General features: G+C 41.0%; 2 protein-coding genes and 1 pseudogene across 2 annotated transcripts; 2 read left to right on the top strand and 1 right to left on the bottom strand.

Annotated features, from left to right (window-relative positions):
* Positions 1-905: 905 nt before the first annotated feature.
* LOC112164295 (G-type lectin S-receptor-like serine/threonine-protein kinase LECRK4) lies at positions 906-1961 on the top strand. The gene is made up of 2 exons (XM_024300514.1): positions 906-1736; positions 1782-1961. Exons 1-2 carry the CDS (start codon positions 906-908, stop codon positions 1959-1961), a joined length of 1011 nt encoding a protein of 336 aa, XP_024156282.1.
* Positions 1962-38100: 36139 nt separating this feature from the next.
* Positions 38101-38964, bottom strand: LOC112164296 (uncharacterized mitochondrial protein AtMg00810-like). Its single transcript, XM_024300515.1, has one exon. It carries the CDS (start codon positions 38962-38964, stop codon positions 38101-38103), a length of 864 nt encoding a protein of 287 aa, XP_024156283.1.
* An 8728-nt stretch (positions 38965-47692) lies between these two features.
* Positions 47693-55331, top strand: LOC112202591 (annotated as a pseudogene).
* Positions 55332-62808: the final 7477 nt, after the last annotated feature.

Consider the following 62808-nt stretch of genomic DNA (forward strand, 5'->3'; position numbering starts at 1 on the left):
TATTATGAACTTGTTGGCTAGATATAGCCCCGCGCCAACGCAACTCCATTAGATTGGTATAAAGACAATCTTTCGATATTTGAGAGGTACGATTGATATGGGCTTGTTCTATCTCTACAGAGAAAAGAGATAACGGAAGTGTGGGATCGGACCCCACAAGGCAAAAATGCCACCTTCCGTGCTCCTCCTCTCCTCCATCAAAATGACAACAAGCAGTTCTAAATATTGAAGTGAACCAAATCCGATCAGAGGATAATGTAGCGGACTTATTTATTAAGTCGTTACCAAAATCCATCTTCGAGAAACATGTGAAGCGCATCGGATTGAGAAAGTTATCCGAACTCCCATGATTGTACCAATCAGGGGGAGATATTGACATCAGGGGGAGGCATGATGTCTACATGTTCGATCTCGAAGAGTGAAGGACGTGTTGTGCTCTGTTTGTCCTTCGACCAGGGTTATTTTTGTCCCACTGGGTTTTTGTTACCTAGCAAGGTTTTTAACGAGGCAACAATCAAAGCGTCATCACCAAGTTTGAGCGGCACAAGGGGGAGTGTTGAAGGATGTCGACATAGTGTGCCTCTACCAACTATGGTTTAGGATTATAATAGGAAAGTGTTATAGGTATTCAATTATATTCGGATTCTCTTACCTTTTGTATACCTTGTAACTCCCTATATAAGGGCTCCTATTATCAATAATAAACACACAATTCTATTCTCCTACAACACCTAAGTGATTGTTTCTGTGCCCTTGCTATTTACTATGGATCAAAATCAAATTGTTGGTAGAAGGGAATTCCTCTTTCAAATGGGAGGGTTGACCCCAGTGTTGGTTGGACATCTCTGGTCAAAATAAGATTACACAATTCTACCTAGAGACTGCCAGCTATTCCAAATGCAAAGATGAAACATACTTCAAATTTGGTTCACATTGGATCAGTGCTCGTGCTACTAATAACCTATTTGGTTGTTGCTATGATCACCTACTTGGTTGTTTCTCGTATCTACTCTAGGAAAGCAAAAGTCAGTGACCTTTGCCCGGTCAATCTAAAATGTTTCACTTACGTGGAGCTCACTCAAGCTACAAATGGATTCAAGGAAGAACTAGGTCGCGGTGCTTTTGCGACAGTTTTCAAAGGAGTTTTAGCATGTGATAAAGGGAAGGTAGTTGCTGTAAAAAGATTGGACACAGTGGTTAGAGAAAATGACTGGGAATTCAAAGCTGAAGTAGGTGCAATTGGTGGAACAAATCACAGAAATTTAGTCAAACTACAAGGATTCTGCAACGAGGGGCAGCACCGAATTCTTGTGTATGAGTTCATCAGTAATGGCTCTCTAGCAAGCTTCCTCTTTGGAGAGGTGAGGCTAACCTGGTATCAAAGAAGGTTGATTGCCTTGGGAACTGCAAGAGGGCTCTTATATTTGCATGAGGAGTGCAGCAGCCAAATCATACATTGTGACATTAAGCCTCAGAACATTCTTCTAGATGAGTCTTACACAGCAAGAATTGCTGACTTAGGAGTAGCCAAGCTTTTGAAAACGGACCAAACACGAACAACTACTAGAATCAGGGGTACAAAAGGGTACGTGGCCCCAGAATGGTACAAAAGTTTGCCTGTTACAGTAAAAGCTGATGTTTACAGCTATGGTGTTTTGCTATTAGAGATTATTTTCTGCAGGAAGAATTTCAAGGCAGAGGCAGAGGATGATGATCAAATGATACTAGCTAATTGGGCATATAATTGCTATATGCAATAGAAATTGCATCTGTTACTGCAGAATGATGATGATGAAGCAAAGGATGACATCAAAGCTGTGGAGAAGTACGTGATGATCGCATTCTGGTGCATTCAAGAGGATCCATCAATGAGACCAACCATGAAGACTGTCACACAGATGCTTGAAGGAGTAGTTGAAGTGTCCGTCCCACAAAACCCATCCTCATTGTATGCAATTTAAGTAATTGCGATTATAATTTAACTTTGTTTTATTATGGACTCAGAACCAGCAACTTGGTTAGTCAGATAGTCCATGGAGCCAAGAAGAAGAATAAAAAATTATCTCTCCTCCTTTTCTTTTTCTGATTTGTGAATTTAATTGCAATAAGTTTTATGCTCTATACACAATGATTCTTAAACAGCAGCAACATACAGTAGTTTATGGCATAAGTATCATGAAAACATCCAACTACTTCTAAGTAATATTGAATCTTTCAAATAATTCAAAGATTGTTGTAAATATTAATGTGGCTATTCATGTAATAGCAATTAGTGTTGCGTGATATACGCCAATTAAGATTGATTGGTGATTAACAGAATATAATTAGCGATTGATTGATTGTAATTAGACGAGTGATTGTTGTAATCATTAAATAGTTACCTTTTGTAAACCTGAGGTACTCCTATATAAATCTCATTGTGAGATGAATAGAATCACTTCATTTCTCATACTTCATTCTTGGTGTCTAAACTCTCCCTCTCTCAAATTCTTTTACTATCGTTTTACAACATGTTATCAGCACGAAGCTCTAACTCAAGCCCTAGCCAGAGAAAAAAAACCCCCCTGCTACAGCCTGTTTGCACGCCCCGAAACCTCTTGATCGGGACCTCATATCAAAATCTTTCCTTCATCAAAGTTGTTCGTCTCAGCCTCTTCTATCCGCCCTCCAAATTTCAGCCGTATTGGAGTCGTTTTGAGACCTGTACACCATTCGAAGTGGGAGCTATCCAGAAGAGGCGAATAGCTCTTGGATTGGCTGAGAAGACAACCTTCTCAGTTCTGCACATATAAACTGAAGATTCATCCACTCTTCATCAAGTAATGTTTTCAAATTCTAATTTTAATTCATGTTTTCAAACTTGATTATATGAACAATCATCATGATGCATGAACCCCCAAATTTACTTTATTAATTTATTTGGTTTATATATATATATATCTGTCATATACATTTGTTCATGTTTTTGGATTTGATTGACATATACCATGACACATTGACATGTAGGATTCCTATTTAATATTACTATAATGCCAGAAGCATTTATTCAAATCATTGCCATAATAATGTGCATCATTTCCTGTTAATGCCGTATATTAAGCTCATCACCATAATGATTTCATTATTGACTTTATGATATTTATTTACTTCATTACAATTTCTTAATGTTGTACATTAAGTTTATTGCCATAATGATTATGTAATATTTATGGGGTTAATGAAGCGTTAATGCCAGAAGTATTTAAGGAAAAAAAAAGGAAGACAGGTTAATGGTGAATATTAAATGAGGCTGAGTCAGAAGCTCAAAGCAAGTCCAAAGTCACAACAACAAATCCGAGCCAGAAGCTCAAGCCCAAGTTGCAAGACCAGAACAGAAGCTCATCACATGTTGCCATGACAAAAGTTATGAATCTTCTCAAACTAGGCTCATCCAGTTGGATGCGATGTCTAGGCAAGGTTCAGATGAGGCCGTGTACTTAAGTGAGCCTCGCTCCACCTAAACCTCATCCTTCCTTACCTGGTCGTATTCAATTGGAGTTACCGAAAGGGTTGAGTAATAACTTTTCATTCCTTGGCAGACCAGTTTGAGCCCAGCAGACCCACTCTCCCTCAGCAGGACCTAGCAGCCCAACAGGTCTCACACACCATTTGACTTACGCATGAAAGCCCGGGTCACAAGCCCGCAGACTAAACCCGATAGGCTTCACTATCAAGCCCATTCCTTCTTTGGTCCAGCAGAATCAAAAATAAAAGGAAAAATGATTTCATATTGTAAATAGTAGATTCACCATATTTAATATGTGTAATTAATTGCCAGAAGCATTTATTCACATAATTGTGTGATAATTAATCTGTTAAATTAGTAACATGCAATTAATATCTCAATTGATTTGTGATTTTTATTTATCCAAATTTGTGAGATTATTTCAATTTGCTCAATTCAATATTATTGTGTTACTTGTCTAAATTTTCGCACTAGAATATATGTGTAGAAAATGCAGGTACCTAATGAACTAGAAGTTCTAAATGAACCCGTAGTTCATATATAAATCGAACTTGTAGTTTCGATAATGCCATTTAAGAAGCTTGAAGTTTCCTTTCATAAATTCACCACACATGATAAAACCAGTAGATTTTACATGTCTAATCCGATTTTTCATACCATGTTATAGAACCTGAAGTTCTTATTACTTGCTTATGGACGATATTACCCAAAACACTAATATTATTTGTTCCTTTCCTATAAGAAATGTCAAATCTCAACATGTTTGACTTTGTTGCTTTGGAGGTTTCCGGAAGAAACTATCTAAAGTGAACTCAAGATGTGAAAATTCATCTGACTACAAAGAAGATGAGATCAACAATCGATACTCATGACAATGTCGTCACTAAGGCTTTTAAGGCGAGTGCCATAATATTCATAAAGAAACATATGAAGAAAGAACTTCAAGTTGAGTATCCGATGAAGAAGATCCACAGACTCTTTGGGTCGCTCTGGAAGAGTACTTTAACCACCAAGTGACCATTTTCTAGCCTGAAGCAAGACATGATTAGCAAGATATTGAACAAGCCCATCTGCCCAAAAGAATACAAGGAGAGTCACTTTATTAATTATCAGAATTGATCACTATCTTGTTGCTCACTGAAATGAACAACAACCTCCTGTTGACGAATGATCAAGCCAAGCCCATCGGTACCTGAGCAGCACTTTTGCTTGAAGGAATTGATGTTGCTCATCGCAAACCTAATCTTGAAAGGAGAGATTGTGATCGTGGAAGGGACAAAGAGTCTGATCTTTTTAGACAAGTAAAGAGAGGTGGGCCCATAAATGGCCCATATAACCGGCCCAAAACATGGCCTCATGTTATAGTGCCCTGCTTAACAAGTCAAAGTGGAAAGGAACACTGGTTCGGCCCGCCGCCACCAAAATCAGCATGATCTTTGTTATTGATGTGGAGGAATTAACTGCTGGTCCCGCACCTGCTGTGCGATAGCCGAAGCAATAGATGAGTATTACACCAGTCGCGGAACTCGAAATACCAACTTTATTGAAGGGTAATTTTCTATCGATTCCACACTAGAGATCATGGATTTTCAGGCAGTTACTGAACATACCGAGGATTAGAACTTGAAGACATGGGTATAATTGGTCCCTTGTGTCATATCTATTTCATGTTAATGAATGAAACATCTTCGGATTATTTTTGGTGATTTATGTTTTCAATCATTTTGGATTATGAAAATGTGGTTATGTTCGAATGTATTTAATTCAATAAACTTGTTTATACATGTGATCCATTGAATTAAATAAATGAATAGACATATTCTGTGGGGAAGTTTGTTGTCTGGTTAAAAGTGCTATTACACACACTATACTCCCAGATCGGAGATGTTTTTCAAACATATTGTCTATTCATACCTCTGTGACAACCGTATCAGGCCAATCCAACTTGATAGAGGGTTATGGCAAAACCCACAGTATGTTGTCCAATGGTACTGAACCTACCATTAATGAGGCCTTATAATCTCCACATTCTAGAAGAACGTTATTGAGTGTTAAGGATATTCGAACCAACAGTTACCACGTTGAAACCACTGAGAAAAATGAGTGGAATATCTTTGCATAACCTCTGAGTGTGCGGCCAGAAGCGTACATTGGAGAAATTGAAATATGTTAGCTAGAAGCTAACTAATTCAAGCAACTACTTGCTCTGAAATGACCTTTTGAGACACCCAGGTCAAAGTATGAAGCACTGTATCCTCAACTCATCGCAGGTGCATCCCCTTCTGAATAAGGGTCCTGTATATAATGACACACTATGCCATACTCGTTAAGAATATTTAATACTAGACCATCATATGCAAAGACTAGTACATACACCACCATTTTTCTGCACAGAATGCAAGGGAAATTTGTGGACATATCCAACCACCATGTGGACCAGTTAAATATTAATGGTTTTGGTTGATGTATCGACAAAGTGATCACATGTTACACTACTGTCCATAAGAAAATACAGCTTTTGCTAAACTCTCGCCCAGATCATGAAATTAAGGGCTCACCACTCGGATTATCCCATAAAGTCCATAAGACTTGATAATACCGGAGAGTTTTCATCGAAGTCTTTCGATGAATATTGCATATCCTTTGGGATTGATGCTGAACATTTAGTTCCCTATGTTCACACCCAAGATGGTCTCGCAGATAGAATCTTGGTAATGCGCACCAAGCTTCTAATTCTGCATGGAGCTATGCAATCTTGCATGCAGCTACGTTGGTCCCGTTGAGGCCCACTGCTACCAACCTTACTCCGCGTTACAGCTGGTGACTGGATACGAACCTGATGTTTCGCACTTACACGCATTTGGGTATGCAGTCCTCGTGCTAATTGTGCCGTCACAACATACAAACTTGGGTCCTCAACAAAGGATGGGCATACATGTCGATTATGAATCCCATCCATTATGTGCTCTTTCGAGCCCTTGACAGGCGATCTCTTTACCGCTAAATTTGCGGATTGTCACTTTGATGAGACAGTCTTCCCGCCGTTAGGGGGAGATAAGAACGTTACTGTTCCTGATGAATGACGTGAATTGACGTGGAATGTCCCCACTATGTCTCATCTTGATCCCCGAACCGCACAATGTGATAATGAAGTGCGGAGAATTCTAGATCTACATAGTGTAGCCCAAAATATGCCAGACGCTTTCTTTGATATAGCTAAAGTGACGAGATCATATATACTTGCTGCAAATGTGACTGCAAGGATAGACGTCCCTGTAGGATGTGTCGTCCCAGATGGACAAGGTATGACCATGGCGGCTAACCAGTCATATGTCCCTGCCTTGAAGTGAGGTAGACTATTAGGTTCGAAGGATTCTTTTCCCTAGAAGAGGGTAAACTTGGCACAAACGAATCCTTTTGACATCGCAATCTCAAAACCGATCCATCTCATGAGATAAATCTGGATTATGGGTCTGTCCTAGAAGAGACGATGTTGGGGGACGCTTCAACATTTGAACCCACTCCCGAGAATAGAGAAATCTCAGTAAATTTAGTGAGATTTGGAATTGGGTTGAGATTACCATCGATAATATATTAGTATTTGCGGTGGCCACCGAAACTATAATATGCGATGACCTCGAACCTTGCTTTGTTGATCAGATTCAATGAAGAGACGACTGGCCGAAAAGGAAATTAGCAATCCAGGTCAAATTAGATTCCTTGACAAAGAGAAAGGTGTTTGGACATGTTGTTCCTACACCTCCCCATGTTAAACCCGTAGAATTTAAATGGGTATTTGTAAGGAAGCGTAATGAGAAAAACGAGATTGTGATACACAAGGCTCGTCTAGTGGCGCAAGAATTTTCTCAACGCCTTGTGATTGATTACGAGGAGGCGTATTCTCCCGTAATGGACGTTATAACGTTCCTCTACCTTATCAGTTTGGTAGTTTCCGAAAAACTGAATATGCAGCTTATGAATGTGGTCGTAACTTATCTCTATGGGGATCACAATACAGAGATATACATAAAAGTTCTTGAAGGACTTAATATACCCGATGCAAATAGTTCTAGACCACGGAACACGCTCTTCATTAGTTTTGAGGCGTTCACTTTATGGATTGAAACAATCCAGACGGAGGTGGTATAACCGTCTAAGTGAATATTTAATCGGGATGGGATATGTGAATAATAAACTATGCCCATGCGTGTTTATTAAGGAAACAAGTTCCTAGTTTGGAATTGTGGCGGTCTATGTCAATTACATGAATTTGATTGATACTCCTGAAGAGATCAAGGAATCCGCAAAGCACCTGAAGTTGGAATTTGAGGTGAAAGGCCTTGGGAGAACAAATTATTGTCTCGACCTGGAGCCCGAGCACAGTGCAGATGAAATTTTGGTCCATCAACCAAATTACATCCAGAAGATGTTAAGATACTTTAATGAGGATAAAAGCAAGCACACCCATGGTTGTCTGAAGTCTAGAGAGAATCGTATCGTCCTGCAGATGATAATGAAGAGTTATTGGTGCCAGAAGTCCCATATCTAAGTGCAATAGGTGCATTATTGTACTTGGCTCAATGCCCTAGATAGGACATCTCATTCGATGTAAACTTGTTAGCTAGATATAGCTCTGCGCCAACACGCGGCCACTGGAATGGCATAAAAGACATTTTGCGCTACCTTAGAGGTACAACGGATATGGGCTTATTCTATCCCTATGCATCAAGGAATGGATCAAACCCCCTTGATCCTCAGAATGATGCTCGCCTTGTTGGATATGCTGATATAGACTATCTATCAGACCCGCACAAGGCACGTTCCCAAACTGGTTATGTCTTTACCATTGGGAATACTGCAATTTCTTGGAGGTCTACGAAATAGACACTTGTTGCTACCTCTTCAAATCATGCTGAGATACTAGCTCTTCACGAAGCAGTATGTGTATGTACATGGCTAAAAGCCGTTACAAAGCATGTTCGAAGCACATGTGGACTGCATTCCACCACTGGTGAACCAACCATTATCTACGAGGATAATGCTGCTTACATAGAGCAGATAAAGACGAGTTTCATCAAAGGAGACACACCAAACATATTTTACAGAAGTTCTCCTTCAATTAGCAACAACAGGAGCATCAGAAGATTGAAGTTAAGCAGATTTGATTTGAAGACAATTGTGCAGACCTCTTCACCAAATCACTACCAAAGTCTACATTCCAGAAGCATGTCCAAGGTATTGGTCAACGTAAACTATCTGAATTACCTAACATGTAATTTTCAGGGGGAGTCGAAATCAGGGGGAGTATCCTGAAGCATACTCGTTTGACCATCGTGTACTCTTTTTGTCCTTCGTCTAGGGTTATTTTATCCCATTGGGTTTTGTTACCTGGCAAGGTTTTGATGAGGCACATCTTTAGCATGGTCACCCCACTTACTGCATCCAGAAGATGCTTTAATTCGACATATATATGCATTTGCTCATCTTTTTCCTTCGACCACGGGTTTCTCCCACTGGGTTTACCGGGCAAGGTTTTGGTGTAGCAATTCTAATGCATCCCTCTCATAGATATACTACCTACTTATGGTGCTGATAAGAAGACTCCACCTATCTCTGAAGCTGTGATACTGCTACTCCACACTCAAGCGCGTTGTGCTCTTTTTCTCCTTCGACCAAGGTTGTTTTTTCCCACAGGGTTTTTATTACTTGGCAAGGTTTTTGACGAGGCAACTTAGAAGCGCATAGCAGGGGCAACACTATTGACATGGAATATCCAAGGGGGAGTGTTGTAAATATTAATGTGGCTATTCATGTAATAGCAATTAGTGTTGCGTGATATACGCCAATTAAGATTGATTGGTGATTAACAGAATATAATTAGCGATTGATTGATTGTAATCAGACGAGTGATTGTTGTAATCATTAATTAAATAGTTACCTTTTGTAAACCTGAGGTACTCCTATATAAACCTCATTGTGAGATGAATAGAATCACTCCATTTCTCATACTTCATTCTTGGTGTCTAAACTCTCCCTCTCTCAAATTATTTTACTATCGTTTTACAACAAAGATCACTATGTAATGAGGGTAGCTCTCTGGTATTAATTCAATTGTTGGATTAAAAGATCATGAACACATATTTCACGTGATTTGAACATGTTGCACATCCCATCCAAGTAAAGACTTGATGAAATACTAGACAAAATGGTCATTAGCTTTCAAGATGCTTACATAAAATTAATGTGCATAGTAAAGCACCCTGAACTATTTTGTTGTGTGGATCATTAAGCACTTGTTCTCTTTTATACAATTATACCTTTGATTGCTTGATAAGGCGTACTATAACTCATACTTTTATGCTTCCAGGTCCATATAGCCATAAACTCATTCAAAGCTTCAACGATCATGTCTAAATCTTTGGTTAGGCAATTAAGGTACGTATTAACTACGAACATATAAACTTGTAGAATGAGACAAGCTGATAGAGACACAGTTCATCCTATGAAGGAACTAATAAGGGTAGTGGTACTTAGAATTTTAATCACTAAAAAGCAATGAAATGATCTAAAAAAGCCACAGGTCTCCATATCTATCGACTTAACTTTTACGACAACAGTTTATTCTCGTAATAGACAATTAACCAAAAACCAAACAGTGTATATGAACTCATCCTGAAGAGATTGCGGGTGTGCTGTAGTAGACTATATTTATGTAGTTCTTATAAGACTCATTCTAGTTTGCTATCTAACCTTGCTATTGTTGCACATATACCAAGGAAATCCGTTCGGCCTTTTAGCAAACTGATGGGGCTTTGGGACAGCAACCTACAAAAAATTGGAATTTGTTGTAAAACAGAAAAATTTTTGAGAGAGAGAGAGAGAGAGTTTGGACACAGAGAATAGAATGTGTGTATAATTCATCTCACCATGAGGAGCCTTATATAGGACTACATGGTGTACACAAAAGGGTAATACTTAATTACAATCCAATCACTCCTACAATTACAACCTATCAATCACCAATCTATAGGGATAGGCACCTATTACTCAACATCTATTTACATGATTATCCACAAATATTTACAACACTCCCCCTTGGATATTCCATGTCAATAGTGTTGCATAGGCTGAGCGCTTCTAAGTTGCCTCGTCAAAAACCTTTCCAAGTAATAAAAACCCTGTGGGAAAAAAACAACCTTGGTCGAAGGAGAAAAAGAGCACAACGTGCTTGAGTGTGGAGTAGCAGTATCACAGCTTCAGAGATAAGTGAAGTCTTCTTATCAGCACCATAAGTAGGTAGTATGTCTACGAGAGGGATGCATTAGAGTTGCTACACCAAAACCTTGCCCGGTAAACCCAGTGGGAGAAACCCGTGGTCGAAGGGAAAAGATGAGCAAATGCATATATGTCAAATCAAAACATCTTCAGGATGTACTATAATTGGGGTGACCATGCTAAAGATGTGTCTCGTTAAAACCTTGCCAGGTTACAAAACCCAATGGGACAAAATAACCCTGGACTAAGGACAAAAAGAGTACACGATGGTCAAGTGGGTATGCTTCAAGATACTCCCCTGAAAATTACATGTTAGATAATTCACATAGTTTATGTAGACCAATACCTTGAACATGCTTTTGGAATGTAGACTTTGGTAGTGACTTGGTAAAGAGGTCTGCACGATTGTCTTCAAATCAAATATGCTTAACTTCAATCTTTTGATGCTACTGTTGTTGCTAATTGAAGGAAAACTTCGATACAATATGTTTGGTGTTGTCTCCTTTGATGAAACTCATCTTTATCTGCTCTATGTAAGCAGCATGATCCTCGTAGATAATGGTTGGTTCATCAGTGGTGGAATGCAGTCCACATGTGCTTCGAACATGCTTTTTAGCCATGTACATTCACATACTGCTTCGTGAAGAGCTAGTATCTCAGCATGATTTGAAGAGGTAGCAACAAGTGTCTATTTCGTACACCTCCAAGAAATTGCAGTATTCCCAATGGTAAAGACATAACCAGTCTGGGAACATGCCTTGTGCGGGTCTGATAGATAGTCTATATCAGCATATCCAACAAGGCGAGCATCATTCTGAGGATCAAGGGGGTTTGATCCATTCCTTGATGCATAGGGATAGAATAAGCCCATATCCGCTGTACCTCTAAGGTAGCGAAAAATGTCTTTTATGCCATTTCAGTGGCAGCGTGTTGGCGCAGAGCTATATCTAGCTAACAAGTTCACATCGAATGAGATGTCCTGTCTAGGTCATTAAGCCAAGTACAATAATGAACTTAGATATGGGACTTCTGGCACCAATATCTCTTCGTTATCATCTGCAGGACGATACGGTTCTCTCTAGACTTCAGACGACCATGGGTGTGCTTGCTTTTATCCTCATTAAAGCATCTTAACATCTTCTAGATGTAATTTGGTTGATGGACCAAATTTTTCATCTGCACTGTGCTCGAGCTCCAGGTCGAGACAATAATCTGTTCTCCCAAGGCCTTTCATCTCAAATTCTGACTTAGGTGCTTTGCGGTTTCCTTGATTTCTTCAGGAATATCAATCAAATTCATGTCTTTGACATAGACTGCACAATTGCAAACCCGAAACTTGTTTCCTTAATAAACACGCATGGGCATAGTTTATTATTCACATATCCCATCCCGATCAAATATTCACTTAGACGGTTATACCACCTCTGTCTAGATTTTTTCAATCTATAAAGTGAACGCCTCAAAACTAATGGAGAGCGTGTTCAGTGGTCTAGAACTATTTGCATCAGGTATCATAAGTCCTTCAGGAACTTTCATGCATATCTCTGTATCGTGATCCCCATAGAGATAAGTTACGACCACATTCATAAGCTGCATATTCAGTTTTTCGGAAACTACCAAACTGATAAGGTAGTGGAACGTTATGATGTCCATTACGAGAGAATACGCCTCCTCGTAATCAATCACAGGGCGTTGACAAAATTCTTGCGCCACTAGACGAGTCTTGTGTATCACAATCTCGTTTTTCTCATTACGCTTCCTTACAAATACCCATTTAAATTCTACGGGTTTAACATGGGGAGGTGTAGGAACAACATGTCCAAACACCTTTCTCTTTGTCAAGGAATCTATTTTGACCTGGATTGCTTATTTCCTTGTTAGCCAGTCGTCTTTTCATTGATATTGATCAACAAAGCAAGGTTCGAGGTCATCGCATATTATAGTTTCGGTGGCCACCGCAAATACAAACACATCATCGATGATGATCTCAATCCGATTCCAAATCTCACTAAATTTACCGAGATTTCTCTATTCTCGGGAGTGGGTTCAAATGTTGGAGCGTCCCCCAACATCGTCTCTTCTAGGATAGACCCATAATCCTGATTTATCTCGTGAGATGAATCAGTTTGAGATTGCGATGTCAAAAGGATTCATTTGTGCCAAGTTTACCCTCTTCTGGGGATAAGAATCATTCGAACCTAATGGTCTACCTCGCTTCTGGGCAAGGACGTATGACTGGTTAGCCGCCATGGTTGTACCTCGTCCATCTGGGATGACACATCCTACAGGGACGTCTATCATTGCAGGCACATTTGCAGCAGGTATATATGATCTCGTCACTTTAGCTAGATCAGAGAAAGTGTCTGGCATATTTTGGGCTACACTCTGCAGATCTAGAATTCTCTGCACTTCATTATCACATTGTGCGGTTCGGGGATCAAGATGAGACATAGTGGGGACATTCCACGTCAATTCACGTCGTTCATCAGGAACGGTAACGTTCTTATCTCCCCCTAACGGCGGGAAGACTGTCTCATCAAAGTGACAATCCTCAAATCTAGCGGTAAAAGAGATCGCCTGTCAAGGGCTCGAAAGAGCACATAATGGATGGGATTCATAATCGACATGTATGCCTATCCTTTGTTGAGGACCCAATTTTGTACGTTGTGACGGCACAATTGTCACGAGGACTGCATACCCAAATGCACGTAAGTGCGAAACATCAGGTTCGTACCCAGTCACCAACTGTAACGCGCAGTAAGGTTGGGTAGTAGTGGGCCTCAACGGGACCAACATAGCTGTATGCAAGATTGCATAGCCCCACACAAAAACTAGGAGCTTGGTGCGCATTACTAAGATTCTATTTGCGAGACCATCTTGGGTGTGAACCTAGGAAACTATATGTTCAGCATCAATCCCAAGGGATATGCAATAATCATCGAAAGACTTCGATGTAAACTCTCCGGTATTATCAAGTCTCATGGACTTTATGGGATAATCCGAGTGGTGAGCCCTCAATTTCATGATTTGGGCGAGAGTTTAGCAAAAGCAGTATTTTCTTATGGACAGTAGTGTAACATGTGATCACTTTGTCGATACATCAACCAAAACCATTAATATTTAACTGGTCCACATGGTGGTTCGATATGTCCACAAATTTCCCTTGCATTATGTGCAGAAAAATAGTGGTGTATTTACTAGTGTTTGCATATGATGGTCTAGTATTAAATATTCTTAATGAGTATGGCATAGTGTGTCATTATATACAGGACCCTTATTCAGAAGGGGATGCACCTGCGATGAGTTGAGGATACGGTGCATCATACTTTGACTTGGGTGTCCCAAAAAGGTCATGCCATAGCAAGTAGTTGCTTGAATTAGTTAGCTTCTAGCTAACCGATTTCAATTTCTCCAATGTATGCTTCTGGCCGCACACTCGGAGGTTATGCAAACATATTCCACGCATTTTACTCAGTGGTTTCAACGTGGTAACTGTTGGTTCGAATATCCTTAATACTCAATAACGTTCTTCTGGAACATGGAGAATATAAGGCCTCATTAATGGTAAGTTCAGTGCCATTGGACAACATAAAGTCGGCTTTGCCGTAGCCCTCTATCAGGTTGGATTTCCTTGATACGGTTGTCACAGAGGTATGAATAGACAATAGGTTTGAAAAAATCTCCGATCTGTGAGTATGGTGTGTGTAATAGTACTTTTAACCAGACAACAAACTTCCCCACAGAATATGTCTATTCATTTATTTAATTCAATGGATCACATATATAAATAAGTTTATTGAATTAAATACATTCGAACATAAACACATTTTCATAATCCAAAATGATTGAAAACATAAATCACCAAAATCTGAAGATGTTTCATTCATTAAGATGAAATAGATATGACACAAGGGATCAATTATACCCATGTATTCGAGTTCTAATCCTCGGTATTCGGTATGTTCAGTAACTGCCTGAAAATCCATGATCTCTAGTGTGGAATCGATAGAAAATTACCCTTCAATAAAGTTGGTATTTCGAGTTCCGCGACCGGCGTAATACTCATCTACTGCTTCGGCTATCACACAACAGGTGCGAGACCAGCAGTCAATTCCTGCACATCGATAACAAAGATCATGCTGATTCTGGTGGCAGCGGGCCGGACCAGTGTTCCTTTCAACTCGGGCTTGCTGAGTTATGGCCTCATGGTTCCTACCACGTGGAGCCTGATTACATGGCCTCTTGGGCTTTGGCCAAGTGGTAGACGGTCATATGGGCTAATTTCGTTCTGCCAATCATGTCTTGCTTCAAGCAAGAAAATGGTCATCTGATGGTGAAAGTGCTCTTCCAGAGCGACCCAAAGAGTGTATATCCTCTTCATCGGATACTCAACTTGGAGTGCTTTCTCCATATGTTTCTTTATGAAAATTATGGCACTTATATTAAAAGCCTCAATGACGACATTGTTAGCATTGATTGTTGATCTCATCTTCTTTGCAGTCAGATGAATTTTCACATCTTGAGTTCACTTCAAATAGTTTCTTCTGGAGACCTCCAAAACAACAAAGTCAAACATGTTGAGATTTGACATTTCTTACAGGACAGGAACAAATAATATTAGTGCTTTGAGTAATATCATCCATAAGCAAGTAATGAGAACTTCAGGTTCTATAACATGGTATGAAAAATCGGATTAGACATGTAAAATCTACTGGTTTTATCATGTGTGGTGAATTTATGAAGGAAACTTCAAGTTTCTTAAATGGCATTATCGAAACTACAAGTTCGATGTATGTATGAACTACTGGTTCATCAGATACCTGCATTTTCTACACATATATTCTAATGCAAAAATTTAGACAAGTAACACAATAATATTGAATTGAGCAAATTGGAATAATCTCACAAATTGGATAAATGGAAATCATAAATCAATTGAGATATTAATTGCATGCTAGTAATATAATAGATTAATTATCATACAATTATGTGAATAAATGCTTCTGGCAATTAATTACACATATTAAATGTGGTGAATCTGTTTACAATATCAAATCATTTTTCCTTTTATTTTGATTCTGCTGGACCAAAGAAGAAGTGGGCTTGATAGTGAAGCCTATCGAGCTTAGTCTGCGGGCTCGTGACCTAGGCTTTCATGTGCTAATCAAAGAGTATGTGAGGCCTGCTGGGCTGCTAGGTCCTGCAGAGGGAGAGTGGGCCTGCTGGGCTCAGGCTAGTCTGCCATGGAATGAAAAGTTATTACTCAACCCTTTCGGTAACTCCAATTAAATACGACCAGGTAAGGAAAGATGAGGTTTAGGTGGAGCAAGGCTCGCTTAAGTACACGACCTCATCTGAACCTTTCCTAGACATCGCATCCAACTGGATGAGCCTAGTTTGAGAAGGTTCATAACTTTTGTCATGGTAACATGTAGTTTGCAACTTGGGCCTGAGCTTCTGGCTCGAATTTGTTGCTATGACTCTGGGCTTGATTTGAGCTTCTGACTATTCACAATTATAACATAACCAAATTCAATATATGTTATTAAATCGTAACATAAATAAATTAATGCAGCGGTTATGTACCTAAGGAAATGGGTTCAAATCCCATTAATGCTTCTGGCATTACGTACAGGTAATAAATTTGGCAAATGCTTATGGCACAATGTTTATGTAATAATCGCGTAATAATTTAGCCCATAATGGTTCTAGCATAAAGAATTATAATGGCAGATTTAAACTTGTGTAACCAAAAATTAAGCCCATAATTCACGCAATACACAATATTCAGATGTAGTAATAAAAGATACATTGTGAAATTGTTTTGGCAATTGTTATGGATAAATGTCAATCAAAACCAAAACATGAATTGAATCAATTGATCAATCACCAATTAAATGGAGTTGAATCTGCTTCTGGCAGTATTAATATTAAATGATGGTGATAATTACCAATTGGCCATAATGGCACAGTGGACAACATGCTGTGCTGGTACACACTGTGTCTGGGTTCGAATCCCAAAAATAGCAGAATTTATTTTTGCATGATTGATGCTCTCTAGTTGTGAATTGGTGCTACTAGACCAAGTGCAGCAAAGTATCCTAATTTTTTTTTCTTTTCCAATCAAACAATCCAAAACATGAACATGTATATATATATTCCAAATAAAACAATTAGAATTTAGGGTTCATGCATCATGGAGGATTTTTCATGTTCAATCAATAGGCTCAAAAACCAAGAAGCATGAATATAAAATTAGGTTTTGGAAAACATTACTTGATGAAGAACGGATAAATCTTTAGTTTATGTGTGCAGAACTGAGAAGGTTGTCTTCTCAGCCAATCCAAGAGTTATTCGCCTCTTCTAGACAGCTCGCACTTCGAATGGTGTACAGGTCTTAAAACAACTCCAATAGGGCTGAAATTTTGAGGTTAGATAGAAGAGGTAGAGACGAACAACTTTGATGAAGGAAAGATTTTGATCTGAGGTCCCGATCAAGAGGTTTCGGGGCGTGCAAACAGGCTGCAGCAGGGGGGTTTTTTTTCTGGCTAGGACTTGGGTTAGAGCTTCGTGCTGATAACGTGTTGTAAAACAGAAAAATTTTTGAGAGAGAGAGAGAGAGAGTTTGGACACAGAGAATAGAATGTGTGTATAATTCATCTCACCATGAGGAGCCTTATATAGGACTACATGGTGTACACAAAAGGGTAATGCTTAATTACAATCCAATCACTCCTACAATTATAACCTATCAATCACCAATCTATAGGGATAGACACCTATTACTCAACATCTATTTACATGATTATCCACAAATATTTACAACAGAATTCTCTTTCAGTTAAAATATTAACAGAAAGATAGATAGGAAATATGATAGCTATAAGAAAGAGATATAATATGACAAACAAAAGAAGCTACAAAATGAAACAAAATTGTTGATAAGTTTGTATGGATTGTGGAGTTACTTCAATGGATTTTGTAGGATGACTCAGAGAAAGTGGACAAATAAAGTGGCAGATATAACAATGCAAATGATGTTCTTATCTGTTTCAGAATTAACTCCTCTAAGCACTTGAGGAACATGTCCCTTCATACCATGGAGTTTGAAATGCCATGTTCTTTATGCTTTCTGTTTCTCCTTCTACAACTTTCATTTTACACCATTTTGCTGATACTTACCAGAATATATCTTTGGGATCATCCCTCACTGCAACGGATGATAACTCTTCTTGGTCCTCTCCATCTGGGGAATTTTCCTTTGGTTTCCAAAAGCTTGGTAATGATGGCTTCATATTAGCCATCTGGCCGGTATAACAAAATACCTGAAAAGACTATTGTTTGGTCATTCAATCGTGACAATGCAGTTCAACCAGGATCGAAAGTAGAACTGAAGTTCGATGGGAGGTTCATACGGTATGATGTTGCAACATTGATTGCTAATTTGTCTTCTGCTACTGGAGTTGCCTATGCATCTATGCTTGACACGGGTAATTTTGTGTTGATTATCCAAGACTCCATCATCTTGTGGGATTGTTTTCAACAACCAACCGATACAATCTTACCCACACGGATTCTGAATAAAGGTAGCATGCTCCACACACACCTTAAACGAACAAATTACTCAAGAGGAAGATTTCAGTTTATGCTACAGTCTGATGGAGATCTTGTGTTTTACACAACGCATTTCCCATTAAATTACCATTATATTCCCTACTGGGTTACCAAAACTAAGGGTAGCGGTTTTCAGGTCATCTTCAACCAGTCAGGCTATATTTACCTTACAGACAAGAACGGAAGCATACTTCGTATGATATCAAACAACACAGTCTCAATGGAAGATTTCTACCAAAGGGCAATTCTTGAGTTTGATGGAGTTTTGAAGCACTATGTCTACCCTAAAAGCACTAACTCAACAGTTGACAGGGCTTGGTCCTTTTTGTCTTATGAACCTCAAAACATCTGCACAGCAATTAAGAAAAGTGCAGGAGGTGGTGTCTGTGGGTTCAACAGCTTGTGTAAACATGATGAAAAAGGGCTGAATACGTGCTACTGCCCCCAGCAATTATACCTATATTGATCCAAATGATGAGCGCAAAGGATGCAAGCAAGACTTCGTACCCAAAGCTGTGATCAAGCCTCACCAGAAACAGATCTTTTCTAATTTGAAGAGATGGTGAACACAGATTGGCCTCATGGAGATTATGATCAGATTCAACCAGTAGAGAATGAGCATTGGTGCAAGTAAAATTGCCTAGAAGATTGCTTCTGTGCCATCGCCATTTTTTATGAAAAGAACAAGACTTGTTGGAAGAAGGGGATCCCCCTTTTGAATGGCAAGTTCAACAAGAGTGCTCAGTGGAAATTGCATGTCAAAAAAAGGAAAGCTAGTTCTAATTCAACATGCCCCGGAGTCTCAGTTCCAAAAAAGAAAGATAGGTCAGCTTTAATCCTTGTTGGATCAGTGCTCATAATAATAATAACCCAATTGGGTGTGTTTATACTAACCTTTATGGTTATTTCACAAATATATTATAGAAAAGCACTGGTGAGCAAACTCTACCCAGTCCTTCAAGGCATCAATCTAAAATGTTTCAGTTACATGGAGCTAAAAGAAGCTACCAACGGATTCATGGAAGAACTGGGTTGTGGTGCTTTTTCAACAGTTTTTAAAGGAGTTTTAGCATCTGATGATGGGAGATGCATTGCTGTCAAAAGATTGGACACAATAGCACGAAAAGACGACTTGGAGTTCAAAGCCGAAGTAAGCTCAATTGGCAGAACAAATCACAGAAATCTAGTCCAACTACTTGGATTTTGTGATGAGGGGCAACACCGGTTTTTTGTATACGAGTTTATGCTCAATGGCTCTCTAGCAAGCTTTCTTTTCAGAGAGTCAAGTCCAAACTGGTATATAAGAAGGGACATTGCCTTGGGAACTGCAAGAGGGCTTTTTTATTTGCATGACGAATTCAGCAGCCAGTTTATACATTGTGACATTAAGCCTAAAAACATTCTACTAGATGACTCTTTCACAGTAAGAATTGCCGACTTTGGAGTAGCAAAGCTTCTGAAAACAGACCAAACCTGAACTACTACTAGAATAAGGGGAACAAAAGGGTATGTGGCACCTGAATGGTTCAAGAACTTGCCTATCACAGCAAAGGTGGATGTTTACAGTTACGGCATTTGTTGTTAGAGATCATTTGCTGCAGGAAGAAATTTGACGAAGATGCAGAGGATGAAGATCAAATGATACTAGCTGACTGGGCATATGATTGCTAGAGGCAAAAGAAACTGCATCTGTTATTGGACACTGATGATGAACAAGTGTTTGGCTCCAAAACTAGTTTGGTCCAAACTGTCTCTTTTGAGTGCGCGAGCGTGCCAGCACCGTGGGGTGCAGTCGTCGGGGAGTCCCTTCACCTAACTTCTTCTCGAGCGTTGTGGACGAGGAGAGCATCATGATAGGAGCATAAATGCGATGAATATAGTGTGAAATCCCTTACACTTTTCTTAGTTAATTCCTTGTAAAAGTCAGTTTTAACTTTGTTTTCTTTTTAGGTTATTCGTGAAGTGATTCAAGAGAAATAGGAGCTTAAAGGGAGAAACTAAGCCATGAAAAATGAAGTACTGATTCATAGGATCAACATTGATCAACAATTTGGCCAGAAATTACAAGGGTAGTCCACGGGAATCGTTGTGCAAAACAGTTGCTGCAAAGCAGAAAACTGCAGTTTCAGAATCAGCTTTCTGGGAACAGTTTTGAGGAGCAATTCTTGCACTCTTCCAGATGCACCATTGCAGAAAGGGCCAGCGATCCTTGAAGACATGATGTTATACTTCAACTACAGCAACGAACTGGTCAGAAGTGTCAACGAGGCAGTAGGAAACCAAGCACAAACTAAGCTTCCCGATAAGGCAGAAACTGTCAGCTTTTCACGAAGCTTTTTGGGAGATCTTTTACGGCGATTTTCTTGGAGTTTTTCCTGAAGGTTGTTGATCAATCTACAAGATATGGTTTCATAGAGCACGTGGGAGTCAAGAAAAATCCAGAAAATGGTCAAGAAGAAGTCGTCCCTTATCCAAGAAGGAAGCTTCAGAGTCAGAAATTGAATCCTAGTCAAAACAGGACAGTTTGGCAGAATTCTTCTTTGGACGGATTTCCAGGGCATTTTTGGAAGGCTATTGTTGCTGCAAATATGAATGAGAGTCCTAGAATGATTCCTCAAGATTTTGGGAAGATTATTAAGGCTTGAAAATCATTTAATTGTGCACTAATTTGAGTAATCCTCAAGCAACTAGGGGAGGCTTTCAAAGCAGAATTGGAAAAGGAAACTTGGGGGTGCTCCACATATATATAGAGCAGCAGAACACATTGCAAACTACACCACCCTACAGCATCATCTTCTGCCCTAAACCCTAGCACACAAAGTCTTGAAATTTCCAAGTCCTCCAAGAGCAAAAACCGTGCACACCATCATCCGTCTTCATCAAGCCTTGCCATGTACCATCTTGAGGGGGGTTCTTGCGTTCAAGGCTGCCTAAAAGTGAATTCATGGTTCTCATCTTCTGCCCTTTATGGTTTTTATTTTCTTGTAATTTAAACTTATATGTTTCTAGTTGTGAATTTTGAGACAATGTGTGGCTAATCTACTTTTGTTAGGGGCGAGGTTTGAAGCCCCTAAGATATGTTTTTGACAATATTTTGATTCCTAGTTTCGTGATTTCTTTGTGGTGAAATTGTTTATTTGGTTTTGGTTTACAGATAACTCTTGCATGTTTATGTTTTATGAATGCGCACATAAAATATTATGATCATGTGAGTGGGGCTAGAAATAGGTATTTTAATCTCCTAAACGGTTAATAATGCTTGTTTCAATGGTAGTAAAACCTATAGGACAATAGGTGAAACCAAATAAAAAGGATTGCATGCTAGGTAGGCATTCCACACTAGTTTTGCATACTTGTTTCGGTCAAACTTCCACACGTGATTAATGCTTAGAATGAATTGTTGATAGGATAGCGTTCTATACCTTGATTGTTTATTCAATCTCCACTGCCCGATTCCAATAAGGGCTCGTTTTCCTTATGGACCTCATAATGGGCGAAGTTATAACCTGAACCCAAGTAGGCTTATTTTTTAGCTGCAGGTATCGGCCCGCTATGCTTAATCCCTTGAAGGGATTTTACCAAAAATACTTTTGGGCTCAAACATTGCCCCCCAGGCCCCGGGATCGGGTCGGCCAAATTGTAACTGATCGATGGGGACTTAAATGACACGCTCGATGATTGAAATGAGGCCATTAATGAGGAATCGCGTCCATTCGCTTGTAAAACGTCTTTTCGTTGCATCGTTTCCCTCACAAAATCTCTTATTTAAATCCGCAGCCAACTCCAACCCTGTCACAACAAAAACTCTCCAGTCTCTCTTAAATCTAGAAACCTTTTTGTTCCATACATATTCTTCACAGAAGCCCAGAAATGGCTCCGCCCAAGAAAATGATCATCGCGATCGATCAGGAGGAGGAACTCAACGAGAAGGCCACCCACACTTGAGGAACCGACATCGGTGTCCGTTGTTTCACCCATACCAATGTCCAGAGACCTCTGCTTCTCAGACTCCCAAACCACCATGCCAGACTGGGTCCAGCACCGCGAGATTCCATTATGGACGACGCTCTCGACCTCTTCGGTCTACCCATCCGTCGACCCATTCTGGTCCTCCGAAGGACCCCTGAAAATTTTAGTAGCTGGGGTGCGCATTCGTACAGAGCCAAAATAGGGTACTGGTTGTCCACCATTAGCGCGGCGGAGCTCTCTTGGTATCATGAGGCGCGAGCACGAGATCTGGCCCGCTGGAACGCGGCAAGTATTACCCACACTATTGATCTATGTTTTCGCCTTCCGCGTGGTGGCAATCGCTCACCGTTAGCCGCCTTTCTTTGTTTCTGGAACACCTCCACCAACACCTTCGATTTTCTATTCGGCCAAATGAGTATCACATTGCTAGATATTCTCACCATTACTAGATTACCCATCGACGACGATTTGACTCCGGCATGGTCAATTTGACTCCGTCACATTCGCTTCGACCAATGGTCCAAACCGGTCACAGCTCCTATAGCAGCTCTTACCCATGATGGCTGACCCATTACCGCCAAGAACATAACTAGACCGATGAGATTTCTTTCCTGGAGTACTGGCTCTGCAAGTTCATCTTCTGCACCTCTGCCAACAAGCCCACTAGTCCTTGGACTTCCCTAGCCACAGCCCTCTACAACGGCCACCGCATAGGGCTCGGACAACCAGTACTAGGCGCTCTATACCACACTATGTATCAAGCCACCATGAGCCCTTTCGAGACTAGCATCTCTGGCCCTTTTTGGATCCTTGACTTCTGGATTCAAGTTTATTTCCCATATTTTCGCCGCGACAACATTCCACTGCTTCCACCAACTGATGCGCTTCTTGGTTAATGGCTTAGCCGTGAAGCAAGGTACATATCCCTAACTTATTTCGAGTGTTTCACATAATTGTACCTCCTGCACGAAATGACCTACTGCGACTTAGTACATAGTAGAAGATTCCCACCTCTGCTAGAACAAGGGTTCCTTCTTGGGGATCCAAACTATAGTGATCGCGCGCGCTTGGTCTTTCGCCGTGCGATCTCCTGCTCAGATATCAGGCTTGCCGCCGAGGAACATAGTTACGAACTTTATGCGCCCAACCACTTCACTCGCCAGCTCGGCCTAATCCAATTAGTGCCATTCCCCCTCTATTATGCTTGGAACTACAACACTTCCTGGCGCAGAATTAGCCCCCCAACTGGGCCTCAACCAGCCCAAAGCATGCTTGTACTGGTTGACCTTCCTAACTGGGCCAATAAACTCGACCCTGTCGATGGGGCCACCAGAAATATGAGCAATGGTGGTCAGAAGTTTCTGTTAACTGTTGGAGACAAAGGAATGACGAGCTCTTCGCAACCCTTTTCCAAGATTTGAGGTACCACTACGACGCTAATACTGAATTGATTGCTCGCTTCCCTGAGGCTGAGGCACTATCCCCGCTACCCAAGCCGGCTGCTCCACCACTCGAGCCCCTCGTCCTACTCAGGCTGGAATCGTAATTCGCGAGCCTTCTCAAGAGGTAATCTCTTTAGCACACCCTTCACTTTTCTTTTTCTATTTCATATCTCCCTAACTCACACTTCATTACAGCAAGGAAATATGCCGCCTTCTGGCAATCCAGCAGTGGGTGCCACTCCTGCCACCGGCTAGGTCACGAAGCAGAAAGCAATAGAGATGGAGCCTGAAGTAGAAGATTCCTCTGATGATGAAGATCCGCAAACGGTAAGGAATCTCTCACAGAGCTTATGACTTGATAGTCTCTTTCGAAGTCCACTTTGACGTTTCCATCTTACCAGATTTCCGCCGTTCTGCTCGAAAGTGCAGTCGCGCTGACCCCCGGACTGATCCATGGGGAGAAGACGAACCACTGGCTGATCGCCTGGTAATACATACTTACAGCAAGCATTGAACCCTTTCATTTTAGCATTATGTCTAAAACTATAACACTCCTCACTTGTAGGTTCGTCACAGGTCCTCCAGGCAAGTTGGGGAAGGATCATCCGCTGCTGACGAAGGCACCTCCTCTTTACAAGCCCAAATGCCGCCTATTCCAAACAACCCTCTACCTCCAATTAACACCACGAGTGATTTGCAACTGGCATTGGTCCCAGTGCAAATTCTAGATGATAGCTCGCCTGAGGCTGATGAAAGAGCGCCACCACCAGATACCCCTCACGAGCGGTCAATTGCAACACTCATCCTGGAGCAGGTAGCATATAACTCAGCTCCAAACGCTGTCGAGGCTGCCCAAGAACCCATGGCAACAGCAACTAACTGCGAGCCCATTATTGAAGAGGTATATCTCTTGTAGTCATCTTTCTCCTAATTCCCACCTTAATCCGTCTGATATTCTAACGCCTCTTTCTAGGGTCAAAAGTAGCTCTAAACTAGGAAGCGGCTATCGCGACCGAGGAAATAATTGTCGAGAATCCCGTCGAGCTGGGTGGCGAACATGTAGCTGACCAATAACCTGCCCCCCATGGCCCCCAAGTACCTAAAGTAGGGGAAGAGATGAATCTAGAGCCCGAGCCGGAGGCCGTCCCTATTGGGGAGCTTCCTGAGGCCCCTGCCAATATTCTTGTTCCTCCACAAGCTCCACCATCAAGATTAGAGCGGTTGGCCCGTGTGCTTGAAGTGACTCCCCTTGGAGTTGTGGATGATGCTAGAGAAGGCCTTGGCCGCCTCCTGGGCCCTGATATTTTGACACCTGGCGCACCCACGCGAGCCTTAGAATATCTCCGAGTACTTCTCCGTGAGGGTGCCATCACTAAAGCCCAGTTTCGCGATAGATAAGTTGCTGGATGATCTTCCCAGATGGCTCAATGAGAAAGCGGTCGCGACTGCCCAGGCCAGGCCAGCCCAGACAAAGTATCATGCCCTTGCCCAACAGATGGACTCCTCGCGCGACCTATTGGGTGGATGGGCCATCCTCATTAGAGACCTAAGGCTTGGACAGAACCACCTTCGGTCCCAAATTCAAGACCTTCAGGCCTAGCTATCCGCCGTAACCGCCAAGCTTGCCCATGAGGAGCCTATACTGGAGCAGCCCTTAGCCGCCTCTGAGACATTATCTCAAAATCTAGCCCAGGCCCACGCGGCAGCCCAACAAGCAGAACGGGCCACTGCTGATGCTAGTTTTCGTCTAGATGAGCATTTTCTCCGCCTAACATATGCAGGCCGGGGACTTTAGGCCTCTAGTGTTAGGCACATTATTTTGTATGAACAATATCAATATTAATATTATTTAGTTATTTAGCCCACTTGATTGGCCCAAATATGTCTTTAGTTTTGTAGGCAATTGAACACTTAATTCTGCCTTATCTGCTCATCAACAGTTTCAAAAAGATAATCTCGAAAAGGAACAATTACCTTGAAGACCATTCCGCTTCTCACGCGTCTTCAATTTTCCTTCATTTCCGATATCAGAATATTCAAGTCTTATTGATGGCTCTATTGATGGTGTTGAATCTACTTCAACCGTCCACCCAAGGGCTAAGGCCAATTAAGGTTAGCCCTATAAATATATGTACTTGGTGGAAGTGAGAATATACGCAACCATGCCTTACTCGGGGATAACTCTGCAAACCCTACATCTCTTCCTTTTATTTTTGAAATCTTCTCATTACAATCTCAGTCTCAGCCTCAAGATCTTAGGCTTTATGGCTTAATCTCAAGTCCTGAGTAGGCTTTATGGCCTAATCTCAGGTCCAGCGGCGTGTCTTCGGCCTCAGAAAGTCTAGATGGGATTCACCGGTTCCAGTTAGGTTGGAGGACACGCGGCGCTCCTAACGTGGGATACCACATTCTGGGGAGTCCTTCTCCTTAGGCTTCCCAGTGCGAAGCAAAACGAAAAAGGGTGGAAGGCCACTTGAGGCCGTACGCTCTTCTTCGGTGCCCTACCTTAGGGTCTAACGGATAGACTTCTGTTTTTCCCCTGAGATGAATGGGGCTACTTAGCTGCACTCAACGCTGATCTCTCTCTCCATCCCGGATGATAACAACTGGAGAGGGTCGCGATGGATTATTTCCTTCCCTCTCGCTCCAGTACAGATGATAGCAGCTGCAGCTAAGGCTCAAGAGAGGCGGGTGAAGAGAGGAAAAGTATTGAGAGTTCGTCGGCCCCCTCTTGATAGAAGATCCAGAAACTCTTAGAAGATCTGAAATCCTGTGTTTCAGCCACTTTTGGCAGATGTAACTTTCACGAATGTAGTTGTATTGCTTTTGGCCGTAAAGCCACTTTATGAATACAATTATATTTCTTTCATATTTTCATAACTACCTATATAATATGGCCTCTGGTATAGGCCATGTTACATACTTTAGCACCTGTTGTCAAAAGTTGAAAAGTTGAAAAAATACAAAAGGAACATACAAGGCCGCGAAAACGAGACTAAATGCATAGAGTGTTGCCCCCTTAGTCTGACTAGGTGAAGTGCATACATGAGAAGGAGGCCACAAAAAAGGCCTTAATGTAAGGGAGGACGCGAACCTTGGAAGACTATGTTTGCCCCCCTGTCCTAGGGACAGGCACAGCTGGGGGACCTTCGAACTCCCAAACACTGGGGTAATATTTCTTCAAGAACCTGCCATTGATTGGGTTGTGGTGGAGTTCGCCGTCCAGATTCCTGAAGTGAAAATCCCCGCGCTCCAAAATTCTCTGAATCACAAAGGGCCCTTCCCAGCGCCGAGTACACTTACCGCAACTGGTCAACTTTTCGCCAAAAGGCAATACCGCCTTCCACACTAGCTCGCCTTCTTTATAACTGCAGCCGCGCGTCCTCTTATCATAGGCGCAAGCGATACGTTGCTTTTCCATCACTAAGCAATCTAAAGCCTGGACATAGCCTTCCCGATTAGGTGATGTTGATCCTGGACGCACAGGGATTGAACATTCAGTTCCAAAGGGAAGACGACATCATGGCCAAACATCAAAGCATAGGGTGTGGTGGCAGTAGGGGTTTGTTTGGAAGTGCGGTAAGCCCATAGTGTCTCATATAATGTTTCGTTCCACTAGCGAGGGTTCTCGACTAGCATCTTCTTCAGTAAGGTGAAGATAATCTTGTTACTGGCCTCCGCTTGGCCTTTGGATTGAGCGTAATAGGGCGTGCTATGAAAAAACTGGAAGCCTAGTTTATCAACGAGCTATTCTACGTCACCACCCATGAATGCCCCCCCCCTGTCAGACACCAACACCTCAGGGATGCCAAACCTGCATATGATATTGTGAAAGATGAATTAGCGAATGGTAGCCCCGGAGGCCTCCTTCAACGGCTCAGCTTCCACCCACTTAGTGAAGAAGTCAATAGCGACAATGATGAACTTATGCTGGAGAGAAGAATTAGGGTGAATCATGCCAATCAAGTCCAGTGCCCAGCCTCGCGCGCAAGCCAAGGTTTAATAATAGGTTGCATGGGGATATTAGGAATGTGCTGGACTAGTCCATGTGCCTGGCAGTCTTGGCATCCTTTCATGAATACAATACAGTCCTTCAAAATGTTGGGCCAATAATACCCATGTCTCCTGATGAGCCAACTCATCTTTGGACCCGCTTTATGGGCTCCACACACGCTTGCATGTGCCTCTCGCATTAATCATTTTGCTTCCCCTCCATAGACTCACCGGAAGTTGATGCCATCTTAACCACGTCGACGCAGCTCGTCTCCTCTCAGGAAGTAATTTAGTGCAAGAAAACGGATCTTCCTATCTGTCATTGGATATGGCTGCTTAAGGTAATTGATCAAAGGGGTACGCCAATCTACGTCAATAGGGTCTAAAACCGCTACAGTTGGTTCGTCTAACGGGTCAGGTTGTGCCAGTCACGAAGGCAACATGCGTCGTTCGACATTGAGAATGCGTTCGCGAACCCCATACTTCAAGGTAATGCATGTAGCCAGCTGAGCGAGTTCATTAGCAGCGAAGTTACGCTAATGAGGAATGTATTCTAAATCCACATCATGAAACTGCATTAACAGCTCGAGTGCACGATCCAAGTACCGTGCCAACAAATCACTAGTACACCTAAACTTGTCGCGAAGCTGATTGATCACAAGTAATGAATCGCCGCGGACCTGGATGTCTCTGATCCCCAGCTCAACAACACCTCTAGGCCTATAATGAGGGCCTCATACTCTGCTTGGTTATTGGTGCACCGGAACTCTAGCTGGAAAGAGAAAGAGAAATGATCACCAGCTAAGTTCCCTAAAACCATCCCTGCACCCGCCATTGCTTCCGTTCTTGAGCCATCGAAATATAGGACCCATGGTTAGAGTGTGATCGTAGCATGATACAACATGGCATGCTCTGGAAGGCATGCCAAATCTGGTCAAGCTAATGTTTCAGCAGCAACCTCTAAATTTGGTACTGCCGGGATGTCTAACATAGGGTGGTGTGCCAGAAAGTCTACGATGGCTTGCCCCATTACTGCTTTCTGAGGGACATATTGCAACGAAAATTCTGACAAAGCGAGCACCCACTTGCCAATGCGACCTCTCAGGATAGGTCGCGACAGCATATATTTGACAAGATCGGTTTGAGCAATGATGCAAGTAGTAAAGGACAACATGTAATGCCGCAACTTGCATGCTGAAAAATATAAAGTGAGGCACAGCTTTTCCATTGGAGTGTACCTCATTTCGCAATTGGTGAGTGTCCTACTAAGGTAAAAGATGGCATGTTCGACGCCTTCTTCATCATCCTGAGCGAGGAGGCTGCCAATGGAAGCATCAGCTGCTGAAAAATACAACTTTAATGGAAATCCAGCTCTAGGAGGAACAACCACTGGCAAGCTCACCAAATAGGCCTTGATTTTGTCGAAAGCCTCTTCATGTTTAGGTTCCCACAGAAACTCGTTCTGTCCTTGTAACTTCAGCAGTAGGGAAAACGGCTAGATTTTGCCTGCAAAGTTAGAAATGAATCGTCACAGAAAGTTGATCTTACCCAGCAGTCGCTGCAGCTCTTTCTTCGTTCGCAGGGGGGACGTGTTGATAACCGCATTTTCCTTATCTTCAGGTACCTCAATGCCCCGTTGATGGACAACGAATTCTAGGAAATCGCCTACCTGAACTCCAAAAACGCACTTGGCGGGGTTCATCTTGAGCTTGTGTAGGCGCATGGGCTCGAAAAATTTTCTGAGATCCGTGATGTGGTCTCCCCGCTTCTTAGACTTCACAACTACGTTATCAATGTAAACCTCTAAAATCTTCCCAAGTATATCGTGGAAGATCAGGTTCATGGCTCACTGATATGTGGCCCCAGCGTTCTTCAATCCAAAAGGCATGACCACATATTCAAAGACTCCCGCGAACCCCGGGCAACAGAAGGAGGTCTTGTTTCTGTCTTCCTCCGCCACCGGAATCTGGTGATACCCTATAGTTCCATCCATGAAAGATAACAATTCGTGTCCCACTACTGCACCTACCAACATATCCGCGATCGGCATGGGGTAGACGTCTTTGGGAGTAGCCAAATGAAGGTCCCTGTAATCCACGTAGACCCTCATCTTGCCATTCTTCTTGCGCATAGGCACTATATTAGATAGCCACTTATTGTACTTGGCCACCCTGATAATGCCTAATTTATGCATTTTTTCGACTTCCTTTTTTACCAAAACTTGGGTCTCCGAGTTCATTCTTCTCGGCTCTTGCTTCACATGCCTCTTGTCAGGCAGTGTTGGGACCTAGTGGCATACCAAATTTGGTGATAGGCCTGGCATGTCTTCGTATTTTTCCATGAAGTAGTCCTTAAATTCCAGCAAAAAGTCGATGAGCCTTTGTTTCTCGTTAGGCTCTAAATTAGTATTGATAGCCACTTCCATGGGCTCATCAGCTGTCCCCAGATTGCTTTTCTCAGTGGGATCCCTGACCTTTGGAGGAGTGTCATCTAGCGCTACTGGCGCGAGCAGGATTTCCTCTTCGTCCACCTTCTCACTGTCAAGTATTTCTTCATTAACCACTTCTACAGTCGCGACTCGATCGTAGGCCTCTTTCTCCACTAAATACGACAATATCCAGTTGTATAAAGAGTGGAAGGCCTCTATCCCTTCCTCTGGAAGCTCGTAATCCATTAATTATTCAAGGGGCTGGGCACAGAGTGGCCAGGCCTTTCCAGGTCTTCCTTCATGAGTTTGAGCCACCACTGTGCCAATTCAGAGGCCGTCATCCCTGTGGGGCGGCTCTTATTGTCAATGCCACTGACCTGCAATGGAGTGATTAGCTCCAAGTAGTACCTGGCATCTACGTAATTTTGCAGACACAGGGAATGGGCGAGGATCAGCTTTAATCACCTCAGCCTTGTTTGTTGCCCTATTCCACATGATTAGTTCCTGGTGGAGAGTTGATGGAACACAATAGCTCCGGTGGATCCAGTCTCGGCCTAGAATGGCACTATAGGCCGCGTAACAGTCTGTAATAAAGAAAGCATATACCCTATTTGCGGGACCGACTGTGATACGCAGGAACAATAGGCCCAATGTCTTCGTTACAGTCCCCGCGAAGTTCTTAAGCGTTAGGGACGTAGACTAGATCTTCTCTTTCTTGATGTCAAGCAGCTGCATGGTCCTTATAGTAATGACATTACTGCGGCTCCGGTATCGACCATGATTTTGATAACCTTGGTGCCATCAATTTCTGCCGTGATATACAGAGGTCTCATGTGTTGGACCATAGAGGGTGTTAGCCTTGTAAAGCTCATGAAGAACTCTTTGTTGTTGGCATCCTCTATTTCAAGGAACACAGTTTCTTCTACAGGTGTTGTCGTCGCTGAGGTAATCTGGAGGGTATGATCATTCCTTTCCTCAGTTTCAGTACACTCCTGCGTGGCGACTGGCAGAGCATATTTCGCGGGGAGTACATAAACCATGCTGCAGGAGGTGTTAACCATTTCTGTCTCGTCCATATCCTTCTCAAGGTTGAGCTTGGGCTCATCAGCGGGGATGTCAGTATTGAACTGTCTAGCAACCAGATCAACCAATGATTCTTCCGCAGGGGCCATCTGTTCAACCGGCTTGTGTTCCTTCATCGTGGCAACTTCTGTTGGTGGGTCCGAATTCTGTTCCCCTACTGGGCCCTCTTTTGGGGGCGCGACCACTAAGCTTGGAACTTTCTTAGGTCTCCACTGTAAGGTTTTTGCAGTGTGGTCCTTGCCCTCCAGTCTCTTAAAAACTGAAGACTTGGTTTCAGATTCGTCGCGAAACAACCTGCGCTTGACACGTGGCCGTCTAGTACGCGAGCTTTCCTCCCTAGCTGGAGGAGGTGTCCGTTCCTTAGTGATCCTGCAGAAAACACTGGGCTTAGATGTCCCTGTCTCTGAGCTTGCTTGCTTGTGAAAGCTGTGGGAGCCATCAGTGGCTTAGCTGCTAGCGCCTCCATTTCCTTCTGATATTGTTCGGGAGATTTGACCAATTGCGAAGGCTTGATCAGTCCTTGATCCAGAGCCTCTAATGTTCACTTGGCCTCTCCAAATCTGCGCAGTAACTTCCTTTTCTTAGAAGGGCTGATCTCTACCACCTTCCCCTTCTCCCTGGTGTACCACTTGCCCTTCTTGATGGAGGAGGTCGACGGAGGCGAAATGTAAGGTTTGGTCAAGACATCTTTTTGCTCGCTCTTAGTCCTCCCATCTTTCTTTTGTTCGGTCGCGGCCACTCTCAGTTTCCTAAATAGGTTGGAATCCCTTGGGGATGGTGTAGATTCCATCTTTTCGTTTACTCTTGGACTAGAGGGTTGATAATTTCACGATGGCGAAGCCCACTTGATTGGCAGGAAAGAGCCAAAACAAAACGTCCGCTCGACCTCTTCATGTGACACTTGAATGCCACATTCCTCTTTGTATCGCAAGCATAGGACCACTGGTGAGGCCTCGTTGGCAGGTCTTGCCTTCTTCTTATCCTCTGGTAGTCAAGTTTAGGGTTGGTTTCCTCTGGTTCTTTTTGGTCCAATTCACATCGACCATATTGACCCCGGTGTCAAGAAAAGGGTTCAGGTCTACTAGCGCTGCCGCAGATGCTGGAGCTTCCACCTGCAAACTACCATTATTGAGCCATACCTGAATCTGGTCTTTCAGCTTCACACAGTCAGCTATGTTATGGTTCCATAGATTATGGAATTTGCAATAGTTTTTTCCTTTCAGCTGATCTGGTCGGGGGAATGGTCTGAAATCTGTCTTCACCATCTTCACTGCAATCATTTCATCTAAAATCTCATGTGCCTTATTGGCATCATAGGTATATGTCGCGAACTCAGGTTTGGTGAAGGCTACAGATTTGAGCTTGATAGGCTCCTTGGATATTTTCAACTGCTTGAGGGCTGTTAACGTTAGTGACCGAGGGGGGGGGGTGTCTCTAGTTAGCATAAAGAATGAGAGAGAGAGGGAGAGAGAGATTGACACAAGATGTATAGTGGTTCGCTTCCCGCCTTAGCGGGAAACTACGTCCACTTGAATGTTTAACTAGTGTGTCGAGCCTTGCGGCCTAACAAGATTACAAGAGATGTAATGGGATCCTGTTTAAGTGGGAAAGAGTCTCCTTTTATAGGGGAAGGAGGCTCCCTCATTTACATTTTCTTAGATGTGGGACTCAAAGTTACTATTCTAGTCTAGAAAAGCATATTATGGAGGCAACTTGGCAAGGCCGGAAAGGTGGCTTCCCGGCGACGGATTTGTGACTTCCGGATACCGTAGCGTAGCTTGAACAAAGGGCTACAAGATGCAAGTAGCAGTTGGGCCTCACCATGGCTTGTGGGTGTCCCAAAGAGCGTGTTACTTATGCTTGGTGAGATAGCAAACTAGTCTTGCTAGTAGAGGTATCTACAAGGGCTGAGTTCTTCCTTCCTGTCAACTCAAATGAGGAGACATCATTCTCCTCCTCATCATCCTCATTCTGGAAAATCTCTTCACCTTGATAATAGAGATCATAGGTGGCTGGCTGATAGCTTAGAGCAGCCACCGTCCAGTGTTTCCCAGGCACGTATGTCCCTTTGGATGAATTTTTCCTAGCATCAGTTTCTCTGAGGAGATGTTCGAAGCTGCCCACCTCTATGATAAGCTCTCCCATTGATTGGATCATGCTTCCATGTTGCTTCTTTTGCTAGCGTGGTTCCAAGCCCTTGATGGCCAGCTTAACTGATAGGAGCATATTTATTCTACGTTATTATTATTTAACCCTATGCTTTTCTTTGTTAGTTGATATTATATTTAGATGATTTATTTGTTTTTGTGTTTATTAGGTTTTCCGAAGAAAATTAGGAAAAGAAGGCTTAAAGAAGGAAATTGCGTGGAATTTTGATTCAATAAGGATTTTCGATGGATTATGACTTCTTTCAAGAAAAGAGTTAGAGATCCACAAGGAAACAAAGTGGAAGAGTTTTAAGACTAAATAAAAGGCTCTTAGAAGTCACAATCAAGGTGACAACGCACAAGAGAAGCAAGAAACCAATGAAGCAACGCAAGGAGAAGAAGTAAAGTTCGGAGCCAGAAATTAACGATTGATCGTTTCATTGTGGAGATCGATCGTTCGCCCTGTTTTCCATCTTTTCGATTCTTTCTTCTCTCCAAAACTCATGTATTTCTTTTGTGTGTTTTCCAAGATGATGAGCAGCTAAATTTCTGTTAGTTAGGGGCTGCTTTCAGCGCTAGACATGGTGTAACTATGATGTTGGTGTTTATTTAATAAGTTCTTTGGATTTCGGATATTCGTTGGTTTATTGTTTGTTCATTGATCAACTTTGTATTTTTATTGATGGTGCGCAACATTAGTATGCATGCTAGGTTGTAAAGCTCTGAGTATCTTGTATGATCATCATGTCTACTTGCATTCTAGAGTAGCGAGTGAATGACTTGAGCCCCATTCATATAAACCAATGTCTAGGTAGACTAGGACAACATCAGTACTGAAATTGCGTAGACTTATTCATAATCTTTTAGACCTTAATGACTTCCAGGTGAGAGCTGTGCGAGAACATCACTCTAGATTCCATTCTAGAAGCTAAGTTAAGTTGAAAACATCATTCTCTTAACATACCAAGTAAGAAAGATTGATAGGTTAAGTACAACACATCATTGGCTTAGCTTGAGTAAGGATATCCAAATGAATTGAACATGTTAGTAAATACATCATAGGTGTAATCATTGTCTAGTGGTGAGAAGTAGTTCCTAGCTAGTTTTCGCATATTTGATCAAAACCCAAAATCCCCAAATCGTTTTCTGTTTTCGTGAGTCTTCTGTCCTTCATTTTCTTTATTTTATTTAGTATATCAATTCAACTTCGATTACCCCCAAATTTCGTATGCTTCTTCGTCTATGTGTCTAGTTAGTGTGTATTTAATTTTATAATTTTTGGTAGAGTCTAGGTATAGTTTTTATTTTCATCTTTGTTTAGTGTCTGTTTCGGATTTTTAGAGTCTGTTTTGGAGTCTAGGTATAGTTTTATTTTCGTCTTTGTTTAGTGTCTGTTTCGGATTTTTAGAGTCTATTTTGCAATTGTTGAGCAACAATCCTCTGTAGGAGACACCCTCTTTCCTATACTACCATCGATAACTATTGAGATTGCAGGGATTTATTTATACGCCTATTTTAGGTGTATCATTAACCAATTCTCTTTCCGGCATAACCAAGTTGAGTTTAACCTTTTGAATCTGGAACCTTTGGAGATAAGCCACTGCAGATTCCGTAGGCTGTTGGGACAATTGGGTAAGGGAAGCCAAATCAACCTTGGGCTCTATAGCCCTGAAGGTCTCTCTAACAAGCTTTTCCATCGCCGGCCAATTTTCTACTGACCCTAGACGGAGCTTAGAGAACCATGTAAAGGCAGCCCCAAACAGAGAAGTGCCAAAGATTTTGCACTTGAGGCTGTCATCGTTCTGATACTGGCCGCATTGCACTTTGAACCTGGCCAAGTGAGTTGCCGCGTTCCCAGTATCTTCCCTTGAAAAAGTAGAAAATATGATATTCTTATAGCCCCTAGGGAAAGGCGCGAGCATGATATGTGGCGGGAAAGGTCCCTCATAAACCCCATCAAGGTGGGCCCTAGGGTTAGCCAACCTGATCATCTCCTCCACCTCTTTACATCTCACATAATCTGGGCCAGGAGGAGGAGGTATAGTCATTGTCTGTTGGGCAGTCTGCAAAGGAGGTACTGCATAACTGGCAGTTGCTGTTCCCTCTCTTAAGCGAACGACCCAGGGAATACTGGGCTGTTGGAGAGTAATCGCTGGTGCGAACACATCCTTGGCCAAAGCGGTGTTCTTAATTAGGGTGCCTGTCTGGTCAATCCCATAGTAATTCCCTGGGAACTCTTGGTAGACATTCTCTGCTCCATCACTGTCATATTGAGCAAACACCACAGGATCGGCCAGGGTACCGTCACCGAATTTTAAGACTTTGCTCTTCTGGGCTGTCGACGGTGTTACTTTATCTTTGCTACCGATCACCAATGCTTTGTCTTTACTTTTGGTAGAAGTGGCGGTAGAGGCTGCAGAATGTGTAGCAGTGCTGCTACTAGCCTTCTCGCGAGCATTAGGCGGTATATACTTGCCGGTTCCAGAGGGCTGGCCAAGAGCACCCAGAATGGCGCTGGGATTGCCCAACGCTTTATTCAGAACCTCTTTAGCCTGTTCCAATTCACGATGGCCTCCATGACCTGCTTTTACCGCAGAGTGTGCTCATCCGCTATTCTTCTGGCTTGCGCTCTCGATTCAACCGCCTACTGCTTAGTCTCATCAGCAAGCTGGGCCACGCGCTGGTCCACTTCGCTCATAAGCTGCTCTGCCCTCACGTCTGCCTCATCAAAATCAGCAGCTATTATCTTCTGATGTCTGTCAATATCAGTAATGATGATCGAGAACTACTGTTCGAGGGGTGTTCCCTCTGGGATGGGCGTAGGAACAAAGGCCTCTCTCGTCACGCCTTCTGCAGCGTTAGTGGTGACAGAGGTATTGACAGCCTCGCTCGGCTGCTTGGAAGTGACATTCTTGTCCCCAGTAGCGGGCAATTGGTTTTCTCCCTGTTCAGTTGACATGTTGGATGATTGTGGATTGAGAAAAAATCTTTGAGTCACTTGCTCTTCAGAAAGCCCACAACAATCTGCACAAGAGTGCAATCTGTAACTGGAGGTCTTATGTTTTGGGCAGTTAGCGTAAACCTTCTGGTAAGGATTCGCGCTTGAATTCCCAATGGTTACGATCGCGAAGAGACGCTATACAGTATGTCCCACTGGGCGTGCCAAAATTTTTGGCTCCAAAACCAGTCTGGGGCAAACTGTCTCTTTTGAGTGCTCGAGCATGCCAGCACCGTGGTGTGCAGTCGTCGGGGAGTCCCTTGACTTGGCTTCTTCTCAAGCGTTGTGGACGAGGAGGAGAGCACCAATCTCGGCACAAGGTTCTTTTCTTGCCTTTCGGAAAAGGACTTCTTGCCTTACGGGTAAGGACTTATGGTGCGATCCCTTCGAGTCACCAAATCGATACTCAACGTTGTAGGTTAAGCAGAGCAATCACTGAGAAGTTGGGAGAAATCACGGGTTTGCTAAAACGTATCTTTAGATTCGCTGGGTTGTGAGGGCGTTACCCTTGCTTCGCTGGTTTGCAACTAGGTTATAGGTAGATTTACTCTGGAGAGGCTTTGATAATCACTATGATTGATTGAAGAGTTGTTTTTTGTTCGTCCTTGAAACCTGGTATTTATACCTAGGGTTTCGACTGTTCCTTGCCATAGAAGGATTATTGATTGAAGTTTCCTATTCAATCTCCGCTGCCCGATTCCAATAAGGGCTCGTTTTCCTTATGGACCTCAAAATGGGAGAAGTTGTAAACCAAACCCAACTAGGCTTATTTTCGGGCGCAGGTATTGCCCACTATGCTTAATCCCCTGAAGGGATTTTGCCAAAAATACTTTTGGGCTCAAACAACAAGCAAGAGATGACATCAAGACGATGGAAAAGTATGTGATGATAGCCTTTTTGTGCATTCAAGCTGATCCATCCCTAAGACCTACCATGAAAAATGTCATACAAATGCTTGAAGGAATTGTTAAATTCTTTCTCCCACCAGATCCATCCTCTTGTTACATGCAATTTAAATGATCATAATCATCATTGATTTCTGTTCATCAAAACTTTCTGTGTGTTTTATTGTATGCATGTAGACATTGGTTGTAACATGTAGTGTTTTTTCGGATGGTGTTTCTGGTACTGGCTATGGCTGTAATGTAATAAGCTAGTAAATAGTGTGTTGCTTAGTCAGAGATAGTCCTAACTAAAACAAAAAGAAGAATTACTTCTTCTCCTTTTCTGCTTTTTCTGACTTGGAAGTGTCTGTATAAGATTAATGTTTATGTTTTTCTTTTCAATTACATGTAATAGAATGATGTTGTCAATACCCCAATCCAATATGAAACCAATATGTTGTTTAGTGAAAAGTAAAATGCAAAGTAATTCGCAAGGTTAAATTTGAAGTGAATAAAGTTAGTGTTGAATGGCTTGAGAAGTCAAGCTCAGTATGATTGTATTTATAGACGTTTACATTATTAAAGTCCTAGATGATTACAATATCAAAACAAAATTCTACTCTATCATAACAGAAAATATTCTAGAATTCAAATACAAGATAAGAAGGGTGAGATATTGAATCTAAACAGATGATAAGAAAAAGCTTCAATTTGAATTTGAATCATTTGAATGATATGGTTTATCATCCCCCCGCAAGCTGACTAAGCCGGCAACCATAGGAAGCTTGGAAGCCAATAGCTTGAAACAAACTGGAGACAGTCCTTTTGTAAATATGTCAGCAAGCTGATCTTGAGTGCATATGTAATCAACATCGAGTTCTTTTTTGATGACTTTTTCTCTGACATGTGATAGTCTACCTCGAGATGTCTTATACGTGCATGAAAAAGTGGATTAGAAGCTAGAGAAATGGAGTTAATGTTGTCACACCAGATTTTGGGACATGTAAGAGAGAGTTGCAAGTCTTTGAAAAGATAGCGAAGCCAAGAAATCTCAACTGCAATGTAAGCCAATTGGCGATACTCAGTCTCAGTGCTTGAGCGAGACACAGTACATTGAGTTTTAGAACTCCAAGAGATGATGTTTTTGCCAAGATACACACAATACCCTCCGGTAGAATGGCGATCATCTAGATCCCCAGCATAATCTGCATCAGAAAAAGCAGTAATGGAGAGAGAGCTAGGTTGATAGAATAGGCCGTGAGTAGGAGTGTGTTTCAAGTAACAAAGAATTCTTTTGACTGCAACCCAATGGAGTGTATACGTAGTTGGTCGATGCATATACTTGCAGACTTGATTGACAGCAAATGCAATGTCAGGTCTTATCAAAGTAAGATACTGAAGAGCGCCAACAGTGTTTCGGTTCTGAGTTGGATCTGAAAGTAAGGTACCCTCATGAATACTTAGGCGCTTTCCACTTGCTGCCAGAGAAGTGATAGGCTTGGCATCTATCATGTTGGTGCATTTCAAAAGATCAGTGACATACTTTGTTTGAGTAAGAGAGAGGCCATGTGACTGCCTTTGAACTTCAATTCCAAGGAAGTAATGTAATGGACCAAGATCCTTCATTGAAAACTATAGGTTTAGTTGATGAATAAGAGTATCAATAAGAGCTGAGCTGTTTCTAGTAATCAATATGTCATCGACATAGATAAGTAAGAAGACAGTAATGTTTCCATCCCTGTATATAAATAAAGAGTAGTCTGCCTTGGACCCTTCAAAGCCAAGTTCTAACAAATAATCAGAAAACCTCTTAAACCAGGCTCTTGGAGCTTGTTTTAGGCCATAGAGAGATCTAACCAACTTGCACACATGAGAGGGAAAGTTAGGATCAACAAATCCTTGAGGTTGTCACATGTACACTTCTTCAGTGAGATATCCATTCAGAAATGCGTTCTGAACATCAAGTTGGCTTATAGGCCACTTGTGATGAACGGCAAGAGCAATGATAAGTCGAATGGTAGTATGCTTGATGACCGGGCTGAAGGTTTCAGAAAAATCAACACCTTCTTACTGGTGAAACCCTTTTGAGACTAAGCGAGCCTTATAACGCTCAATACTGCCATTTGCCTTCTTTTTAATGCGGAACACCCATTTGCAAGGAAGAATATTCATAGTGGGATGAGCTGGAACAAGTTGCCATGTACCACTTTTCTGTAGTGCATTGAATTCAGAACTTATTACACTTCTCCATTGAGCATGCTGCACTGCTTTGCTAAAACAGGTTGGTTCAACTTCACTGATATTAATAGAAGCATTCAGAGCATATTTGGGGTTTGGCTTGAGAGTCCCGGTTTTGCTTCGCGTGACCATATTATGTTGGGAAGAGGAGTTAATCAACGATGGTGCTTGGTGAGGCGGTTGAATGAGTGAATTATTATGAGAAGAGTTGGTGATGATTGAAGTGGTATTTGAAGTTGCGTGGTGGGTGTTTGAAATATTGGACGTAGAGATAGGATTAGATGCTTGGACTTGGTGGGTGTTTGAAATATTGGACGTAGAGATAGGAATAGATAATTGTGGAGGATTATATGGAATTATGGCTAGAGTGGGAGAGTTGGTATTTGGTGTATTTGAATTAAGAAGAAAATAAAATAAAATAATAAATTAAGAAGTGGGCTAGGAGGGCTATTGTCAGATAGTGGAGAAGTGTTATTAATTGGACTTGCAAAAGATGTGGGGGAATTAACTAGATTATTGGGAGGTAGTGAGGACAAGGATGAAATTTGGTTAGGCGGTGGTGAAGGTAACGAAGGGGATAAGGTAGATTTAATAGGAGAAGATAAAGTGGAGATAAGATAGGGAAAGGAGTTTGAACCAGTGTCTGGTGAGGTAGAGGACGCCTTCGGAGATGTGAGATTGACTTGTTTGAAAGGAAAAGAATCCTCGTCAAATACGACGTGTCTAGAGAGATAGACTCTACCTGTAGAGAGATCAAGGCAACGATATCCATGGTGTTGGAGAGAATAACCAATAAAAACACATACTTTGGATCTAAGTTGGAGTTTATTGGTATTGTAGAAGCGAAGATTAGGAAAACAGCTGCATCCAAAAACACGAAAAAATTATAATTTGGAACACGATTAAAAATTTTTTGATAAGGTGACACAAGATTAAGAACACGAGAAGGAAGTCTGTTTATGGTGTAGATAGCAGTGTTAAAGGCATCGACCCAATATGAGGAAGGCATATGTGAGTGAGTGAGTAAGGTTAGACCCATTTCGACAATATGTTGGTGTTTATGTTCAGCCATTCCATTTTGTTCAGGATGTTTTGGACAAGAGAACTGAAGACCGATTCCATGAGTGTCAAGAAAAGATTTGAGAGCATTCTTTTTAAATTCCTCACCTTCATCAGTTTGCAATGTTTTGATTTTGCATGACAAAAGATTTTCAACATAGGCCTTGAATTTGACAAATATCCCAAGTACTTCAGATTTTAAACGCATTGGAAATAACCATGTATATCGAGAGAAATCATCGACAAAGATCAAATAATACTTGTAACCACTATTAGATAAATATGGAGAAGTCCATACATCAGAATGTAACAATTCCAATGGAAAACGGGAAACTGAATTTGATGAAGTAAAAGGTAATTTGTGACTCTTTCCAAGAGGACAAGTATTACAAAATTTGATCCTAGACGTGCTCGAGATAGGCAGACATTTATTTGAAAGCAAATTTGATAAAATAGAACTAGCTGGATGTCCTAAGCGAAAATGCCAAACTGACGATGAAGCTTGAGTGCCATATAGAGAGCAAACAACCCTGGATTATTAGATGAGGTCTTGGAATTTAGACGAAATGGATAGAGGTCGTTCTCACATTCACCCCAAAAAAGCGTCCTCTGGGTATGAAGATCCTTCACAACAAAATAAGAGGGATAAAATATGAAATAACATGAATTGTCATTAGCAAATTTATAAACAAAGAGAAGGTTATAAGAAGTAGTAAGACAATGTAAGATATTGTTAAGATAAAAGGAAGAAGCGAGAAAGTGGAGATGAGAAAAGCCTATATGAGAAATAGGTAAGGGAGAATTTTTACCAGCACCATCAACATGATCAAGACCATGATACTCTATCGGATTGGCAATGTTACTAATATCACCAGTTATGTGATTAGCTCCTGTGTCAGTGATCCATGTAGAAGAAGAAGCACCATGATTGGCAGCCAAAGCAGTAAGTTTCTTGCTTGGAGTTCGAACTTCGTAAGACAGATTTAGGCGATTGAAACAGTCCAAAGCAGAATGTCCAGGTCTAGTGCAAATTTGACATATTATACGACCAGTTCCGAAAGGTTGTGGGAAAGGATTACCCGGAGCAGGACCAAGGATGGAGCCAGGAGCACGAGAAGGAGCTCGAGAGGGAGGCATGCTACGACCAGTATAAGTGTTTGGAGGTGAGATGATAGGATGACCACGGGCACCACCACGACGACCGAAAGGAAGCCATGGCCTAATCCGCGAGGTCTAGCAGCATGAAGGGCAGTTGGTACGCCATCAAGAATTGGTTAAGCTTGTTCATTGACCCTTATTTTAGCAGACAAGATTGAACCTTATTTCAGCAGACAAGAGAAGAGCTTCTAGATCATCATAGGTAATGGGGTTATCTCTGGCTTGAGTGGAACTAGCTGTCGTTTCATACTGAGCTCCAACATTGTGCATTACAATAGTGAGTAAGTCCCCTTCAGACATAGGGCTTCCAGCCAAAGCCAACTGATCAGCAATTGAGTTTATTATGTCCAAGTAATCTGAAATGGACAAAGAACCACAAGTTGTGAGCATGAGCTCACCACGAAGCTACAAGATGTGATTGTGAGATGGTGAAGCATAACGCTTCTCAAGAGATTGCTAGGTTGTTCTAGAGGAGGTGGATCTTGCAATGGTGGATAAACAGCAGAAGTGAGAGATGTGTTGATCCATCCCAAGATCATTTGATCTTGTTGCAGCCAAGGTTCGAACTCGGGGTTGAAAATCTCTTGAGAATATATATACATCCTTTTGATAAGCCTCTGCCGGATCACATCATTGACATGAATGCACCCATATAAATAAACTTATTTGGAAAGCTATTTCATCTACGTACAAAGAGATCATACAAAGACAGAGGTGTTAAACTAAGAGTAAGACAATGTCTTTCCACACAAGGACAAAGAATATTTGAATTCAAAACTGAAGTAGCAAAAACTGCTAGTTTAACACACCTCAGAATCTAGGCCAGACTTCTTTTTTGGGATTCTCTCAATACCAATTCGAATCGAGCAAATCAAATTGCTATTGCCTATTGGCTTTCTTGAGAACTATTTTACCTCATCTTGATGCTTGATGAAAGTTACCATGCTCGCTTTTCTTACTCAAACAGGCTCAGAGCTGTAAAAGCAACAAACTTGGCTAGTTTCTAGAGTTAAAACAATAAGCCAGGATTTGGATTTGGGAATTTTTGGAGTATATGGTTTCTTTCTTTTCTTTTCTTTTTTTTTTTTTTTTTTGAGAAGGGAGAGTATATGGTTTCAAGGAGTCTTTTTTTTCTGGAGCCATGACTACTTACCCAATTTAAACCTAAAAATTGCCCACTTACTCTACTAAGAGTTTTTTAATCCCTTTTACCCAATTTAAACATGAATGACAATGTTACCCTCATTTTAATTAACAAACCCCTCAGACTCTCTCTCTATCTCGACTCCTCTCAGTGACTCTCTCTCTATCTCAACTCCTCTCAGTGACTCTCTCTCTATCTCAACTCCTCTCAGTGACTCTCTCTCTCTCTCTCTCTCTCTCTCTCTCTCTCACACACACACACACACATCCAGATCTAAAACCACCATAACCACATGCCCCCGCCCCCACGACAACCAGCTCACTTACACCGGCGACAAGACCAAGATCCTCGCCGTCGAACGCACCATCAAGTTCCCCGCCCTCTCCGACAGCCACATGTCATTCAAGTACCAGCTCCCCGAGGAAGAGCTCGACACCTTGATCTTCGTCACCAACGACGACGACCTCGAGCACATGATGCACGAGTACTATCGCCTCTACCAGGCCTCCGCCAGGACCGCCAGGATGAGGCTGTTTCTTTTCCCGGTCAATCACAGTGACAATTTCAGGTCTGACAGGCTGTCCGATAGGGATCGCTTCATTGAGGCTTTGAATTCGGATCCTAAGACAAAAATAAGAAGGTGGAGTGGAGCCTCTCCGGCTGAGATGCTGGATCTGGTAGCCAGTATGGAGGACCACGACGTCGAGCCCAAGACAGGCTATCTTCTTTTTTCTTTTTCTTTTTTTGGGCAGAACACAGGCCACAGGCTGTCTAGTATGTGAAAATATGTAGAAAAGATGTTTTCATTCCAGTTATGTACTCGAATAGCATCTGTTTGGTATATTTTGTAGATTGGTGACTGTCTATACTAATGTTTAACTGTTTTAATCGTCTTGTTGGTATTTTATTGGGAGCAATAATAAGATTATTGAGGGGTAATAAAATGTTTATTGGGGCAATAATATGATTATTGAGAGGCAATAAAAAGAGTATTGGGAGACAATAATATGATTATTAGGGGGCAATAATATGGTTACTGGGTATTATTAAGGAGCAATAAATTCATATGCCAGAATCTGGTCACTAGTCCGGTTGCTGGATTCAGGATTCCTGTGATAATCCGGCGACCGGTCGCCAGATTCCTATCATAGGTAGCCGGATTTCAGTCACTGTTCGCTGGAGTCCGTCAAGGTCTCCGATGACTTCTCTCTCCAAGTGACAAAGAAGGAGATGGCAAAATTGTCCCAAAAATAAATAAAAAGGAATAAAAAATATTTAATTGGGTATTAGGGAAATGATCTCTTAGAGTGTTTGGGTAAGTGGGGTTAATTAACCCCAAAATTGGGTAAATGATCATTTTCCCTTTCTTTCTTTTTTGGTTTTCTTTTTGTAACTTATCATGTTTTTGGAATAGTCTTAGGTGGTGTCTCATGCCTTGTACCACTCATTAATCACAACTGTTATTCTAAATTCTACTTCTAAAATTGTGTGTGTGTGTGTGTGTGTGTACATAACTCATACTTTCATAGGGCCCTCCCACTAAGGAATTCATTTTTTTGGTTAAATTTAAGGATTATTTATGGAATCCACTTTCCGATCATATCTTGAGTTTGGAATTTTCCATAGTTAAAAGTGAGTGAAAAATTTGAGAATTTAATGCCAAATTCAAGAAGTAATTTAAAGTTTAAACAATGGTTTTTTTTTTTTTTTGAATCAAACCCAAATCGGGTGCCAATATATTCATCACAAGCCTGAATGGACCGTTACATACCCTTCTGCTGTCATTTATAGACAGACAAGAAGTTAGTGGTACGTATATATAGTCCTACTCATTGTACATTTAAGTACATAGTAATAGCAGATATCCTCCTTCGGTACTACTCCAGAAATGCTAAAGAGACATAGATGCACATCGGTGCTTAGTTTCCTAATACAAGGAATTTTTGTAATTTAGACAAACTAAAAAACATATAGATGGGCTTAGGGCTAAAAACCTCAGTCTAAATTAGAGAGCCCAATAAGGCAGCCCCAAAGAGAAGTGCCCAACTTAAGGCCCACCAAGAGGGTTGACCCAAACCCAGACTACCACTCCACCGCGCCTGCAACTGCCACCCACGAGACCACGCCGATGCAGCGCCACCCACGAGTCTCCCTTGCCGCAAACCGGACCGTCGAGCTCAGTCACAAGCCAGCATCGCTACGAGCTCCCCAAGCCACTATCATGCAGCGCCCAGACACGACACAAGCCCCACAAGCCGCATCGTCACCAGAAGACCGCAAGGTTGCCGTTTCCACCAGATCGCGCCGCCCAGCACAGAAACTACCACAAACGCCCAGAAAGGCCGCCCGAACCTGTACCAAACCGGTTTGCCAAGCCACAAGCCAAAACAGCTTCTCTCCCGACCTCAGCCCAGGGCTTTGAAACCCTTGTCTGGTAGCCAGCACAGTAGCAACTCGGCAAAGCCAATGCTATCCCGGCCGCCGCCGGACAGGGAATAATTTGGTGATGTTTTTCCTCTCTCGCGGTGCTAGGCTAGAGAGAACTAGGGTTGAAATTAGTTTTCCTAATTTGAAGATTTAAAACAATGGTTTTTTTTTTTGCGATTGAAGAAATAAAAATTACAAGGGGGTTACTTCTTAGGGTTCAATCTACAAAATAAAAAATAATAATAATAAGAATAATAATAGTAATAAAATAAAAAAGAAGATATGATTAGTGTTTTTATTTACATTTTTTTTTTTTTAAGATTTTCTTTTAAGTGACTGGAACTGATTGAGATTCCCCTTTCCCATATACCCTTCTTTCTCTCTTTGATTTGGATGGTTCAGGTTTCAGGGTTATAATTGAGAGCGTGACCATTCAACTTCCAGCGGAGATTGATGTTATTGATACTGTTCATCTGGTTTCAAGCAATTAATCTATCAAGGTAATCCCCTTCTTGTTGTTGATCAACTAATTAAGAAGCATGGTTCTGTTTTTACCTGTGACCAGAGACTATGCAATTGACACTGATAGTTTTAGACTTTTATGCTTCCACATATCCATCAAATCATTTTCAAATGTCAAAGATCATGTCTTGATTTTTCGTTAGGCATCTGTTGCCTCTGAAAAATCACTTCGGCCTAGATAGCCGAGGGATCAAGGAACAAATGTCCTTCTTGGTGAGTAGATTGCAGAGCGTGCCAGCACACGGCCAAAAGGCCAAGCGTGCAAATGTAGATGTAGTATGCTTTCTTGACTTCGTTGAGCGATTGAAAGCCAAGGAAGGAACAATCTCGGCTAAGGGTTCGATGCCTTGGAGACAAGGACTTTCGGGTTGTTCAATGGATGAGGCGAATGATGATTAGTAACCAAATAATTACTTTAAAACTACTCCTAGTGCAAAGAACGTAGAGTACGGTAATAGAAGAGCAAAGAAGTAAACTCTAGACTAAGAGCAGGAAAGTAACGAACAATAAATTAACTTGCAAGAATTGAAAGAGCAATAACGAAACGAGCAAAAAGATAAACGGCTTAAAGGTAAAACTATCAACTATTACCAAAAAGTAGCAAAGGAAACAATTGAAATATCGATACTAGATTAAAAGAAAAATGAAGGGAAATGACTTGAACTAGTAGAACCAACAACTAACGAATTGAAAAGACAATGAAACTAATCTGGAGCTAAGAAAAACAAAAGGAAACCCATGATGGAGTTTTGACTGGAGATGTGTGTGTGTCCCTTTTGATTTGTCGATTGCTTCTTTATATAGAGGTGGACTTGCTGGATGACCAAGCGGATGTAAAGTTTTTCTCTCGAACTCAAATTGCTTGCTTCAATCTTATTAGGACTCCTAATGCATGTTGAGTAACATACTTGATATATACTAAAGCCCCACGTCATCAGCTAACAAATATGCGCAATATATATGGCTTCTCAATATTGATCATGCAATTAAGCATTGCACCACGTCATGTAGTAGAAACCCATTCAAATTCAATAGTATTGTGCCTGATTACATTGCTTTGGAGTATTTGATGACCACCAAAATACATTGACTTTAATTAGTTCCAACGGTCTTGCTTGCTGCATGGAACTCTTATCATGTCAAGAAACTTAATCTCCTCCAATACTTCTAGTTGGAACATATCTCTTCTTCTTAGCCTCATCAAGATAACCATGCTAATAATTAAATAAATCATTAGTAATTATCTTAATTTTGTCTCTTCAACGGCTGCAATTTGATGGAATGGAGGCTCATAAACCGGGTGTAAACAGCATCTTTGAAGTATTATGACTATGCATCAGTACAAGCTCATAGCATCAGACAAGCCTAGAGACAAAACAACCGTTTATTCTCTAAGACAGTAAACTAAAGACCAAGGCATCTCTATGAAATTTTAGTGTTGAAAAACAAAAACAAAAAATATTTGGGCATACACACAGATATGCATATATTTTGTGTGTGTATATATATGTAGTCTTATGAGATGTTATTTGAATTGGCAATCTAAGTTTAGTGTTGTATTCTGTCCATCAAGGGGAAGACATCATTTTGTTTGTTCTGTTAGCGGGCTAATGTCTCTATAGGGCGGCAAGACGAGCATAAATATACTTGTAGGACCTAGATAGAATGCATATTGCTCTTTTAGTTGAACATATTGTCTGTCGCTCGAGCTGTCCTCTGCTGCAGATGATTATAGTTGATTAGCTTAATGCAGCTGAACTTTACTTTTCAATATATAATAAAGGATATGAAAAACTATAGATGGAAGAAGCTGCAGAAGTGACAAATTGTCGACAATTCCAATGGACTGTGGATGACTTAGAAAATTTGGACAGTAAATAGAGCAAGTTTTACATAAATATAAGGAATTTATCTTCATATTTTGATAACTTGATTCATAGTTAACTCCTCTAAACACTAGAGAAGTATTCTTCTTCGCACCATGGCTTTTGCACTATCATATTCTCTATGCTTTTTACTAATCCTTCTACAACTACTATCATTTTCCACGATGGCGCCTCAAACTTACAAGAATATATCTTTGGGTTCATCTCTCATTGCACAGGAGAATAACTCTTTCTGGGCCTCACCATCTGGGGAATTTTCTTTCGGTTTCCAAAATATTGGTAATGATGGATTCTTACTAGCCATTTGGTTTAACAAGATACCAGAAAGAACTATTGTCTGGTCAGCCAATGGCAACAGTCTAGTGCAGCGAGGATCCACAGTTGAACTCACCTCAGATGGCCAGTTGCTGCTCATTGATATCGCAACAGGCAAAGAGATTTCGGTTGCTTCTTCAGCTGGAACTGGAGTTACCCATGCAGCCATGCTCGACTCAGGAAATTTTGTTCTGGCTAACCAGAATTCAATCAGTTTGTGGGAGAGTTTTAATCGTCCAACTGATACAATACTGCCCACACAGACTCTTGGTCAAGGTAGCATACTCTATGCTCCCTATGCGAAAACAAATTACTCAAAAGGACGGTTCCTGCTTACACTGCAATCTGATGGTAATTTTGTATTTTATACAACTTATTTCCCATTGGATTCTCCTAATGTTCATTACTGGTACACTGAAACTGAGGGTAGTGGCTTTGAGGTCATCTTCAACCAGTCTGGCTCTATTTATGTTACAGCGCAGAATGGAAGCATACTTTATGTGTTATCATCAAATGATGTAAATGCAGTTTCAACACAAGATTACTACCAGAGAGCAACTCTAGATTATGATGGAGTTTTCAGGCCTTATATCTACCCTAAGAGTAACTCAAGCATTGAAAGGGCTTGGTCCACGTTGGTCTTTACACCTCCAAATATCTGCACATCAGTGTTGGAAATTACAGGTGGTGGTGCATGTGGATTCAACAGCTTATGCAGAAATGATGATCTTGAAGGACCAACTTGCCAGTGTCCCTATGGTTACAACTTCACTGATCCGAATGATTTGTTGAAAGGATGCAAACAGGAATTTGTTTCACAAAGTTGTGAGGAAGCATCACAAAAAACCGATCTTTTCTATCTTCATGAAATGCGAAGTACAGATTGGGCTACAAGTGCTAACTATGAGTACTTTCAGCCGGTAACTGAGGATTGGTGCAGACAGTCTTGCCTGGGTGATTGTTTTTGTGACATTGCCTTTTACAGTGACCAGATTTGTTGGAAGAAGAGTATTCCTCTTTCAAACGGGAGGATTGACCGCAGTAGTGATTGGAAAGCTCTGGTCAAAATCAGGAATCAGAATTCCAGTTCGAGGATAACAGGAGCAGATTCAGGAAAGAAAGATAATTCGGCTTTGATCCTCCAGGGATTGGTGTTCCTGATCAGTAGTTCACTGTTTTTGTTCCTCTGCTTGATAGCAACATGTTTGCTTGTCTATCGTATATATCACAGAATTGCAAAGGTGAGTAAACTCTACCCCACCATTGAAGGTGTTAATCTCAGATGTTTCACATACATGGAGCTAAAAGAAGCTACTGATGGATTCAAGAATGAACTCGGTCATGGTGCTTTTGCAACAGTTTTCAAAGGAGTTTTAGTGTCTGATAATGGGAAATATGTTGCTGTAAAAAGGTTAATGGACACTATGCTTAGAGAGAATGATCCGGAGTTCAAAGCCGAAGCGAGCACAATTGGCAGAACAAAATTACAGAAATCTAATCCAATTACTAGGCTTCTGCAATGAGGGGCAGCACCGAATTCTTGTATATGAGCTGATGAGCAACGGCACACTAGCAAGCTTCCTCTTTGGGGAGTCGAAGCTTGATGGTTTTTAGAAGGTAAAGAAGGTTAGTTCTTAGGACAATGTGTGAAAGATTTGTTAGGACAAGGGTGATAAGGTAAGAACTTGGAAGTTTGAAACAGAGGAGATGGTTGTAAAACAGAGGAGCTGTGGTGACGTTGGTTAGTTCATTACATTACATTCATACAAGGCTAAATTGATACATATATATAGAGACCAAGTCCACCGACTTGCTTAATTAACCGACCTTCCCTATGTGGTTAGTTGCACCGACTTGGCATATGTGGTTAATTACTAACCACTCACTAATAGATAATTCTAGAACACCACTACACATGATTAACTAAAAGATTATTCTAGACTAAGACATGTTCTAGACATATGATCTAGATAGCTAGAGATAGATCTAGAAAATTCCAATGTGCATTAGTTGATCTAACACTCCTCCTTAATGCGCATTGGTGTTACTCCGAGCATGCCTCGAAGCATTTCAAATCTTGATCTTGTGAGCGCCTTCGTGAAGATATCTGCTAGTTGCAACTCTGTCTTGCAGTACTGCAGCTCAATTTCTTTGATGGTTGATGCTTCTCTTAAGAAGTGATGCTTGATATCGATGTGCTTCGTTCTGTTGTGAAACACCGGATTCTTTGTCATTGCAATAGCTGACTTGTTGTCGCTGAAAATCTTCGTAGCATTTGCTTGGTGCTCTCCCATGTCTTCAAAAATTCTTCTCAACCATATTGATTGACATGCTGAGCTTGCTGCTGCTACGTACTCTGCTTCAGCTGATGACAGAGCCACTGTATCTTGTTTTCTTGAAGACCATGAGAATATACCAGACCCGATTGTGAATGCATAGCCTGAAGTGCTTTTCATGTCATCCTTTGATCCGGCCCAGTCACTGTCTGTGTAGCCAAACAGTTCTGAATCATGGCCAACTAGCCTTGTTTTTGATGTAGGCCGATACCAGATACCATAGTTAATGGTGCCTTGAAGATATCTTAAGATTCTTTTTGCTGCACCATAATGCGTTCGACTTGGACTATGCATGAATCTTGATAGAAGGCTTGTTGCGTACATAATATCGGGTCGAGTAGTAGTCAAATAAAGTAAGCTCCCAATGAGACTTCTATAGCATGACGCATTTGCTTTCGGAGATCCATCCTCCTTTCGAAGTTTCTCATTGGTGATGAGTGGAGTAGCCACGGCCTTGCACCCATTCATCTTGAACTTTTTCAAAAGATTTTGTGTATACTTCTTTTGGCATATAAAAATCCCATTTTCTTCTTGGTTTATCTCAATACCAAGAAAATAGTGCATTAGGCCAAGATCACTCATCTCAAATGTCCTCATCATGTCTCGTTGGAATTCTTGAATTATTTCTTCATTATCACTAGTATAAATTAGATCATCCACATGTAAAGAGACGATGAGGATAGAGTTACCTTGAGTTTTGGTGTAGAGTGTTGGCTCACTCTGACTCCTCCTGAATCCGGCATTGATAAAGTATTTGTCAATGCGACTGTTCCATGCTTGTGGTGCTTGCTTAAGCCCATATAGAGCTTTCTTTAATCTGAACACTTTATCTTCTCCTCCTTGCTTTATGAAACCTTGTGGTTGCTCCACATAGATTTCTTCTTCAAGTTCCCCATTCAGAAATGCTGACTTAACATCAAGTTGGTAAATTTTCCATTTCTTTTGAGCTGCAAGAGCTACAAGAGCCCTTATGGTGTCGAACCTTGCAACTGGTGCAAAGGTCTCATTGTAATCTATCCCTGGCTGTTGTGAGTAGCCCTTAGCTACTAGCCTTGCTTTATACTTTTGTATTGAGCCATCGGGATTGAACTTGGTCTTATAGACCCATTTGACACCAATTATCTCTTTATTTGATGGGCGCTCTACAAGCTCCCATGTTTTATTTTTTTCAATTGTTTTAATTTCTTCTTCCATAGCTTTTCTCCAATTTTCTTCTTTTACTGCAACTTCAAAACTCTCAGGTTCTAAAGACATGAAATTGCATGTTTCATATATATCCCTCAATGACTTTACTCTTCTAGGTGGTGACTCTGGATCAGAATCATTTTGGTTTGGTGGAAGAGTATTAGAGGGCGTACCTGGAGGTTCTGAAGTTGCTTCTTCATATGCTTCTTCTCTCAACTGGTTTGGAGGAGTCATTTGCTTCTTTCTTGTTGGGACAAAAATTTTCTTCTCAACTTCTTCTTTATCCCAATTCCAAGAAGCAGATTCATCAAACTTGACATCTCTGCTGATCAAGAGCTTCTTGGTTTTTGGATTATATACTCGATAGCCTTTAGACTGCGAGCTGTAGCCGACAAATATGCCAACTTCTGATTTTTCTTCCAGCTTATGTCTTTTAACTGCTGGAATATGGACATAACATATGCACCCAAAGACTTTGAGATGCTTTGCCGACGGCTTTCGATTGTTCCAAGCATCAATTGGGGTCTTGTCTTGTAGAGCTTTCGTTGGGCATCTATTTAGCAGGTATACTGCTGTATATACTGCCTCTGCCCAAAAAGTCTTTGGCAGGCCTTTTTCATATAACATTGACCTTGCCATCTCCATCACAGTTCTATTTTTTCTTTCGGAGACTCCATTTTGTTCTGGAGTATAGCCCACTGTTAATTGGTGCTCTACTCCTTCATCTTCACAAAATTTATTGAATTGATTAGAGGTATATTCTTTACCTCTATCACTTCTGAGAACTTTGATATATCGGCCACTCTGTTTTTCAACATGATTTTTGAACTTCTGAAAAATCTTGAATACTTCAGACTTCTCACGTAGAAAGTAGACCCATGTCATTCTTGTATAATCATCTATGAAAAGAATGAAGTACCTGCTTTGATCAAGAGATGGCGTCCTCATGGGTCCACAGACATCGGTATGCACTAGCTCCAAATAATCTTTTGCTCTCCAAGCTTTTCCTGACGGAAATGCTTGTCGATGTTGCTTGCCAAGCTGACAGCCTTTACAGACACCTTCAATCTCCTTTATGCTTGGCAAGTCTCTCATCATCTTTTTTTGAGAGAGAATTTTTAGTGCATGGAGATTAAAGTGGCCGAATCGTTTATGCCATAGCCATGAATCTTCTACTTCTGCTTTCATGGCCATATGTAGCCACTGGATAGGAAAATTTCTATTTTCCATCCTTATTTTAAAATTCAACCTTCTTTTTTTATCAAATATTTTGCAGGAGTCTCCAGAAAATAATAGAGCATAACCATTTTCCATCATTTGGCCAACACCGAGTAAATTATGCTCTAAAGTAGGAACTAATAAAACATCATCAATATATTTAGTTCCTAAATTAGTCTGGATGGAGATCGTACCTTTTCCTTTTGTGTGCACCAAGTCACCATTCCCCAATTTGACTTTTGACTTCCTTGATGTATCAAGGGTGGTGAAGATGGATTCATCGCCACACATGTGATTGCTACAGCCACTGTCTACAAACCACTTCCTGTTCTTCTCCTCGAATGCAGCTTGACAAGAATAGAACAGGTGCTCGTCCTCCACATTCTCTTCTGAAAAATTGGCTCGGGGTTTCTTCTTGAGTTGACAATTTTTCTCTATATGGCCGAATCTATTGCAATTTCGGCATTTTGGTTTGCCCCGAAACCAACAGTCTATTTCTCGATGATTAATCTTTTTACAAATTCCGCAAGGAGGATAATTTCTTTTCTCCCTTATATCTTTTTTATTTTCCCAATTTTTGGGACTTTCTCCTCCTCTAGAAGATTCATTCAAGTTTGCATCTTTTTTATATTTCTGAGATCGTAGATTGAGTTTAGACTGGAATGCACTCTCTACAGGAGTTTCATTCCGACTACTCAATCTTTTTCATAAGCTTCTAAAGAGCCTATTAGTTCTGTCACCGAAAGAGTTGTTATGTCTTTAGAATTTTCGATGGCAGTAACTATTGGGTCATATTTTTCAGTGAGACTAATAAGTATTTTTTCGACTACTCTAGTCTCACTAATATTTTCACCATAGGCTCTTATTTGATTCACAATTTCCTTGAGTCTGGAATAATAATCTTTAACGATCTCAGAATCTTTCATTTTCAAGTTTTCTAGATCTCTCCTCATTGTTTGTAGTTTAACAGCACGTACCTTTGCCGTCCCTTGAAACTCCTCCTTCAACATGTCCCAAGCTTCCTTCGCCGTAGAAGCTCCCATGATTCTTGAGAAGTTCGCATCATCTACGGCTTGTTGAATAGCGTAGAGAGCATTTGCATCTCTTTGTTTCTCCTTCTTTTCTTGCCGTAATTGCTCCACCGTGGGATTTTCCGGCGTTGAGAACCCTTTGTCAACTATGTCCCATAGATCTTGGGACATAAAATAGGTTCTCATTTTGATGCTCCAGAAGTCGTAATTCTCCCCTGAGAAGATTGGAAGAGGAAGAGATGTTTGATTGGATGTAGAGGATGACATGGTGGACTCAAGTATTACGCCCCGAATTGATCGGAACAGCTCTGATACCACTGATGGTTTTTAGAAGGTAAAGAAGGTTAGTTCTTAGGACAATGTGTGAAAGATTTGTTAGGACAAGGGTGATAAGGTAAGAACTTGGAAGTTTGAAACAGAGGAGATGGTTGTAAAACAGAGGAGCTGTGGTGACGTTGGTTAATTCATTACATTACATTCATACAAGGCTAAATTGATACATATATATAGAGACCAAGTCCACCGACTTGCTTAATTAACCGACCTTCCCTATGTGGTTAGTTGCACCGACTTGGCATATGTGGTTAATTACTAACCACTCACTAATAGATAATTCTAGAACACCACTACACATGATTAACTAAAAGGTTATTCTAGACTAAGACATGTTCTAGACATATGATCTAGATAGCTAGAGATAGATCTAGAAAATTCCAATGTGCATTAGTTGATCTAACAAAGCTAAACTGGCACCGCAGAAAGCAAATTGCCTTGGGAATTGCAAGAGGGCTCTTGTATTTGCATGAAGACTGCAGCAGCCAGATTATACATTGTGACATCAAGCCTGAGAACGTTCTTCTAGATGACACTTTCACAGCCAGAATTGCAGACTTTGGATTAGCCAAGCTTTTGGGGACAGATCAAACTCGAACCATCACTGCAATTAGGGGAACAAAAGGTTATGTGGCTCCTGAATGGTTCAAAGCCTTGCCTATCACTGTTAAGGTGGATGTTTACAGCTATGGAATTTTGTTGTTAGAGATTATCTGCTGTAGGAAGAATTTTGAAGTGGAGGCAACCGATGAAAATGAAATGATATTAGCTGATTGGGCATATGATTGCTATAACCAAAGAAAACTCCATTTGCTACTCGACGGTGATGATGAAGCAATGGATGACATAAGGAAGGTGGAGAAGTGTGTGATGACTGCATTATGGTGCATTCAACAGGATCCATCGCTGAGACCTACGATGAAGGATGTCACGCAGATGCTCGAAGGAACTGTTGAAATCTCAATTCCACCAAATCCGTCCTTTTCATAAGTTCAATTTAAATCCTTGGAATTGTATCATATTCATAAGTGAAAAGGAAGAAAAGCTTTTCATTTCTATGAAAGAAGCCAAGATAACAAATGAATTCTATTTGGTTCCATAGTTGTAGTCAATTACTATGGTTCATAAAATTGAAGATGGAATTTCTTTTTATTGAAGTATTAGAGCATCAAGAAGATTTAGTGTGCTAACTCAACTCAAGTTATACCAGGGACAATCTGATCTGTGTATCTATCACAATTAACCAAATAACAGATTAGATTGTCTTTGGTATAAAAGATATTCATATTTATTGTTGCTAACTCAGATGTACGTTTAGTGTTGCCAACTCAACAGATGAGATTATCTAAGCATTACGCTTGCCCTTGGTATGCTAACTCAACAGATAAAAGATACGCCAATGCCATGCCGGAGGAAATATTATCAACCAAACAACTCTAAAACCCTACCATATCCATAGCAGCTAAAAGATTTTTATGCATGTTCACCCTAGCAGCAGTAGCTGCTGGTTGTGGTGTCAATAGTAATATATATATACCCTGTTGAATGCCATGTAGTAATAAAGTTGCATTCTGCAGACCTTTTGGGAGTGAACTGCAAGTCCAACTGTCCAACCGTGCCAATAAGGCATACGAAATGAAGGTCAAGGAAAATTATCACTTCTTTTATCAGTATGTGCATTTACTATTAATAATTTTGTTCTCTCTCTCTCTCTCTCTCTCTCTCTCTCTCTCTCTCTCTACATATATATACATAAATATATATATATATATATATATGTAAACACACACTTCCCTTTTACAATATTGCAACTGATTACTAAAATCAGAGAAACAAAAAAGGTCTTAGTCTTGATCATTTTGTGTGTTGGCTAACTATATCTTAGGTATTTATGACCACGTATGACTTTTCACATTGTTAGGCATAAGAGTGTTAAGATACATAGAGAAGGGGAAGTCTAAGGTATGTTGATATTTGTCATACATTAACTTTTTAATAAATATATATTAAATTAAATTAATTGGTGAAACCTGTTATTCAGGTCAACAGGTTAACCACTTATAATTTGACATATGTACTTAAAAAAAAATTACCACAGTAAGTACTCATTTATTGTTTTATACGTAAATCATTCAAAAACTTATAATGAAGATCGTAAATGTGGTAATTACTTTGATTACAGCTATAATTATCACTAAATATGTTCAATGTGGTTGTTTGTTGTAAAATGTCTCATCAATGATGTAATTTACAAAATAAAGGACTCTAGTTATAAAAAGAACAATTGGATTACAAGAATAAGGACCTAAAAAGTTTTAGGTCTAATATGATTATTTACCATATAAACAAAGCATTTGTTGTAGCAGTGATAAAGTGATCATTTTTTTTGTAAATAGAATCATATTTCAAGTAATTATCATAAAAACAACCATAATTACAATGTTATACCTCAATTTTTTTAATTTATAATAAAATGCATTGTCAAATGAGTAATTATCTCATGGATGATGAGATTTACACAAGAAAAGTATTAAGTTACAAAATATAGAACTTTAATATACAATTAAGGACTCGCGCCTCATTTACAATATATACATAAAGTTTTACCACTTTGACAGCAATTCATTGTCACATTAGTAAAATAGTTCTGAGACCTGTAATATAAAAAAATTACCATAAATAAGAGCTTGATTACTACTTCTACAATAATTTGTTGTCTCATTGGTCAAATAGTTCTCAAACTTGTAATATTAAAGAATTACCAAAAATACAACCATGGTTATTACTTTGGACCTCAATTGCCATAAAATCTAGAAAAAAACATTGTCAAATAAGTAAATAACTCTTAAACGACAGTTGTTACAAAATAGACAACCTTATTACGCTATAAATGACTCACCGCAAATTTACTTAAATATATATATAACGTTTTGCCATTATAGCAACACATTTGTTGTTTTATTAGTAATGTGGTTCTGAAAACTTGTAATAGTGAAGTATTAACACTTATTATAACTAAATTACCACTTCTTACCACAATTCGTTCTTTTATTGGTAAAACGTTTCTCAAACTTGTTATAGTGAGATATTAACACTAATTACAACTTGACTACCACTTTTTACAATCATTCGTTCTATCATCAATTTTATGACTTGGGGTTGGAATATCGAAACATTATCAAAATTACAACCTTAATTACTACTATTGACCTCTATTATCGTAAAATGAAAAGAGAATGTGGTTAATTTAGTTTTTTTTTCTATTTTTTCATCTCGAGACTGAGGATGGCCCTCATTTTGACCTTCTCTTTCTTCCTTCTTCCTTCTTCCTTCTTGGTTGAAATTCTAGCGTATCGGAGTCATGGTGGCCTGACCATCGCTCGGCTATCACTCCTCCGCTGGAGTTCTCTCCATCCTCTGTTTCTCTTGTGTTTGAATTTACAGAAATTTAAGCGAAGAAACCCCAAAACCCCCACATCAGAATTCCCAAACCCTAAAATTTTCAATCTCTCTTACCACCCCTAATTCTCACCACCTCGACCATTCGTGCATGTCGTCATCGGCTACTGGAGTCTCCGGAAATGTAAAAGAACCGCCAGAACGGTAGAAATTTCTCGTCTTCGCTAGAGCTCATCGATGGAAACCCAAGCCATAGAATTGGTCGCGATGTCGAGAGGAGTTGAATGAGACCTGTGCGCTGCCGTTTAGTGGTTGGACGGAAGATTTCTGGTCGGGTCTTCTTTGCGGTTTCCAGGTTCGAGAAACGGGTCTCCAGCACTTCGCGGTTGCATGTTGTGCAGGTGGAGCGAAAGTGAGAGAGGCCTATATGATCGTAACCGTCTTCTCTAAATTCGCAGACATGGTCGCTCTCAAGTTTCACCAGTACCAGGTGGTGGGTAGGGCTCTCCCCAAGGATGCCGAGGACACCCCCAAGATCTACCGCATGAAGCTTTGGCACAACAATGATGCTCGCGCCAAGTCCAAGTTCTGGTATTTCCTGAAGAAGGTGAAGAAGAGCAATGGCCAAATTGTTGCCATCAATGACGTTATTTTCTTTTCCATTTTATCGTTTGAATTCATATTAGGCTGTGTTTATGCAGTATTAGCATCTCCTGTTTTGTCCTTTCACATTTTGTTGTATGAATCAAATCAAATTATGTTTATTCACTCTGTTTCAATTCGGGCGTTAGGTGTGAAATGGAAGTTAATTATGTCCATTTGTGTTTTTGCTTAGTGTTGTTAGCTCATTTTGCATTTTGCCCGTGTTGGTTATACACATGTTTCATTTAAACCATAAAGAATCAGATTTTCTGTGTATATGAATCTACATTGGTCTTGGGTGCTGGTTTTTCTTCACAGGGTTTCTGCGGAATTGTACTATTTTGTAATCGTTGGTTGTGATGATCTCTTTTGTATTGCATTGTAGTTGTTGAAATGAGTTTTTTAGGTATAATTTTGAGGATTCTTTCTTTTCATCTCTGGGTCTTGAGTATTTGATTGGAATTGGGTGCAGATTTTGAAGAAACCTACTGTTGTTGAGAACTACGTGTAGTAAATATGCACCGTTTACCCAGAACCTTGTTTCTCTTTATAGGCTTATGACTGTGCAAACAATAATAGGATGATGATGCTAAATATCACAGCAGAAAACCACAGCACACGAACACAGAATTTTATAGAGGTTCGACAAAAACTTTGCCTACGTCCTCTGTGTGATCTCTCTTAAGAATCACTAGCACTATGGAGATAACAACTTGATTACAAGTACTTATTGAAATCCCTATGCTAATCCCCAACCCCTTTGCTAGATCTCTCTATCACCCTTGGCTCTCCTTGCCCCTGTGTTTATATGTAGCTGAGATCTCTCTTTGATCTCTTCTCTAATTTGAGGACACATTATATGAGCTCCCTTCAGCCCTATTTATAGATTATAGGTGCTGGTTACAAACATATCACATTAGGATTCCTAAAACTATTAGAACAAGGAAAGAGAGCTAGTTTTCCTATTCCTAACTAGAATAGAACTTACTTTCCAGGTCTAAATCAATAGGAATAACTCTTCCTATTCCAAAACCCATTAGGATACTAGAAGAATTCCTGTGCGCACTAATCTTCATTTACCCATCTGGTTTTGCCTTGAATCCTAATCAACTTAGGCATATCAACGAGCCAAATTCACAACAATCTCCACCTTGGTGAGTTGATACCAAACTGATTGCTGCAACCTCCAAGATATCTTGTACTTCTTGAAGTAATCCTGAAACCTTCAAGAACCTTCACCTTGGCAAAAGTCTATTTGCCTCAACGCACCTCAAGTGAGGAGGTGCTCCACCTCAATCTCAACATGCTGTAAGATCGAGCAGGTTCAAGTAACACTTGAACTCCTCCATGGCAATGGTCCTGGTCAAACAATCTGAGACATTCTCCCTTGAATGAACTTTCTCATTTGTTATCTTCCTTGAGTTGACCCAACCTTCGTTGCGATGACCACGAACATCAACGTGTTTCGTCTCTGCTTGAAACACTTGATTCCTTGTCAAATTGATGACCCCATTCTTCATCACAGCTTCTTGTTGAATTCCAAACTCACTCATTAATCCATTAAGCCATAATGCCTCTGCGAAAGCTTCTGTTAGTGCCATGCGATCTACTTCAGTGGTAGACAATGTCGTAGCCGATTCCTTTAGTTGCTCTACAACTCACTAAACCTTAACCACAAGTAAAGACATAACTTGTTGCAGGTCTTCTCTTGTCTAAGTCTCCTGCCAAATCTGAACCCTCAGGACCAGCAATGCATGCTTGATCTTGTTGTCTTTCAAACACAGATTCATGCTCCTTGGTGTCTCTCAAGTAATACAGAATCCACTTCACTGCTTGCCAGTGTCGTCTACCTGGATTCGCCATATACTTTGACACAACGCTCAATACTTGAGCTAAACATGGTCTTGTGCAGATTCTAGCGTACATAAGACATCCCACTACTCTTGCATAAGACACATTCATCATCTCATCTAACTCCTTCGTAGATGATCTCTGCACACTCAACTGGAAGTGTGCTACTGGTGGAGTAGACACGGGTTCATAAAACAGCCATATTTTTCCCGCTTCTCTGCCCCTCCTTATCTTCACTCCTAGGATCTGTTGTGCAGCTTCTAGATCCTTTATGTCGAATTCCTTCCCTAGTTGTGTCTTTAACTTTGAAATTCTAGACATATCCTGACATGTAGTTAACACGTCACCTAAATAAAGTGGCAATAGTAAAACCATACTATCCTTGAACACATGATGATAAACGCAGCTATCCACTGGTGAGATTTGGTCAAAATCGACCTTTACTTTTTGCGAATACTCCTTGGCCAATACCCGAGCTTTGAATCTCATGGCTTCCTCATCATGCATTCCTTCCTTTTTCCTATAAACCCACTTACAGCCAACCTGATTTCTTTCTTTGGGCGTAGGAACCGACTATTGAACCAAGTCCTTCTGTATGGACTTCTTCATCTGTTCTAACATAGCTCCCCTCCAACCTTCCCGTACATCATTTGCTATAGCTTCCTGATACGTGGTTGGATCTTCTAGACTGAAACTTAGAGCATACTTGTCCAATGCTATGCTTCTTTGGAACTCCTGCCCAAGTGACTGACGAACCGAGTCGTAGGTTCGCAGTGCTAATTGCTCCACCTGAGCTTGTATTAATGACTGTTGTTGTTGCTCTAAGACTTCTTCCTCGATAACCCCTTTATCATGCTCCACTTGCTCAATTTGCTCCACCTGAGCTGGAGTTTCTTCCATGATCCCTTTGGTTAGAGGAACTTCGGTTGCTTTCTCTACAACATCAGTCTTCTTTTTCACCTCACTTGTCTTGACTTCATTGAACGGCGTTGTCTCCTCATCAAAAATGACATGTCTACTTAGAACCCTTTTCTTGCTTACAATATCCCATAACTTGTAGCCTTTTACTCCTTTCTCAACACCCAGAAATATGCACTTGCGTGACTTTGGCCTGAGTTTGGTTTGCTCATTGTTGGAAATATGAGCATATGCACTACTACCAAACACCCTTAAGTTAGAGTAGTCAACTGGTTCTCCAGACCATACCTCCTCTGCACACTTGAAGTCCAAGACTTTTGATGGTGACCGATTAACCAAGTAACACACATGGTTAACTGCATCTGCCCAAAACGTGTCCGGTAATCCTGCATGCAACCGCATGCTTCTTTCTCTCTCCAAGAGAGTTTTATTCATCCTTCTAGCAGCTCCATTTTGTTGGAGATTCTCCTTCACCGTGAAGTGTCTCGTGATTCTTTCATCCTTGCAAAATTGTAAGAACCTTTTCATTCTATATTCACTGCCACCGTTACTTCTCAAATACTTGATTTTTCTGCCTGTTAGATTGTCTACTTCTGTTTTCCACTCCTTAAACTTGGTGAAAACCTCGGATTTCTCCCTCATAAAGTAAACCCAAATCTTCCTCGAAAAATCATCTAAAAAAGTAACAAAGTACTTGAAGCCTCCCATAAACCTTACTGGTGCCGGGCCCCATACATCTAAGTGAATATAATCCAGCAATCCTTTGCTTTTGTTCTCACAATTTGCTAACTTGAATGCCACCTTCTGCTTCCCAAGAATACAATCCTTGCAAAAGTTCAGTTTGCAAACACGGATACCTTCTAGCATACGTTTCTTGTGGAGTTCCTGCATTCCTCTTTGACTCATGTGCCCAAGGCGATGATGCCATAGCTCAGTCTTGTCTTTTACCTCAGTAGACATTGCAACTCCACCTATTATTGTAGTCCCTTGAAGCTTGTATAAGTTGTTAGGTTGAATGTCGCCCTTGATCACAACAAGTGATCCCTTGAGAACTTTGAGTCTTTCCTCTTCAGAGCGATACCTATATCCGGCCTTGTCCAAAGTACCCAAAGATATCAAGTTCTTCCTTAACTTAGGAATATATCTGACATTCTCCAGCGTTCTAACAACTCCGTCATGCATTCTGATTTTCACTGATCCAATACCTATGATCCTACACGGTGAGTCATCTCCCCTAAAAACCTCTCCGCTGCTACTCTCCTCATATGTGTCGAACCATTCTCGGATTGCACACATGTGGAATGTACAACCGGTATCCAAAATCCAATTTCTGAAAGCATTGGAGCTGGCTGCTACCACAAGGAGTTCACCGTCATCTTTATCTTGTTTGATGACTACATTGGCTGTGTTTGAACTCCCTGCCATTGCCGCTGCTTTCATCTTCCCTTCTCTGCAGTTTCTTTTCAAGTGGTTGGTAGCACCACATTTGAAGCAACCTTTCTTGTATTTTTCCTTGGATTTTGATGTACTCTTGTTACCAGATTTATCTTTCTTACTCGTCAACTGACCTGTCTCATTGCCCTTGACATGAAGGCCTCCTTGAGAGCTTTTGGTCTCCCTACTCATCTTAAAATAAGATTGAATAGCTTCGGTAATCTCATCGTACTTGAGAGAATACTTACTGGAAACGAGGCTGGTGATGAAGTGCTTGAATGAAGCTGGTAAAGATCTTAGCAGCATAAGTGCTTTATCCTCATCTTTATACCTCACATCCACCTTTGATAAATTGGCAACACAAATCTGAAATT

The sequence above is a fragment of the Rosa chinensis genome, chromosome 5, assembly GCF_002994745.2.
Source record: "Rosa chinensis cultivar Old Blush chromosome 5, RchiOBHm-V2, whole genome shotgun sequence".
In the NCBI taxonomy this organism is placed as follows: Eukaryota; Viridiplantae; Streptophyta; class Magnoliopsida; order Rosales; family Rosaceae; genus Rosa; species Rosa chinensis.

What these genes read in the sequence shown, in the direction of transcription:
- LOC112164295 (XM_024300514.1), top strand. Translation starts at nt 906, where the DNA reads ATGAAACATACTTCAAATTTGGTTCACATTGGATCAGTGCTCGTGCTA. An exon ending in AAATGATACTAGCTAATTGG is followed by an intron (nt 1,737 to 1,781) that starts GCATATAATTGC and finishes CTGTTACTGCAG; the next exon opens with AATGATGATGATGAAGCAAA.
- LOC112164296 (XM_024300515.1), bottom strand. Translation starts at nt 38,964, where the DNA reads ATGAAGGATCTTGGTCCATTACATTACTTCCTTGGAATTGAAGTTCAA.